At 41.6% G+C, this 63176-nt stretch overlaps 3 protein-coding genes across 3 annotated transcripts; 2 read left to right on the forward strand and 1 right to left on the reverse strand.

The window, feature by feature from the left end:
* Positions 1-23086: 23086 nt before the first annotated feature.
* On the forward strand, positions 23087-32060 carry LOC106821324 (dynactin subunit 4-like). The gene is made up of 13 exons (XM_014826078.1): positions 23087-23220; positions 23532-23602; positions 23855-24081; positions 24510-24553; positions 24927-25031; positions 26451-26518; positions 26745-26857; positions 28170-28353; positions 28672-28726; positions 29754-29852; positions 30005-30105; positions 30392-30470; positions 30883-32060. Exons 1-13 carry the CDS (start codon positions 23092-23094, stop codon positions 30982-30984), a joined length of 1377 nt encoding a protein of 458 aa, XP_014681564.1. The 5' UTR covers positions 23087-23091; the 3' UTR covers positions 30985-32060.
* Positions 32061-34218: 2158 nt separating this feature from the next.
* On the reverse strand, positions 34219-40946 carry LOC106821308 (F-box only protein 21-like). Its single transcript, XM_014826061.1, has 8 exons — positions 40775-40946; positions 40402-40406; positions 37092-37235; positions 36803-36874; positions 36392-36510; positions 35611-35655; positions 35268-35378; positions 34219-34933 (listed from the first exon to the last, which is right to left on the reverse strand). Exons 1-8 carry the CDS (start codon positions 40837-40839, stop codon positions 34838-34840), a joined length of 657 nt encoding a protein of 218 aa, XP_014681547.1. The 5' UTR covers positions 40840-40946; the 3' UTR covers positions 34219-34837.
* Positions 40947-43610: 2664 nt separating this feature from the next.
* On the forward strand, positions 43611-60646 carry LOC106821323 (fatty-acid amide hydrolase 2-like). The gene is made up of 9 exons (XM_014826076.1): positions 43611-43651; positions 45762-45981; positions 47014-47223; positions 47483-47602; positions 55965-56122; positions 56357-56455; positions 57891-58016; positions 58386-58581; positions 58863-60646. Exons 2-9 carry the CDS (start codon positions 45780-45782, stop codon positions 59135-59137), a joined length of 1386 nt encoding a protein of 461 aa, XP_014681562.1. The 5' UTR covers positions 43611-43651; positions 45762-45779; the 3' UTR covers positions 59138-60646.
* Positions 60647-63176: the final 2530 nt, after the last annotated feature.

Raw genomic sequence — 63176 nt, forward strand, 5'->3', positions numbered from 1 at the left:
ATGCTGCGGCGCGTCACTCTAACTGATTAGCATAGGATCACATGACCTGTAAGTCATACCGTATGACTTAATAAGATATCAGGAGTCTATCAATAGATTTGATTAGACTTTGATAAAATTGATAGACTCCTGAAGATATGACATAAAATGTGTCAGCTGTGCAGAATTTGTAGTCTGTACAATTGTCTGACATCGTAGTGCGATACTACAGATGATTGACGTAGACCTACATAAGATTGTGCGTATACGTTTTGATAGAAGTCCATCCTATTGACTGAGTAATGATATTCTATTTAAGAGAGTATGTCGCAATAAATTTACTCGAAAAATGGCGTTTTCTTTACTAAAGTGTACGATGTACTTCAATTTGAAATGAAGCTTATGCCAGTACAGTATGTGCAGCACAGTTACACTGGTATTTCTCCTGCATCCTCTGGTTTCTATATAGAGCTTTGGTGCTTTAATAGGCCATGCCAAAATTACAGCCGCTTTTCTTCGTATTCCACTCCTATAACTAGCGACTTTAGACAATGAAGTTAAAACTCTTATATTGTCGTCTTAATTGGCGAGTATTTTCGTGTAAAATTAGTTCACATTTTCGTCACTACATTGTTTTCACCATTATCGCGTTTGAACGCAGGGTTATCTCCACCAGTACCATAATGCTCATCATTAGCACTCGGTGGTAGCGGTTGATTTGTCTGTCGAGGCGGCGACTCGTCACTCAGCTTACTGCTGCCCTCTGACGGTTGCTCGCCATCCGTCCTGTGACATAATAGGAACTAGTGTTAAGGCTAGAAGCTAACGGCGATTAGACCCTAACGCTTTAGGGCGTTAAAGCTAAAGCTAACCCGGCGATTCGAGGTTAGACCCTAACGGCGATACGCTCTTCACTTACAACAAACGGGAATGTTCTAGATATATAATATCTGTCGTCATCTTTTAGCAATATATTATACGATTTCTTCAAAATTTAGGTAAAATAAGACAACCACTGTTATTCTATGTGAAAGTTCAACTCTAATAATTGTTATTCAGTCATTCGAGGGCTTGAGCGAGGGTGTCAACATATGCATAGTAGGCCCAACAACTATAATCTACTGGAAAGAATCGCTATCCCTCGGCCTTCTCATGGTTCAATCCCTGAATTCCTGACCCTTGTTGTTTGAAAATCGACGCAAAATTTTAGCGTAAATTCGCCGGAATTTTATGTCATACCAGAATGCATATTCGGACTCATAGTAGTAAGACCATGGAACCGTGCAGTTTTCCTGGTTGGACTCGTACGCCTCTTCATCGTCATCTTCGATTTCCGTCACCGCGCCGGCTCCGGAATACCAGGGAGTGTTCCGACGATTCTGAAGCTTCTTCGCCATCACATCCGGTGTCATATCTTCCGTGACATCCGGTTGGACAGCGGCGACTGGGGCGTGGTTTCTATAACACAATACTACGATGCATCTGCAGCTACATGGTATCACAGCAGCCTCAGACCCATTAGCCAATCACGCGAGTTGCTCTAGCTTTGGTACAGTGTGTCGTATGAATCGTATTATATATATTTATATATATATATATATATAGGCCTATATATACGTGTATATATATATATATATATATATATATGTGATTCATACGGCTCGACCACATAATGTCGGGAGATGTCAATTAGTCCTAATGATATTACGTTCATACGACAATAATGGTTTGCCGACGAACGATATCTGTACCTGTTTCTAATTTCGACGATGGCATAGAGGATCATTCCCAATATGAGACATCCCAGTGTGATCCACAGCTTCGGTGCCGTACATAGGAGTGGCTCCCAGGAAAAGGCAACTACAAATCCGAGACTTTCCCAAAGGCGGTAGTTTGAAAACGCGGCCTTATGCTCCGCGAACAAATAACCATAGATTGCTGTAAAAATGCGTTCACGGCAAATCAGTTTTAAACAGGTGTAAACATGACACAACAAACCAAAATATTTACATTTCCATAGCTTATGTCCATAGTTAAATAAAGCTTATTTTTTCATATAATCTAACATTAGCCTATTAGAATACATATATATATATATATATATATATATTATATATATATAATTTTATAAGTTTGTTATATGATGCTCATTTATTAATCAATACTATCATAACCACTTTGAATATTGTCAATGTATGCTTTGATGGGCAGATTGGACAGGAAAAACGATTACAAGCAGGATGCGTTAGAAGGGTTTGGCAAAAATTGGCGAAAATTATTACAACAAAGCATCACGTACAGTTTATCTGGGTTTGCCACACAGCATCTCCTATCCCCCATGCAATAACAATGATGTAATACACGGCCTGCTCGTCCGGAGTCGGTTGCCATAGGAACATAGCGGTGATCGCCGCCGCATGTACCAGCATTCCCATTATGAACATAGGAATACGTCCGGTGAATTTAGCCAGCTGTCCGCCACATACTGACCATAACGAATTTGTTGCTCCGTAGACGATCATGATGTATCCCACCATGTGGATTCCCCATGAGCAAGTGATATAGGCCTGCAAAAACATAGGCAAACAGACAGTGAACAAAATATTAATCTACCGTTGAATAAATTGACAAGACTGAAGACCACTAGCGACAACAGAGCAATATGGCGCTGCCAGCCTACAAGCGACGCAGTCGCCTATTGCCAACGGGAACATTATTGCTCTTATTTAATATAGAGACATTTAATGAAAACAATGATCTAGACTGTAAAATCACAGACGCATGCTTTTCTCTCAGAATCTATGTATATGCAGATTGATCGATGGGGAAAACACATCTGGAATCCCACCATGAGCTCCAATCACTTCGTGCTGTAAGCGTAGATGATTATAGTAAGATATGGCCTGAATCAATGTACCATTTGGAAGGCATTCGAAAATGCTTTTCCTCGGTTCCTCATCTTGTTTTCGCTGAATACGGAATACGATTACAGTGAGATATTCGGATTGTCATTTATTATATGAAATTACGCATTCATGACTGTGCGGTTTCTGTTGTTATAATGTCAAATTTCGACATTGATTTGCTTTATTTTAAACTAGTTATGCACGAAGCCTTTTCTTTTTCGCGTTAAGCTACTCGAGAGCCCGTTTTTTCTATCATGTAACGTGTGGCTCTATGTCCACTATTTTGAATGTATATAGGCATTATCAGGAGTAGATAATAGGGAACCCTATTATCTACTTCTGGCATTATGTATATAGCGTTTTGCATCATATCCCGCGATTTATGCGCGACGCTAGCGGCGACCAACGACAAAGAAAGGGATAAACCATTTTATTCGCGTTTGAGCGGAAGTAGTCGGGTAGCTAGGACACCCTAGTATTAGTAATAGAAGGTATTAGAATAGACCTGTTCTACATTAAATTATTATCAAGTATCCTTTCTCCGTATTGAACATATAATTTCAAGAATATGTTAGCATATTAGCAGATATTTGACATACGCGCGCATACAACTGGCTCTATAATCTATGCCATGCTCTAAGATGGTCGGGGTTAAAGTGATACAATAGCATTGTTAGTTTTCATAGCAGTCGACGCCTGGCTCTGCGCTCTCTATTTTAAACTCATAGTTTTTTATACAAAATAATAACATATATATATATATATATCTCTCTTTTTACATTATGCACTACTATTCGTGCGCGAGACTAGCGCCGACCAACGGCATATTAGCTTATACATTATTTTGTTTGAGTGTGCCCGGATGTCAGGAAGCTAGGGCAAGTAGTATCTTATAAAGTAAGCGTCCATGTTACTGTTACATGGAAGTTAGGATGACTGAGTAATTTTAATTATTTAAGGCAGACATCGGCATTGACATGTTTCACATCAAATTACGCATGACTCTACGCTCATATTTTAAACCTATAGTTTCTACAGAATAACACACGTCGAGTTTGCAATGTATTGGGATGTAGGGGAGCTAGGACACCTTATTATTGGTAAAATGAGGAATCAGGACCGATATTTTTCCAAGGCAGCTGAATCTCTCACTGTGAAAAATGTTATTAATTGGATCCGGATCACCACGAAAATGTAATGAATTCTAAGTTACCCCATTTCTGACCTATCCTGAAAATTTAATTAATTAATTGGATCCGGATTACCACCAAAATCTCATCAATTCTAAGTTAGGCGATTTCTGACCCATCCTGAAAATTTTATGACAATCCGTCCATAACTTTTTCAGTTAAGCTGTACACAAACCCACAAACCAACAAACAAACACTCGCCGGTGAAAACATAACCTCCTGCCAACCCCTTGGCGGAGGTAATAATAACGTACCTTGGTGAACTCGGCCGCTATGAACGCTTGCTCGAGCCCGCTGTACACTGTTAACGGAATCAGCAGCAACTGATCGACGTGCCTCAGGTGCTTGAAGGTTTCCAGCGCTAAACTAAAGTCTAACTTAAATCCGCGACCATTGCTGCCTATCCTGGCGACGTCCTGCTGCAGTTGATCGAAGAAAATTGCGACAACAACGACGGCGGCCAGTGCACACCCAGTGTAAATTCCGAAGAGCAAATACACTTGATTGTCGGGCGGCCTTTCTAGGTTCGTGTTGTTCAAGACGTGATCTGGACAAAAGTGAATACCGCAGTCGGCTATTGCCTCTTCGTCAACGTCTCCGTCGTCGCCGACGTCGTCCGTTTTGAAAACGCTCGCCGAAATCAGGTTGCCCCAGATCTGACCAGATTGGAAAAACATGAAGAATATGCCGAAGAATTTCGTGATGACAGCTTCGCGGCTTTGGTTCGTGAGGTCCGCGTAGTCGGAAGCAATCTGTGTAACATAGGTGCATTTTGCCGACCAGAGCGGGGCTCCTCCTAATCCCAGTATGAAGGCAGTCGGTAATAACGTCCACCACTGAGCGTAGAAGTTCGCCACCATGTAAGTCGTGTAGCACAGCATCGATGCACATATGGTCCACTTACAGCCGATCATGTCTATGAGAGGCGCTGGGACGAACATGCATGACAGAATCAATCCAGCGTAGATCACACTGAGCGATGCCGTACCAAGTCCCCCCTCTGCATTCAAGCTACTCTGCAGATTCTGCACGGCGGAATACGCAGTGAAGAGCAGCAGAAACGCGAAGCAGGAGATTAAGAGGTTCCTGATAATTTTTAATTGCAACTTTCGTTTCGTAGACTCATCCAGTTCGTCTCCGAGGGACGCGCCGACGATCACTGCATCTGCGTCCTCAAATCTCACCCGAGCATTATCCTCTATCCGTCCTGTTCGATCCCGTTTCATCTTCTTTATCGTGTCATTCATCACAATGTTGTGATTTCGTCACGTAATGGCAACCCAGCTAACTTAGTGCGCGCTGGCACGGAATTGGTGCAACTGCATAGGTAAGTTTACGTCTATGTGTTTGCACCTACGCTTGTCTATGCGCGTGGTACACACCAGTGGAAAACCGTGGAGAATAATATCCTATATATACCTGTATAATACTATATACAAGGATGAAATCGGCGATTCTAATGGTAGCTTTTCATTCGCACATAATTTCGCCTCAGCTAATTATCGAGACCACCCGACTTAAACGGAGAATTGCACACGGCGAAGGGGTGTATTGGCGTATGCAGTAGGGGGCCTATTAAAGAAAATCATTGCAGGTCCATAGTACTGTTTATTCAACTATCTTCTCCGCGCACCTTCCGTCTCGTGTTGCTGATTATATCAACACCTTATTCGTGTATGTGTAGCAGATATTGCTTATCGTCACGTATCAGCATACAGAAGTATTGGCATATGGTAACTTGCCAACTACACTAAAGAATAATTGCAATTATTTAATTATACATTTTTATGTAGATATTACGCACATTGCTTGATATACTTGTAGCTTCTATACAGTGTTTTACACTGTATTAAACTTATTGCAATACGTATGCACGTATGCAATGATCGATGCAATAATATTGCAAATGTTATGGCAATACGTGGCACCTATATCGGGGTCAAAGTTTTCTGCATAACAAATGCGCCAACATTTCCGTGTTGACTATTATAAACGATACAGTGCGTTACTGATGATGAAGTTGTTAGGGTAACATCCGTGAATAGTCATGAAAAACATTATACACCATTATACACCGACTTTTTTCACCACGTATATTCCTTTTATTTATATTACTGTATACTCGATTATTCGTCAACAAAATTGTACGATCCATACAGCTTCAGAGTTCTCTTGGAATACATACATTACATTTTTATTAACATTAAATTACACGATAGCACATTTAGTCATCTATTATACAAATTACGAAAATGAAATATACTTAACATCGATTAAACTTGTCATATCCAGAGAGACATGCTACAAGATTGCGTGGCACAGCTTTGCTGTTGATCCTGAGCGCTGCACGCGGATGAGACGCGTACTTCCGCGGGATATGCGCACGCGACTGCGGGGATGTTCAAGTATAAAGCGCTGTCCGCAGTGGAGACGTGCGCCAAATTCTAGGCCCGGCGCACGTCTCCACAGCGGTCAGCGGATGGTCTGTAGTTTTAGAAGATAAGAATGAATACTTTGTTCTAAATAAGAACTATTGGCGGGTAAATAAGAGCAATATACAGACCTCTGAATTTCTTGACTAGTCAGTCAAAGGGCTTGTTGGGGGTTCATTATGCACAGTTTCCAATTGAAATGGCCCATAAAATTGTCAAGTGAAATTGTGTTTTTCGGAACCCCAAAGAAAATGTCTCCCTTCAATGAATGACGCACTCGTTCACTTCCGACAGCGAGTGGAAATGTCGAAAATTTTCCACTTCGATGCGAAATGCATCGGTCGGGCATTTTATTATTTACGAAAAGTCGGTCGGAAAACGCCGGTGACGCCCCATTCAGAAGGCGGGGCTTATTCTGATTAAGGGCCCGATCGACTTTATCGCCCGATAATATCGCGCGAGTCGAGTGGACACATCACGCGATTTTTTGACGGCGAGTTCCTACTTCTTTATGTACGCTCTTGATATTATATGATCCCTAATAGCAAGACTAATGTTCACAAGTCTATGTACCACGAAGTGGTATGTGTATAGGTAATCGTATGTACTTACAAACTGTTTATGTAATATTCTGAAAAAAAGTTTAAAAAAAAAGTTCGAGTTGTATTCGGTCGTCCGATTTTCTACTCGATTAATCAACTCGGCAGCCCAAAGGAGTAATGATCGACGAACTCGATTAATCGGAACACCACTAGTACAAATAAAACGGGATCGTGTCGACTTGTAGCGAAGCGACTTGTATTTTTGTACAAGTGCTTAATTTAGGCCTACAGTACGCGTGTATTGTTTGTCAATTTTCCCCGGTCAATTACCGGTGACGCCGAGCTTCGCCGCCATCGAAACCTTCACGGCCTCCTTCTTCGTTCTGTCCCTGTACTCAGACAGGGACATATCGTACACTTCGCCTCCCACAAAGTTATCAACTCTGCCACTTTGTCGTAGGACCACGTTAGCTTAATGGAATCTGCCATTTTGTCTAATTACGCAAGTATCATTGAACAACTCTGATTGGCTGATGAATTGTACAATCGGGCGACTTTATCGTCGACACGTTTTGATATTATCGGGCGATTATTTCAGTCGCCCGATAAAATCGCCTAGTGTGTCCGGGTCGGCGATTTAGTCGCCCGATTGTACAATTCATCAGCCAATCAGAGTTGTTCAATGATACTGACGTAATAGCGATGTTTCATGTTTAGTATGTCATGTCATGTAATAGCGATGCACGCACGCACGCACGAACGTGTACCTGCACACGCGCGCACACACGCACGCACGCACGCACGCACGTGTACGTGCACAGCATCTGAGCAGAGGTCGCAGCGCGTCGTACAGGTTGTCTTTACGGTCAGTCGCTCTGTTCTCGTCATTATCCCCATGGCGCTCTTCCACAGCGTTACCGCCAGATATCCATTCATTAGGAAACATGATGCTGAACATTTACTTATATTGGATCGTTACTCAATGACAGAAGGTGGGAGAGTGGAGGAAAAAGCGTGCGATGTGAGGGAAAATGCGCACAGTCCGAAATTTTGCGCTGCGCATGACACAATTCTATAGCCACTTGCATTATTCTATAATACTCGCTGGCTGACGTAAATAATATATATATATATACAGGGGCGGCGCCAGGGTATTTTGTTAGGGGGGGCAACCAGGGTCGTGTACAGGAGCACGCGAAGGGGGGTCTGGGGGGCTCTCCCCCGAAATTTTTGAAATTAGACCCCCTTCAAGATGCGTTTTCTCGTGTAGCAGGGGGACCCCCCTGTACACGCCCTTGGCGAACTGTAGACTGATACCGTGTGTGCTTTGCACTGACTGGGTGGAGTCCAGGGGGTAGATTCATGATTCATCAAGCTGCGTACGCAAAATATTTTGCGTAAATCTTGTGTACGCCATCGATTTGGTTAGGTTGCGATTCATCAACTGCAGCTATTTAGTAAAATTTTTTCCGTATGATTTCGCGTACGCAAGCGAGGGCCGTTTTAGGTGCGATTCATCAAGCTAAAATTTACGTAAACCTTTACGTAACTTTACACGAGCTGACGACGTGGTGCGTAAACCACTCGAAATTTCCGCAGGTGTTTTCCAGCATACCGCAGCATGTTTATTTATGAGAAAACATTATAAAATTACTACTCAACTAAAAATAAATAAATAATTACATACTACACAGACAGGCGGCGCCCTTTGACGCTTTTTTTGTCATAGCTTGGCATTGTTTTCGTTATAAGCGAAGTTTGTAGTTAGCCGTGCTACGACACACACACACACACACACACACACACACACACACACACACACACACACACACACACACACACACACACACACACACACACACACACACACACACACACACACACACACACACACACACACACACATACACACACACACACGCACGCACGCACGCACGCACGTGCTGTGCACGTGTATACCTAAGCGGAACGTGAAGCGGCCATTGTCAGTGTTTCTGCTAATGGATGTTCTATCATCATTTGATCACCCATCAGCAAATATTAACATATTCTAGATCAATTTGACCACCTGGCCATCTCGGATGTCACCCACATATGGTGAAAAGACAAGCACTGTGCTTTTATCCATCTATTGACTTCTAGGACGAATGTTGTTACATCTAATGGACATTCCTGGATACCAGTAATAGTAATAGTTTCGCAGATGTCCTGATACATCACGCTGCGTCCGTGCAGTTAGTTGTATGCATTGCAGTGTTGGCGGAAGATGGATTAAATTGTATGATTAGAAAGAAGTACGCCACAAAAATTCCCAACACCTGAAAATTAAAAGAAAAATTAAGACATCTTCATGCTGTTCCAGAATCGCCGGAATATTTTTCAATGAATGATGTATACAATCGAGCAGATTTGCTTATTTTCATTTCAACACAAATTACAAGCTCAAATTTATTCGAGCACGAAAATGTGCATATAAGCGTTACGTATACACTTGCATCGCTACATACCGTGAGGAGGTAGCTTCTATCGATGACGAAGAAGTTATAGGCGGTTAGGCCGATACTTGGTCCAGATAATTTTATCGCAAAGCGAAGCATCTGAAATCAGTATGTAATAGCAAGGGGTCGACCAATATTTAAAACGTATCGTAACATATGCTTTATTGACAATTTGACGCGCAGGTAATTGGAGACCGCAGCACATGAGTCACACGAATCCAGATCATTTGACGAATCATACACGCGTGCATTCTCTAGATAGCAGAGCATACCTGCATTTCTTCCTGACTTGGAACATCAAACAGTGCTAGTTCATTGACAGCAGGCAACGGACTGTGCGCCTACATAAAAACAACTGTTTTGAGTATGGGAGGGAGACGCATACATGCATACAAGCAGGGAGTAATAATGACAATTTGTCATTATTAACCCCCGATACAAGTACATATGTAGTAAACCAGTAAAAAATCATGATAAGTAAATACATAAATACATAAATAAACCTGAAATAAAGAAATATAAATGAGAAATGAATAAATATATCCTTTTTTTAAAGACCAATTTATTGGAGGCCCAATTTAAATGCCAATAATAAAATTTGATGACTGAAATCTGAGAAGAGTATGCGCATACGTGTAATATACTATACGTGTAAGCATGCGTGGATGCGCGCGCGCGCGCGCGCGCGCGCGCGCGCGGCGTGTGGTGTGTGTGTGTGTGTGTGTGTGGTGTGTGTGTGTGTGTGTGTGTGTGTGTGTTGTGGTGTGTGTGTGTGTGTGTGTGTGTGTTTGTGTGTGGTGTGTGTGTGTGTGTGTGTGTGTGTGTGTGTGTGTGTGTGTGTGTGTGTGTGTGTGTGTGTGTGTGTGTGTGTGTGTGTGTGTGTGTGTGTGTGTGTGTGTGTGTGTCAAAGACAATACAGAAGATATCTAGACCTACCATTTCCATGATCCTGGATGCTGACATACACAGGTTCACGTAGTTCCGTACAAGTACTGCCGAGTAAGCCAAACTTGCCATCATCAAAATTAAGGTTCCCACGTCAAATCCAATCAGTACTAAGGATACATATGTAAAGTACATTTCAATACACAATATGATTAGAGATGTCCCGCATGTCGTGATAAAAATAGGTCCAAAGATGGCGTCGATACCCGCCACTAGTGTGCAGAGGTACTGGTGGCGACGTCTCACTCGTTTGCAAACACGGATATGCGGACAATTGTCTCGGCTGTGTAATTGTACCGATGTCTCGTCATTCATCTCTTTCACAGCATCCTCGAGTATTGCCGTTATCTTGGAAAACTCTAATATGAGTACCTCGCATAGACAGCTGACTAGAGAGATTGGTAAAGTAACTGTGTAATTTGCCAGCATCGTAGAGGTGAATAGTGACATCATGAAAATAATATAGCTTTCTTGAGTTGAAGTGTAACCAGCACTCTTCTCAGTGTCTGCATGTGAAGAGGCGGCAGGAATGCCAGCGCTAGCTAAAATAATAAGAATATGAAAAACCACTGCTGTCACAACAGCCCTAACGGCAGAATTTCTAGCCTTATTGTAAACATCCAGGTGGCTAGCAGGAATTTTAGATTTCATCCTCGCAGTCCTGTCTTCCGGAGCAAAGACATGCTTCCAGCCGTGATGGTAACTTGATAGCTGACTTCTTCGTGACAAAAAGAACCAAATGTTTATCCAGTGCTGCAGGAACATAAACGTCAGTGAAATCAACGTTAGGAACGCATTCAAATCTCCGTCAACAAGCAATAGCTGAGTGTTAAAGTAGCAGATATAGGCGTGTGCCGCGAGTATTATAGTTAGTATAACGGCTGAGTAGATGGCAGCGCAGCATCCCTGCGTCACGCGTGTCTCTCCTGGTGGCGTCTCTCTCACGGGCCACATCCCGAACAGCTTCATGCATCTGAGCAGAGGTCGCAGCGCGTCGTACAGGTTGTCTTTACCGCCAGTCGCTCTGTTCTCGTCATTATCCCCATGGCGCTCTTCCACAGCGCTACCGCCAGATATCCATTCATTAGGAAACATGATGCTCAACATTGACTTCTACTAGACAGTGACTCAATGACAGACGGAGGGAGAATGGCGCGAAACGCGTGCGATGGGAGAGAACACGTACATGCGTGTGCCCATTAGTGGAAATTGAAGCAATAGATGCGAAAATGTGATGTCCACATTGTATCACCGGCAATTATAACTATAGACACTGATATATCGCAACAAACCACATGTTAGCTCGTTTGTGCTTTTGCAGGTGATGCGTGCATGTTATATTTGCGCGCGGGTGTACACAGACACGGGTCTATTGAAAATCTGTCAACTAAGTAACCGACGTTCTATCATAATTTGGTCACCGTTCAACAACACATACGTTTATAGATCTGTGGGTTTAACTGCCACGCCAGAATAAATACCAGGCACATCTGTTGAGCTTAAAAGCTATACTTGATTATTCATCAACAACATTGTACGATCCATACAGCTTCAGAGTTCTCTTGGAATACATACATTACATTTATTACCTCCGCCAAGGGGTTGGCAGGAGGTTATGTTTTCACCGGCGTGTGTTTGGTGGTTTGTGGATTTGTTTGTGTACAGCCTAACTGAAAAAGTTATAGACGGATTGTCATAAAATTTTCAGGATAGATCAGAAATGGGCTAACTTAGAATTGATAAGATTTTGGTGGTGATCCGAATCCAATTAATTAATTAATTAATTAATTAATTAATAACATTTTCAGGATAGGTCAGAAATGGGGTAGCTTAGAATTTATTACATTTTGGTGGGCATCCGGATCCAATTAATTAATTAATTAATTAATTAATAAAATTTTTCACAGTGAGACAATTGAGCTTCCTTGGCGGAGGTCTGTGCTCTCCGAGTGCTCTAGTATTATACATTAAATTACACGATAGCACATTTAGTCATCTATTATAAAAATTACGAAAATGAAATATACTTAACATCGATTCAACTTGTCATATCGAGAGAGCGGTCGAATGTAGCAATCCCAACCTATGCCCCCCCCCCCACACAACACATACACACACACACCAACACACACACACACACACACGCACACATACATACACACATACAACACTACACACAAGACACCATACACACACACAACCATACACACACACAACAATACACACACACGCCACACACAGACACACACACACACACACACAACACACACACACACACACACACACACACAGCACACCACCACCACGCCCACGCAGAATCGCGGCACCACGCACCACGCAACACGTACACGCACACGCACGACGCACAGCGCACACGACACGCGACACGCAGCCACGCCACCACGCCACACGCACACGCACACGCACACGGCACCCGCAACGACGCACACACACACAACACAACACATATCACCTGCCCCGTTCTCCGCCCTCTCAGGTCTACCTATGCATGCATGGGTTCTCCGGGCACACTCCCGTCTGCTCTAACCCCCATTACAAGAGCCCAGGAAGGGGCGGACGCCTCATCCCTTAACGCGCCAGGCTGCATTTGTTCGACGCTCGGCAGGGTCCTACATAAAGAGAAGGTATGCGCTGCTACATGGATGGGAGCCCGACCAAATAGCGCAGAGGTGAGGGAGTCCACCCATCGTGAATATCGGGGAGTAGTCGGAGTGTATAGGAGTTATGAGTGATAATATAGTGATATATATATACCACTCTATCGACTCCGTATCCTATAGTATCGTAAGTACGTATCGTACTCGTAAGAAGTATAAGTTCTTTTTCGGGGATGGAAGAGAGAAGCGGGGATGGAAAGAAGGTGAGTGAACAGATCGCTCATAGTCGTAGAACTCGTATCAGGAGTGGTATAATATACACTAATATAATATATATATATAATATATCTATATGTAGTATATATAGCTATAGTCATTACTTCTATCACTCCTTGATACGAGTCATACGATATGACGATCTTGGCAGCTCATTCTTCCATTCCCCGCTTCTTCTTCCATTCCCGAAAAGAAACTATCCCTCGGCAGGTGACATCAGTGTTTGATGAAGGCCTTCGCCGGAAGCCACAATCCTTAAAACGTCTCGTCTTCGCACGACGCCAAACGCCCACCTGGTGGGCGACTAGCGAACCGCGGCAAAAGACTATTGGCCGTTAAAGGCGCAAAGGCACACAAACAGTCCCAAACAACTCACGGCGCGGACTCCAAAGCGCCGACAGAATAACGGAACATTATTCATTTTACTACGCCGTGTTTTTGTTTGTGTGCATTTGCAATTCATCGCTGTTCATCGCGCATCATTTCATCCTAGCCCCGGTGTGAAGAAGATCAATGACAGAATGATGAATCTGTCTGTTATGTTAGAGAAGCACACTGCGGCTGTGTGCAATGAACACAAAATACCGCGAGTGTCAACAACGGCCAAAATACTGCCGAATAAAATCGATGAGCGAGATGGGTGCGCTCCGTAGAGAGTAAACGCACCGCGGGGAATTCGTGGACNTAGGTATTCAATTGGAGGACTTTGACTTGTTCTCTAATTCTAGTAGCTGCTCCTGCCTGTCTATATGAATGATGTAGCGTTTTCGTGGGAATAATCTTTTATTATGTGTAGAGCATAATCTTTTAGTGTGTTAGTCTATCAAGAGCTAATTTTGGGAGATTTATAAGCAGTGTAGATCCATATATGAGGTGCGGCAGGCAGAGTGACGAGTATACACTGGCGTAGCTAGGGGGGGGGCACAAGGGGGCCATGGCCCACCCTGTTGATTGGCAAGCAAAAAAATAATATTTTCCCTTGCCTCTTACGCGTCTTCACAGGACTGGCCACAATTCCTCCACATTCTAAAATGACTCAGCCACGATTCTCTGCTCTCATTCTCCTTTTCGTTGAACAGGAGTTAGTGAATGACATTAATGTCAACGAAATCCTCAAAATATTCTGTGCAAAATCGACGAGAAGACGACTTTGGAATTGGAGATTTATGCAGCAGACAAAAACATGACTAAAAGAAAGGAGATAATTCTTCTTTGCTCAGATTTGTGTTGCAAGTTGGCTTTGATTGAATTTTATGGTTCTGAACTCTTATTGACAGAAGAAAAGAAATGGAAATGCTTCGTGAATAACTTTGATATATTCGAACTTATAGACGGCCATTTTGGCAGAAACCTCGGTTTTTATTTCAAATCCGATTTCAACACTATTTTAAGTAACTGTTCTCTATCAGGGGAGGCAAAAACAATTCTTTTCATGGTAAATTTTCTTTTTATTTTAATAGAGCGGCTATTTTGGCAGCTACCTTTGTTTTTATTTGAAATCAAATTTCAATATGGTTTTTAGTTCTTCATCAGAGGAAAGCAAAAACATTTTTTATAACGAACAAAATGTTAAATGTGATCTTTAACGCTATTGTATTCTAAACGATGTAAATCTTTTGTAATTTAAATAAATTGCATGTTTATTCAGTGCAGTTCCAACACATCTACCTGTTTTTCCCGTAGATCTTTATTTCGATTTCATTCAATATGCCTCTACTTTTTCAAAAAATAATTTAACTTTTAACTTTTATATGAGGAACTTGAAACAGTTTATGACGGATAAATGCAACATTGCATGGTACTGCTAACAACACAAATCAAACTAATTCCAATATTCCGTCAGTGCTTGAATGAGGACATAGGCGTAGCTAAGGGGGGTACAAGGAGGCCATGACCCCCTCTTGATCGGAGAGTACAAAAATTAAGAGAGAAGGGCCCTGAATGGGATTGGTCTATACCACTATTACCTACACCTAATAATGAAAATGAAATGCGCAAAAATGCCATTTTGATGCACATATTTTGTATCACATGTTGGAACACCCTCCCCCGTTGAGAAATAGCTTCATCACTGTCTTTGGTCGCTTAACTCTTTTCTTCCCTCCCTGAAAAACACTGGCTTCGTACACCATTTTCACTGGTCTAGCTAAGGGTCCACCAACTGGTCGTGTGTAACCTCAGAGCCTTCCGGCGCACAGCCAGGGGCCATCGTCCCACGTTGATCGGATCGGAGTGAAAAAAATAAAAAGCGAGGGAGGGGGGTTATAAGGGATTACCATATGCCACTTCTCATATAAGTTACCCCTAATACTGAATTTTAGTGTGCAGAAAATGCGATTTTCATGCACGAATTTTCATTCTTGCTGGTTACGCCACTGCGAGTATATTTGCAGCTTTGTCTTTGTGTGTAGTTGTCCCCGTATCTGTTTGATGAATCTAATGCTTTTACTAGTGGGGCATAAGATGACTTTCACGTTCACCAGTCTATATTATGATTATAACGTCAAACATTTGTAATAGATATAATTGCGTTTGTTCTCCGACTACACACTTTCAATATTTATCCATGATCTATTTAACATTATACTGTATATCGTTTATTAACTAACCCCCATGTAGTGTGGATCGACAAGTAACTGTTGGTAGGTTTAGGAGTACATCATACGTGTATTATAGTCCTGTGGTTTGTTGTTGCTGCTAATGTTGTTTATTCGTGGAATTTTATCGTCGACTCCACCACGCATGGCAAGGTCGTGTGCGCGTGCGTTTAAGGTTGGCCGTGGTACTCAAAAATAATTGTTTTTACCGCAATAAAGTTATTGGCCTTTTGAAATTAACTGCGGATAAATTATTTTACCGCGGTTAAATTATGGCCCGTTTACTCAATCAGAGGCCTTGTTACACAATTTAACCGCTGTAAAAATAGTTCAACCGCGGTTAAATTATGTTTAACACGGCCTCGGGTTGGGTAAAAGGGCTATAATTTTACCGCGGTTACATTATGGTCATCTTTACCTAATCAGAGGCCTTGTTACACAAAATTTAACCGTGGATAAATTATTTTTAGCGCGTAGAAATAATTTAACCTTGGTCAAATTATTGCCATTTTACCCAATCAGAGGCAATTGTTACGCAATTTAACCGCAGTTGAATTATTTTTACCGCAGAAAAAATATGTGCAACAAGGTCTCTGATTGTGAAACGGCCACAATTTAACCGCGGTTGAATTATTTCTACCGCGTTAAAAATAATTATTTCTGAGTACGATTGCCAACCATATGCGTTCGCTTTAATAGAATATGGTAGTAATGTTAAGCCTGTGCGCAATGAAGATACCGCCTGGTAAACACAAAATGTATTTACTACAAAGGTCTTGATGTTTCTCAACATTCTTTTGCCGAACGCCGCTGTGCGTAAACAACCAATTTATAATAGCAAACAACAAATCTATACAGTTAATTGTTGTTTGTGCACAGCGGCATTCGTGCGGTATACTTGTTGTTGCAGAGGAGCATTTGAACGGCATTTACAGAAAGTTATTACTAATAATAGGCGAAAGAGAGTTGGGAAACATCAAAACTTTTGTATTAAATACATTTTGTGTTTAGTAACCATCATTTTATTATTGAAACGTTTCAGTGCCTGGGGCCTAGCGCAGGGCCACTTGTAAATTTTGTCGCACTTCATCTATTCCGCAGAAGCGAGTGAACTATTCGACGCTAACCCTCATCTTGAATCACCGCGTATAAACTTTGGAATACTTTTCAAGTCCCTTGATGCCATGCGGAACATCGGTCCGTCTGTAGAGAAGCGACCATATTGGAAGCGACCGTTGCTAAACAAGGGCGTACATTTTAATGGTAATCTCATGTTTGGAATTTAATAAATGGCGTATACTCGTTGCGGGAACGCGGAAATAACGGAGGTGTACGGGTTGAGCATTCAGACATGCAGCGTACTATATTGTGGGATATCGAATATACCGTAAACGTATCATCGATCTTGGTACGATATCGCCGATATTGGTACGGCACGGTCGATGTTGATTCCATATAATGCACACGAGTCAAGTTATCAGAAAGGAGCTTGCAAGAAACGTGCTTTACACAGACATGTCGCCACTAGATTCTATACACCGTTTGTATCTAATACGTCTAAGGGATCCATTTTTCTAGTGTTGTAATGCTATTGCGGGGGTCATAGCTCGGCGATGTGTGTACGAGTAATTTCTCAGTCGTTAAAATAAATCTAAATAATACTGAGCAGGAGCCTTGTAAGCTTCCGAAACGTATTATTATTATTACTTATTACCGTTACTTATTCGACACAACTCAGCTGACAACCACGACACAATTAACTTTAGAATATACAATATGGACGTACTATATGTTGAGCACGAAAATTGAGAACCATGAAGATAGTAAAATTATAATGGAAGAATAGGAATAAGGAACTTCTCAACGCTAGGCTAACATTGATAATTATATTTACATAAACAACAGTTTTCTCAGCTTCCGAAACGTATCTAATTTCTCGGAAGCTGACGCGTAATTCATACAAGGTCCGTATAGCATCGTTGGCTTTCTGAAGGTGCGATTCGTTTTTATATCCGATGTGCCATTTAATCGCCTTTTCTTAAGAGTATTGTGGAGTGAATTGCGGATAGTAATCGCATTTGCACCAATGAATGAATGAATGTGTTTGTGTGTGTGTGTGTGTGTGTGTGTGTGTGTGTGTGTGTGTGTGTGTGTGTGTGTGTGTGTGTGTGTGTGTGTGTGTGTGTGTGTGTGTGTGTGTGTGTGTGTGTGTGTGTNCGGCTTTTATGCCAAGAGAGTCGTTGTTTAGGCTTTCCTTCTGACCCGGAGCAGTTGTTATTACAATCATCTGTGAGGATCTGCCTGTACGAGAGGGCGGCCGGGAGCTTGCCTTATTCGTCGTCATCGTAGTTGTTATTGTTGTTGTTGTTGTTTTTCAACTTGTTTGTGTGTTCTGCCTGTCTTGCTGTGGCGGCGGCAACGGGAGAGGGAACAGGGGAGACAGAGAAGGACTGTGGGATGCGGATGCGGCATCAGCGAGTGTGGATTAGAGACGGTGAGCAGCTGAAGAGCCAATGAATTATGCGTTGGATTTAGGTTGCCCATAAGATCCTTCCTCGAGTCGTTTTCCGTCTCTTAGAAGTTTGTGTTTGTACGCGGTAGTGTCTGGTCCTTATACCAATGTTACCATGATTGTTATACCAAGTTATCACGTCATTGTTATACAATGTTATCACGATTCGCTTATACAGTTATACCACAATTCTTACACATGGGCCCACGATTTTATACAATGTACGTTATACAAATCAGGACATGAATGTATTGAATGATCTTGCGTTATGTTAACTCCGTGTGATCTTTGCAGTGCCTGTGTAGTATTACTGCCTACTAGGTCGCAAACGAGGAAGAGAGAGCACTGAGTAGGGAGCAAGAGATGAAGAGACGAAGAGAGATGCAGAGAAAGGAGGAGAAAGAGAGGAGAGAATGCCGGGGAGAGAGAGAGAAGGGTGCGAAGGTAGGAGAGCGCGAGAGAGGGAGAGGAGAGAAGACTAAAGAAGAGAGAGAGAAGAGAGAGCAGAGAGGGAGAGAGAGAGGAAGAGAAGAGAGAGAAGGAGGAGAGGGGTTGAAGAGCGAGAGAGAGAAAGTTCGGGAGGGAGCGAGAGAGAGAGAGACAGAGAGAGAGAGAGATAGAGAGAGAAGAAGAGATAGAGAGAGAGGAGAGAGAGGAGAGAGAGAGAGAGGAGGAGAGAGAGAGAGAGGGAGGGAGAGAGAGAGAGAGAAGAGAAGAGAGAGCAAGAGATAGAGAGAGGAGATAGCAGAGAGAGAAGAAGAGATGAGGGGAGAGAGAGAGAAAGAGAGACAGAGGAGAGAGGAGAGAGAGAGAGGAGAAGAGAGAGAGAGAGAGAGAGAGAGAGAGAGCAGAGAGAGAAGAGAGAGAGATGAGAGAGAGACGAGAGGAGAGACGAGACGACGAGCAGAGAGAGAGAGAGAGATAAAGAGAGAGGGGGACGAGGAGGGCGGGCGGGGGGGGGCGGGGGGGGGGGCGGCGGGGGGGGGCGGACGGATACGGGATCATATCGTAAGCTAGGCTGCCGCCACGTCGCCTACTGCTGAGTTCAGTGAGTGCTGACCAGCCGTCTGTAACTTATACTACGTGACCACACTGACACCCTGCATCTCTGCACCTCGCACCGTGATCTCTATCAACCGTTCTATGAACTGTGTGCAGCGCGTTTACACTGACGACTGCGAGTTGGCGCGACTCGATCGAGCGGTCAGCGTCGACCACGAGCGTACGCGTGGGGCGTTGGATATAGGGTTAGGGTATATATATATATATATATATACCCTAACCCTATATATATATATATATACCCTAACCCTATATATATATATATACCCTAACCCTATATATATATATACATATATATATATATATATATATATATATTAACCCTACACGCACCGCGTGTACGTGGTGTGTGTGTGGGGGTGGTAGGGGTTAGGGTTAGGGTAGGGGTTAGGGTGAGGGTATATATATATATACCCTAACCCTATATATATATATACCCTAACCCTTATATATATATACCCCCTATACCCTATAATAATATATATATATATATATATATTAGGGTTAGGGTATATATATATATAGGGGAAGGGTATATATATATATACCCTCACCCTAACCCTACCCTAACCCTAACCCCTACCTAACCACACACACACCCCGTACACGCGTGCGTGGCAGGTACACGCGTGCGTGCACGTACACGCATGCGTGCACATACACGCGTGCGTGCACGTACACGCATGCGTGCGCGTACACGCATGCGTGCGCATACACGCATGCCGTGCGCATACACGCGTGCGTGCAGTACACGCATGCGTGCGCGTCACGCATGGCGCGCACGTACACGCGTGCGTGACTACACCGGTGCATACACCGTGCGTTGCACATACACGCGCTGCGTGCACATACACCTCTTACCGCACATACACACGTGCGCGCACATACACATGCCACGCATGCGGTCATGCTGCATCTGTGCAGCCGCAGATACACTCACGTGCACCTATTGTACGCAGGCCGCAGCGTACACGCCCGCGTGTATGTACACGCATGCGCGCGTGCACATAAAGGAGCTCGCTGCACGATCTTGAGACAAACCAATGCTCTCGTAGCAACACCGGCATCCTGACTCTGTGACTGTGCACGAGTCTTTTGCGCCTGTGCGTGCGCGAACCTCGGCTTTTATGCCACAGAGAGTCGGTTAGCTTCCTTGCCTGACCGCAGAGTTGTTATTACAATCATCTGTGAGTTCTGTCTGTACGGAGGGGCGGATGTGCCTATCGTCGTCATCGTAGTTGTTATTGTTGTTGTTGTTGTCTGTTTCAACTTGTTTGTTTGTTCTGCTGTTTCTTGTTGGCGGCGCGCAACGGAGAGGAGAACAGGGAGAGAGAAGGATGTTGGGGATGCGATGCGGAATCACGCGAGTGGGATTTAGAGCAGCCGCGTGCGCGAGCAATGATTATGGTTGGATTTACGGTTCGCATAACTCCTCTCGCAGTCTGTTTTCACTCTCTAGAAGTTTGTGTACGGCGGTGTGTACTGGTCCTTATACAATGTTACCATGATTGTTATACAATGTTATCACGTCATTGTTATACAATGTATCACGATTCTGTATACAGTGTTACCACAATTCTTACACATGGCGCCCACCACGATTGTCTATACAATGTACGTTATACAATTCAGACATGCACTGGCGTAGCTAAGGGGGGCACAAGGGGCCATGGGCCCCCTTCTGTTGATTGGCAAACAAAACAACAACAAAAATTTTCCTGGCCTCTCACGCGTCTTCACAGGACTGGCCACAATTCCTGTTACTTCTTGCATCTGCTGAACGAACTTCTCTAAAATGAGCATTGTCAAGTTTCTAAACTTCTTCTACAATGACCAGCCACGATTCTCTGCTCTCATTCTCCTTTTCGTTGAACAGGAGTTAGTGAATGACATTAATGTCAACGAAATCCTCAAAATCGACGAGAAGACTTGACTTTGGATTTTGAGATTTCTGCAGCAGACAAAAACATGACTAAAAGAAAGGAGATAATTCTTCTTTGCTCAGCGTTGTGTTGTTGGCAAGTGGCTTTGATTGAATTTTATGGTTCTGAACTCTTATTGACGAGAAGAAAAGAAATGGAATGCTTTGTTGAATAACTTTGCATATATTCGAACTTATAGACGGCCATGTTGGCAGAAACTCGCGGTTTTTATTTCAAATCCGATTTCAACACTATTTTAAGTAACTGTTCTCTATCAGGGGAGGCAAAAACAATTCTTTTCATGGTAAATTTCCTTTTTATTTAATAGGAGCGAGCTTTTGGCCCAGCTACCTTTGTTTTTATTTGAAAATCAAATTTCAATATGGTTTTTAGTTCTTCATCAGAGGAAAGCCAAAACATTTTTTATAACGAACAAAATGTTAAATGTGATTTCTTTAACGCTATTGTATTCTAAACGATGTAAATCTTTTGTAATTTAAATAAATTGCATGTTTATTCAGTGCAGTTTCCAACACATCTACTGCTTTTGTCCGTAGATCTTTATTTCGATTTCATTCAATATGCCTCTACTTTTTCAAAAAATAATTTAACTTTTAACTTTTTATATGTGGAACTTGAAACAGTTTATGACGGATAAAATGCCAACATTGCATGGTACTACTAACAACACAAATCAAACTAATTCCACATATTCCGTCGAGTGCTTGAATGAGGACATAGGCGTAGCTAAGGGGGGGGGGGCCACAAGGAGGCCATGACCCCCTCTTGATCGGAGAGTACAAAAATTAAGAGAGAAGCGCCTGAAGGGATTGGTCTATACCACTATTACTACACCTAATAATGAAATGAAATGCCGCAAAAATGCCATTTTGATGCAGATATTTCAAAAATTACCCTACTGTGGAGAGGAAATTAACACCCTCCCCGTTGAGAAATTGCTTCATCGCTGTCTTGGTCGCTTAACTCTTTTCTTCCCTCCCTGAAAAACACTGGCTTCGTACACCATTTTCACTGGTCTAGCTAAGGGTCCACCCAACTGGTCGTGTGTAACCTCAGAGCCTTCCGGCGCCACAGCAGCGCGGCCATCGTCCCACGTTTGATCGCGATCGGAGTGGAAAAAATAAAAAGCGAGGGGAGGGGGGTTATAAGGATTAGCATATGCCACTTCTCATATAGTTACCCCTAATACTGAATTTTAGTGTGCAGAAAATGCCATTTTCATGCACGAATTTCAAAAATCTCCCTACCGTGGAGGGGGGGATACCCCTCCCACACCCTACTCCTCGGTCGCCTTCGCTCCCTCGCCTTGGCCCCCCCTGTTTTCCAATTGCTGGCTACGCCACTGGGAGGGAGGGAGAGAGAGAGAGCGAGAGGAGAGAGAGAGAACGAGAAGAGAGAGAGAGAGAGAGAAGAGAGAGAGAGAGAGAGAGAGAGAACGAGAGAGCAGGAGAGACAGAGAGACGAATTGAGAGACTGGACGAGAGTAGAGAGAGAGAGAGAGATCAGTGATCAAAATACTATGGCACAGATATTATTTCGAATTATTGAATTTCGTTTCCCACAGGTGGCGTTGTTGTGTTGACTTATCAAAATGGCTACCTACATGAACATCGAGAGGGTGAAATACATGTGTTCTTGTGATAAATGGACAGCTTTTAGTTTACTTTACTTTTGTAAACACTGCCTGAAATTACGGTGTAGTAAATGTGTCACCCATGAGGTAAGGTGTTGCATTCGTACCGTTTTAGGTCGTAACTTATTTGGGTTTCATGTCAGTGAACATGCACTTCCTAGGCTAGAGACGAGTAGAGAGTATAGTCTCATTTGTTTACTGTATACTACAGCCACTGCTACTTGTACTACTACTACTACTACTACTACTACTACTACTACTACTACTACTACTACTACTACTACTACTACTACTACTACTACTACTACTACTAGCTTACTAAGTTTAGTATAGTACTAGTAGTTTCTAAAAGTAAGGCATCGAGTTAATTTTATGTTTTTTGCTCGCTTAATTTACAGGTTGACAACCATTATTGCCCCAATTGTTTAGAAAACATGCCATCAACAGAAGCAATGCTAAAGAAAAACAGGTGCCATTAGGCTGTATTTCTTAGACGAAGATTGTTGTGTAAATGTCGATGTAATATAATCAGGAGTAAGATAATATAGATCTATATATTATCTTACTCCTGATATAATTAATATATTAGTTATTCTAGGATTGCCAGCAAATTTTTTATATGTATCCTACATACAAATTTTTAAATAGCATCAATATTTCTTAGTCCCACATTCACTGCATGAACAGGAATATTTACAGCTTGGAAGTTTTTGGTGCCTAGGTGTTCAAGCTGCTTTGACTGCCCTTGCTGTCAGCATACGTTGTCCACGCGTGCTACGACACTACTCGTCGGAGCGACTAGCCCAACAAGTCCTGATTCCTCTGCATCACAGCCAAGTGGTGCCGCCGAGGAAGCACCTCCTGCTACGCCGAAGAAAGTTTACTATCTGGCATGTGGGTTTTGTCGCTGGACATCGCGAGATGGAGGTCTACAGGATCAACCTGTTGGTGGGTAAAACAACAAGGAGCACAGTATTCATTTCAGTCTTATTTCCATGTATCATCTGATGATGCACATCTCTGTCAGGCACCCGTAACTGGAATTGTTATTGCATGTCACTTTTACACATATATATGCATTCTGAAGTGAATCAACGAGCTAGTAAGTTCAAGATATAACTTTAGAGACTGGGATGTATGCTATGTAGAAATAGTAATATATTGTTATGTATTGGACATACTTTTACCTATCCAGAAAACTAAAATTTTGTCGATTTGGTTTGTATGAAATCTATTTTGGTATTTCTCAATCATAATACATTCATATTGATAACAATTTAACATGCACCTATAAATGGTACAATGTATGTTTGTACTATGTAACCGCTCTCTGTTATCATTGCAGATATGGTCATAAATTTTTTAATTTTGTATAGCTTCAGGTGGCTGGAACGAAGAAGAAAACCCGCATAATCAGCAGGTATGATGCAGGGTATTTTTAAAAGTTGTAAATAAGAAATAATGGTACATCTTTGGTGGTAATCAGGTAAATTATACTGGATCTAGAGTGACAGCCTGTGTGGGGTATCGGGTACAAATACCTCGGAAACTTGGTATTATTTATAATTAAAGACCCATGCACCAGCCTTAAAAAACACTGAGCTATACACTCATTATTATTATATGTATAAATGATGGCCTGTTCATTTTGTTATAAAGATCATACACTGTTTATTGTTATATATGATGGTACACTATTTTCCCTATGTAGTTACGTGCATAGAAGAACTGCATATCATTAGGTGCTGGGTAAATTTTTGCTAAGCAATAATTTAAACTACGTTGTCCACCAGATCAGCAATTTGGTAGAATATTACCAGCAGATGGCACTAGTAGAGCAGGTAGAGAGGGACCGGAAGCGTACACCATCCAGGAGGAGGGCCCTTCTGCAGCATGCGGTACGAGATTGGTTACTAGAATGAGTGAGAGCGACTTCTTGACTGTCGATGTGTGCCACTAGTTCCTAGGCTTTAGTTGTGTTTCATCCTAGTCTAAAATGAAGACTATTGTCTCAGTACTGCACAATTCTTATGCATGTTAGTGTTGAGTTAGTTAAAGGACAATTGAAGTCAAATTTTATAACTTCTGTAACGTTTTTATACATAGAAATACATTCAATAATGTATTCCATTTCAAATCCGGCGCCATCACGCTGGCAAATCAGTAGGAAACACATGAATATTAATCTAGGTCATGTGACATCACAGCCCCATGTTGAAACGCGCCATTATATAGCGTAACACGCTAGTATATGTTATGCTAGGTGAAAGTATTGTTACAGCATACAACAAACATGTAGCCTGTAAATGTACTTATATTCATGTACATACATATTACCTGTGTGGATAATGCATTCACGGTATATGTACAGGACTTGCGTAGAGATGTTTGTACATGTACAGATACATGTGATTCTGACCGAGCGTGATAAGCCCGGTGATCAGTGTAGGCCTACTCGTGTGACTCACCTGGTCTAGCGTCGAACTGGTCTACAATAACCCTGGTCTTCTCATTCTCATGGCAGCATATACATTCAGGTGCCGTACTCATTAATTCACAAACACTACAAGAACACCAGTATTTGTCTACAGTCCTATCTGGTACCGAACCTTCCATTCCGCCATGTTGTGACTGTTTTGATTCTTGAGAAGTTTGTGCCGACTCTTCGCGTTGCTTTTTCAGACGATTCTCCTCAATTTCTTCTTGTGTATATTCAGGCTCAAACCTATATCCAACTGTTAAATCACTATAAATATCATCATCATCTGAGTAATCACTAGAATCATTGAAATTATCGCTTTCTGTCTCCATTTTATACACCACACGCACTATGTTTACATAATGGCATGTTTCAACATGGGGCTGTGACATCACATGACCTAGATTAATATTCATGTGTTTCTTACTAATTGGGCGCCGGATTTGAAATGGAATACGTTATTGAATGTATTTCTATGTATAAAAACGTTACAGAAGTTATAAAATTTGACTTCAATTGTCCTTTAAAGTACTAGATAAGTACTGCATGTATAAATGGATACAGGTGCAATCATTACTAAACCCTGCACATTCTCTCCCCTTAGAAATGATATCCATGTTATTACAAAGCAAAATCATTTCCATATCTGGCAGTGACCATGTGCGTTCTCAAACCACTAGAAATTTTTCTTATATGTGAGTATACTGTATATACTGTATGTTCACTTGTTAGATTGCCCTAATGTTTGTGTTACAAGACACAGTCTATGTTTCGTGGCAGTATTATAAGTATATCGATGATAATCACTTTAACTTACTTATTTGAATAATGCTTTCAGGACAAATATGGTCTAACATCTGTTGTGGCTAGGCACAGGGCTGGCCTCTCCCCTCACTCTCCTAGCAGGTAATTTTCTATACATGTGTAGCCTATTCTATTCGATTCACCTATTTGTATAACAGCGTATTATTTATATATCCCTGGATTAACATGTAGTACAATTCAGACTATTAATAGTTCAGTGTGATATTGTGTTGGTATCTATAAGGTGATGTGAAGATTAATAACTTAAATTTCACTTAACATTACTGATGTTACTATTGATTGCAATCGGGGTATTTTCTGTGATTAGCTTGAAGAAAGGCGAGGATGCAAAGTTAGTTGAACTTGAGGCTAGTGAAGCTTCCGATGACATAGCACTACTCAGTGAAGATTATTACAACAAACCGGTCAACCTCAATGAAGGTAAGCCCTGCTCATATAACATTAGAAGCATTTGTTGCACCATAATTGAGAAGAATCTGCAAGCACTCTGTTGCTGCTGTATAAATGCATACATATCTAGAAAAACGTGCACTTAAATGCAGAAGATGGAGATGTGTTGATAGACGCGCAAGCAATGCAAATCAGTTATTTGTCAATGGGGTTTGCCATTTACTAATCGCTGGATAGATGGCGCGCGTGCACTGTTCGCTATCAGATTATTGCACCAGGGAGAAATACTCATTTTACGTACCAGGGTATTTGGTTATGTTGGTTCGAATCCCATCTGTTTATTTTTTATTTTTTTATTTTTTTGTTTAGAGTTAGGGTTAGGGTACCTCTATTAGGCAATTAGCAACGCCGTACTACCGTTCGGCTATTTCCGGAAAAATGAGTATTTCTCTCCGATACACGATTCCCGGTATCACACCTAAACAATGGCGTCTAGTTACGAAGGGAAAACCGTAAATGAATTGAAATCAGAGTTGCAAAGTAGAGGTGCAAAGACATCTGGGAGGAAAGCTGATCCGTGTGCACGTACACGTGCGTGCGTGCGTATGCACGTACATGTGCATGCGTATGCACGTACATGTGCATGCGTGTGCACGTGCGTGTGCTCGTACATGTGCGTGCGTGCGTGCGTGTGCACGTACACGTGCGCGCGTGCATGGGTGCGTGTGCACGTACACGTACATGTGCATGCGTGTGCACGTACACGTGCGTGCATGCGTGCGTATGCACGTACATGTTCATGCGTGTGCACGTACACATGCGTGTGCACGTACACATGCGTGCGTGCGTGCGTGTGCTCGTACATGTGCATTCGTGCGTGTGCGTGGGCACGTACACGTGTGTGCGTGTGTGCGTGTGCACGTACACGTGCGCGCGTGCATGGGTGCGTGTGCACGTACACGTGCGCGCTTGCATGGGTGTATGTGCACGTACACGTGCGTGTGGGCGTGCGTGCGCGTGCGTGGGTGCATGTGCACGTACACGTGCATGCGTGCGGGCGTATGCACTTTCATCACCTCTTTTGATCGCCACACACCATTACAATCTCAGTTCTAGGTCACTTGGGAAACTATGACCTCCTTTATTGTTACATTGAGGTACAACACAGTAATCAGGCATCGCAAAAGCAACTATAAAAGCCTATTCACGGAAGTAATGTATACCGGTCTAAACACGCATGCCATCTTGCGGTGAACTGATTGGCTAACCTCATTGAAGTTTAATGCGATGGTGGTTGCATGCAAAAGAGGCGGAAGAGTGAAGCTGTCTGTGGGTTTTTCAGTCTGTACGATAGGTCAGTCTATTAGTCAGCCTGAGCTGCAGTGGGACACCACTTCCAAACTGAAGCCACACCGTAAGACCCTGCTGGTGAAGCGCTCTAAGCGATGCAGGGAGTGCGAGCACAATCTCATCAAGCCAGACTTCAGTCCCTCTTCCATCAAGTTCAAAATCCAGCTGATAGCCATGTAGGTGTGAATGAATTAACAGAATATAAATGGAATGTGAACTGGTGTGAATGGTCTGAATGTGCAAGTGCATGCCAGTTCTCACTTGTAGCCAGTCTTGTTTGGTTTTACAGGGAACCACAGGGTGGTTGGGATATCTGAGCATATCCATTAATAAGCAGTTGAATTGAAAGATCCAATGCAGTTCAAATAGGTACCCGTGTGAGACAAAGTAGTATAATAAGTATGATGTAATTGTGCTAGTGGTTCATGTAAAATTGTTGTGACCATTTATTGCTCCACAGTTCTTTACTTCATGTAGATCTCTGTTACTTGCAGATATCTGGTACCGGAAATCAGAGTGGTGCCTGGAGTACAACTCCACCCGAAGAAGGTATCCCACCCCTTCCAGTTAAAAAAGGCTATAGCTATAGTTTAATGGCTATGGGCTTAATATGTGCTGACTAATGTGCAATGTGTAAGGTACAAACAATGAAGAGAAGCATTAACAAATATAATCTTTTGCTCGGTAAGCTTACCTAAAAATCTGACATGTTGTCATCTTGAAATGTTTACTTAAAGGCCCATTGATTATGCAAAGTTGACGAATGCTACAGTAACTGGCACCTTCTGTAGTTAATAAGTACATTACCTTATAGCCAAACGCGTATTAGTTTGTCCAATATCACTGCTAATTACTAAGAAATGTCTAATTGAAATCTGTAAATCTGGCGCCAATGCTAAATTGGTTGCCAAGCAAAATAGCCTCGAATTTGGTTAGGTGACGTCACATGTTGCTACGGGTGTTGAGCAGAGAATTGTTTATCTCGGGATGCTTATAATGACTAATGAGCTAGTAGAATGTATCTCTGCTTCTGGGTGTATTCTTGGTATTGAGGCACAAGTAAATAACTGTGGGTGCTAATGAACTAATACCCACATGTCTTCAATTTCGGACACAGGTGTATTCGTTTGACCAATATATGTAAATACACCTAGTGCCGTCTGCTTTCCATGTTTAGTCTGTGGCCGTGTTTAGTCTGTGATCCCCCCATAGTGTTGGCCCCCAACACAGCCTACTTCATTATCACGAGCATCAGTGATTCATACATGGAATCTGTTCATTGCAATCAGAGCTACTGTTACGTATGCAGTTACGTCAGCAGTTACGTTAGCATTGCGTACGGCCGAGCATGCGTAACTGTAAACAAGTCAGTCAACTGATTTGTTGGACTGCGGATTTCAATTAGACATTTCTTAGTAACCAGCAGTGATATTGGACAAACTAATACGCGTTTGGCTATAAGGTAATGTACTTATTAATTACACAAGGTGCCAGTTACTGTAGCATTCGTCAACTTTGCATAATCAATGGGCCTATTATTCTTTTAATAATAATGTTTCTTTTATTTTGCTTTTAGGAGAGCAGAGTTATTTTAACGTTGTCTAACCCTAGTCAATATGAGATGCACGTCATTGTTTTGCCCAGCGAATTGCCAGAAGATGTTGGAAATTGCAAGGCAAGTTTTTTTGAATAAATAACTATATACAGTAGTAGAAACATAATTAGTTGCTGCTAAATTTTGGAGTGTCATGCTATGTGACTATACTCTGACTATAATCTAATGGAATTAGTATCGACTTTTATTTGTTTTGTTTTTTAATTCACTAGGTGGTGCTGCCGAAGACTGAGCTGGTGCTTGCAGCTAAGGACGAGACAGCAGAGTTTGATGATGCGGGAGAGCCACCTCGCGACTACAAGGACGATCCACAGTAAGAAACTGTAATCTGCGCTGATGCCGTACATGTGTCAGTAACAGTGTCTGTGTACTGTATCATGTCTACTTATATTAGCCTCATGCTACGTAATGGCTATACTGTGTATCTGAGTTGTATGTGACATTGGTGTGTGTAGTAGATGCTATCATGACTTAGTTTGGCAAATAGTATATCGCTGTTAGCAATTGTACCTTTCATATGGAGTCCTGTATGTATGTCAGTAATTGCATATCGACAAAGTGGTAAATTCTTGCTGACTGCATGTGTATGTTTGTCGCAGGGTGGTAGTGTTCCGTAAAGCAAACAAGCTGGGGTTTGTTGTGAAAATTACTCCAAATGAATCTGCAAAAGAAGCATGGGTGAGTAGATCGCTTAATTATAGGCTGGGATAAGCTCAAATATCTTAGATGAACTAATAGCAAATGATTACTGTATCAAAACCATTTGCTGATCGACTGATTAGTTGATGAAGAACAAATCATGAACACACGTGCTGTTTCAATAACTGTTAAGCATAAGTTTTGTATTACTATTATCAAAATTAAATGAACACAACTAAAAAATATTTCCCACAAAACAACCGGTTTCGGCTAGTGTATTTCTCCTCATCATCATAGTATCAATAGGCTTTTCGGTAAAACATGGAAATCTAAGCATATTGAAGATGGGTGTAAGCATTGAGGGCGATTATCCATTGAGGATCTTCACTTAAGATTTCACTGTCGTGTCCTATATGTGGACGTGGCCTATATATGCACATTATTCATGCAGGTGTCATTCATGATCAAGTACGACTACAGACAGGTGGCACTGGAAGCAGAGGCCCCACAACCAACCTGGCTACACCAGCATGTTGCTTGCAGGATCGGCTAGACTGGGTTGTGCTAGAGGGCGCCACAAAGACTGCACGTGCAAACAGATTTTTTGCCGCAAATTCCAGTGCGGCGTGTGGCTAGATAGCGTCTGCAATGTGGTATCATCTGCGCATGTTTAGTGTGACGTCTCTGCTACGTGGCCGCACGTAGTGGTGGTACACCTGTTACACCTGCTGGGGTTAAACTGCTAGTAACAGTCATCGATTGGCTGGTTAAATTTGCTGTGATATTAGATCTCACAAAGCAACAACAGCAAATGTTCAGTTCTGCTATTGAGGCCAGGTTCAGTGTGAAACACAATGCACCGTTGTGCCTCTCAGGCTCTCAGTTTAAAACGAAGTTAAGCCTTTTCATGTGCTAAACTATAATCTTAGTATGCAAATCTAGCCGATCGTTGTATGTCCTACTGTGTGCGTTGGTGGTTGTGAATGGTGGCAAATTTGTATGTAACAATATACATCTATTATTATGAAGCTTGAGATGTGCACAGAATATTTGCTAATAGTATACATATTAGTTGCATATTACAGGATGACCAGGTGTGTCCAGCATGTTGCCTCAACCTATTACAGTATAGCACTATTTATATAGCTTTGCAAGCACTAGTCAGGTGGACGAAAATTAATTTTCAAGATTAACCCAGTATAATGACAGGGTAACATGTAAGAAGCTTTTATTGTTGACACAAGTATAGCCAAGATTGCAAGTAAAATTGTTCAGACCCTCATATCCAGACATGTGTATCTATCAATTCACATATGTCCCAGCTTTCCTCAGCATATATATAACAGCTGCATGCTATAGGTAGTTTGGACCACGCATGATGCAAGGCTGACATTGATATAGGTATAGAATAAACTCTGTATATCAAGTAATATTTTAATTAGCTTAATTCAGGAATGCTCTGTCAGTCACATGATAACTATGGTGTTTATGAACGTATTGACTCGAAAGTAAGGCAAACGCAAATGTAATGCATACTAAAATGTGCACCTAATGTATACAACAGGTGTGGTTTATTCCTGTACTTTATTTATTATTCATTATAAAATAAATACTTGGTTTTGCAATGGAGCACAGGAGCCTCTAGATCTTTTTATAATACAATCCACGAATGTCACATACAGGATTTACTATAGCATATACACGTACGTATGTACAGTTAATATTTCTTATTAGAAACGAGTTTTTAACAAAAATCTACACTGTGTAACAGTGGTGTGGTGGTGTAGAATTTAACAGTTTGTAAACAGAAGCAGGTATGCGTTTAGATAGTCTTTAGCACACTTATGCACATCAGAACTAAACATGGTTATGTACGAATATCATTTCGTAAGTTGAAACTCGTTTGAATTTTAAAACCCCAAATCATTCCCACATCAATTTTCTTGTTATTTAACAGGTATTTTATGAGTTGAAAATCCTTCTGCTTTAGGATCTTTAATCTATCATTAATTACCTAATTAACTTTCCTGACTTCAGTAAAGACATTGTTAGATGAAACATCAAGGCAGCTCCAAGCACACTAACAATGGTAAGAAAATGTAAAGATTATGCACAAGCACATCATGTAGACTCCATGCAGTGTGATGATTTGCCGTTCTTAACATCGATAACGGAAAATCATCACACTGCGTGGAGTGTAACCATGTTGCCATTCATTCCATCAATCTATGGAACAAAACTACACCGCACCTGATTATTCCTCCCACTTCCACTAGTTAGGCCAGTTAGAAATGTCAACCCTTGCATTTTCTGTTTACTATCACGACTGCTAGCCCAATAAGTTTGATGGCTACATAAGCACACAGTCACCACTGAAGTTGCTGAGTTGCTCAAACATTTTACATCACCCTATTACATAGATATACAAACACCAGAACAGAGCTGACACTGTTCAAGCTGTAGCACGAGCAATGTCTAGGGCACGCTGCCCATGGACGGTCGACTTCTGACGGATGGCAGCCTTCCCACCCAACCACCAGAACGTGATGAGATATATGGGACAAGTACCCCCTGGCACGCTGAAACGTGAAATCGGTAATCTTTGACGGTTGACCAGAGGACCTGCTGATCTCTCACTATCTGAACTAAATCATAGTCCCCTGCATAACCGAGTCCACACGTCGTTGTCCGTGACAGCAACGTAAGAGCAGGCACATGAACGTTTAGAGTTTGCTAGGCACCAGTATCATCTAACCTCGAATACCAATAGTATCCCAGTATTCTCACACAAAGCTCCTGCTTGAAGTAGGGTAGGTGAGGAATGTCTATAACATGGCCATATAAATGCAGCGGTCCAAACGGCAGTCAAGAAATATAAGAATATATCATTTGCTGTTTGCTGTGCAGGGTGTGAATTCAAGAGATCACATGTGATATTGCCGTGGTACTGCTGGAAGAACCATTTAAAAGATATTTACTCTTTCAGTCAGCTTACAATCAACATAATGCAATATTAAATATCACAGATAAATATATCCCCCTCCATGGACCACTGCCATGAGATGCACAAGGAACTAGCTACTACCCTATCTTCCACAGGTGTGGTACGCACAAGATTATTTTTGGCATTATTTACTCACTTTACATCTCACTACTGTTATCATGGCCAGCAACATATCTCACAATATCCAATATTTTATCAGCTTCCGGGGGTTTAAATAATAAAACTAGGGGTGCACCGGATCCAACTTTTCAAGAACCGGAATCGGAACTTAAGCTGGGAATAAACTTTTGGCCCAATATTGCACAAACTCACTCGGCCTGAACGAAATATTATTAGCAGGCACATCACTCAGGCGAGTAGGACAATGCTCAAAGTTCTAATTACAGGATGGTTGTTAGGTGTATGAATCATCTGCTTACAGTGCATAATTCTGGCATCTTATTCGCGAGCGAATTCTGTGGCAAAACCTGCATGTTGCAGTATCCCTGGGTTTAGTCGATTATTTTCAACCAACAGACATGCCATTCCTGTGGCTCTAAGAGTATTTGATTTGAAAAGAAAATCTCGTGAATCACCTAACATCAGTTAGGTTCAGTTCAGTTAGTTAGCCGATGTTCAAGTGGCAAGCGTTTTTTGGGCAGAATAGTGTGAAGTTGTTAACACTATATTGTCAGCAAGTTGAGTCTATTGACTCTCAACTACATTCAGTGACTGATCTTTTGATCTTGATGACGCTTGTAGCTGAAATTAAATTAGGAAAAAGTTCCGGTTCCGGCCGACTGTTTCTGAAGGGTTCCGGCCGGAACCGGAACTCTGAAAAATTGGGGATCCGGCCGGATAGTTCCGGTGCACCCCTAAATAAAACAATGCATTTTCCGTAGAACTAAGGATGGCGGTAGATCCAAGTAAGAAAAAAAAGGAAACAAACACAAGATCCTGATAAATACTAAAACAGGCAAAGCACAAGGTGAAAAGCAAGTCTACTGGTAATTTTAACTCAGTGAATGTCTTGGTGCCTTTAATTTCACATGGCTAAACATGAAATTTTAATTCTAACTAACGGTTGTACGGAGAAGGCCCAATGAGTAAATAAAAACAATCCCGATTTCCAAACAGGTTCTGTGAGATTACAGGTGCCTGTCTGCAGGGCATGCATCCCATACTCGCACCACCACGCATGACACCTGACATTCAGATGATAACAAAATAACTCCCTGACACCGCTTGGCCTTTGACGATTCACATGCCCAGCGATTCTCAGATTGACTAGCATGACGATGTGAAGACACCCAGCTGACATGTGAGACCTCCCTCCGTACGATGTTGTGGCGGGTACACTGCCTTGATTCACGACGAACACAGTACAGTGTTAGCGAGCACTGCATTCCTGTATCACTCCACACTAGTCGTGGGGGTACAGGGCCTTGAGCCACGGTCGGATGAGGTACTGCGTCCCATCATAATTCTCAAAGTAGTCGTCCAAGACCGGATGGATGATCTGGGGAGAAAGTATAAGCACAACCGCGTGTGACATAGACAAAAAACAAGACAACTAGAGTGTGACAACTACACGCATTTCTAATGAATGTGTTAAAAGTATGTTCGCGAAGATGTTAAAGACATTGCAGTACAGCAATGCTTACGTTCACACTAGGCAGTAGATAGAAAATGCACACGGCAAGCACAAGATCATGATATATAGGTAAAGCAAAAAGTGAAAAGCAAAACTGCTGGTAACATATCACTCAGTACATGTAATTTCTGCGAAGGCATGACAGTGTTATAGTATGCTTATGTGAAATATGTTAGTGACAATTTAATTACGGTCGTACCTTAGTCTGTTTTAGCACTTCAATGTTTTCCTGTGGGATGTAGGTGCTCTGCGGTGTAGGCCGATCTCGCGTATCCACTATCACCGAGTAATTGGGCTGCGTTCGCCAGTCCTAAAAGCCCCGGCATAAATTGCTTTAGTGAGTACCGATATCAATGTCGCAGCCAAGTAATAAGTAAACTTTAGATGGTCTCTAATTGTTGGTGAGTAATCTAATCAATGTAAAATCAAACATATCTTATAACCTGTAAAGTTTTCCAAAATGCATGCAAGACATAATTTATTCCAAATTTAGGCAGTAAATGGAAGCATTTGTGTCTATACTTTACCACACGTGTACTTACCGGTTTATCATCAGGATGATTTTGATTCACCCACCACTCTGGTGCCTGCAATTACATGTTCAGTAAATATCACATGTACCTACAACATTGTGAACTGATGCACAATTATACTAAAATTTGTATAACAAAGTATTCAAGTGGCATTTACATACTAACCCCAACTGTGTTGTATTTTCAAACATTTCATTGTTGAACATCTTTAATCTAGTGTTAGCATACAGACACGACTTAGTGACGACTATATATTTAATAATTTACACCAGAGTAGATTTTTACCACTGTAGTCCGTTAGTCTGAAACTACCACACTTATACAGGAGTAGTTTACATTAACAACTAGTCTGGGGGACTACCTAACTACCCAGCATCAACTTAACTACGCACTTTCAGTTTTTAACCAACAAGGACGAATAAACTAATAATTGAAAATAATTTTCTTTCTTGCATATTGTTCGCAATTACTTCTGATTTACATTCTGATAACTTTATTTTAAATGAATTAGGCCACCGATGATCAAATATACTTAAAACTTGTATGGGCGCAGTCATGTTTGTTGATATGCCATGTGTAGAAGGACTTCACTCGTTTTGTTGAAACTCACAGAATACCAAAATTCTTCACTATCAGAATTGCTCACGAACTACAAAATTACAAAACCTGGTAGTTCCTATGACTACCAGACAAGGAAGGTTTGTTTCACACACTGATTTACACTATCAATTGCATTTAATGTGATTTATTTTCTTTATTGCACCATATAGTGACATTGGTTGATACTTACTTTTGCGTCTTCATCCCAACCTATGATAACTCCTCGGTAGCCCCATATTTTGTGCTTTATCACTTGCCCTACTCTGAACTTCACTTTGGAAGAGCGTGGAGATCTGGGTGTTGTTGATTCTATAATAAATCACAGCCACTAATACTCCAGAGTAGAAATATAGTTCAATAAAAGCTCATAAACATGGCACTAGCTTGTTGAGAAACAGCTCAGAGAGAATGACAAACATTTTCTGTACATTTGAAAACAATACATTCCAAACATCTTCTAACGATCGATAGTACTAATCATGAGTATAGTCAATAATTAAAATCAAAGGTCTTGCTTATACATGTTATACATATATATATATCAGGAGTGAATAAATACATTCCAGCAATAACATTCCAAAACATAGAATAAGAAACCTACTTGCAAAATAGCCTTTACCATCTTTATTTTTGTATGCAAGAACTTCCAAGGCTGGGGATTCACCTAAGTCATCTGTGACATTAAGAAAACTTATAGAAATATTTATATGAAATGTCGAACACATATATAGATAACACAACACAGAGTGATGACAATCATTACCACAATTGTGAAGGTTTAGTCACTGGCAATATTATTGTTGTCCACAATTTTGAATGCTATTTTTACCTGTGTACTTATTTAAAACACCAGAAACAAAATAAGAGCCAAGAACAGAATGAAATATTACCTACAACTGTAGATTTCTGCAATGATTTCCCCCTTTTCCCTAGCACTTGAATAACGAACTTTTTCCAGCTTTGTAGAGAAAAATATTTGTGGAATTTGCTGATTTCTGTAAACGTCCTAAAAAACAAACATTTAATTAGTGACACTAAATTAATACATACAGTAGCTATACATGCATGACATTACATTTTGTATTATCTTCTAGCTTCTGGATATCCCCTTGGGAGTAACTGTCATTATTATATAGAGCCTTAATTTTGTTATGGCAAAGTATCACTGTAACCTAGATTCACGAACTCATGATGCTATGCTAAGTGTCTAATTGGCATGAGTTGGCACGGACCTGCTATAACTCTGTTTTTTTTTATTCTCCAGAAACCTTCAAACAACGGTTGCATGATATCAGTGGGGCAGCAAGCTTTTATTAGTCTAACAGAAATTAAAAAGAAACTCTGGAGGTAGACCCTCCCTTGTGAGTATGTCTAGGAGAACCAAAGTGGGGAATCTTTAGTGGATGCAGGGCTAGTTTTTATCAAGTGATAATTGTTATAATGATTATGTTGTTTAGCAATTATAACCAACACCCTTTTAGCTAGCATCTACTCTCCTTCTGCGATAGGCAACTAAGGGAATCAACCAGAACAGTGATGCTCTTCCCATGATACTAAGCATTGTTAATGAATCATGGAGCTCTTCCCTGTAGCATCTTATTTGCAGTGTTTATTAGTCATGATCGATCGATCCTAGACGTTGGAAACATAATATAAACGATAGTTGGTCAGATAAAGGTGGTGTATCAGTGCAGGCCATTTGACTGCCTGGGTCAACTACTGATATTCTGCTCGAAGAAAGACTGGTGGTGTGGCTTCATTGTGATTTTGCCCAGGTTTGTGTACTATGTGTGCATACATGCTGCATGGTGTCAAAGAAAACTCCAAGTAATATATATGGTGTTGTTTGCTAATGTTTAATGCTAATCCACGCTAGCTTAATCCATGGTATCATGCGCGTGCGTTTTTCCACTTATCCCGTTGGTGAATGTGATGGCGATGCATCTAGTAGGGTTGAATTCCTGTAACCCGGTTGAGCTCTTCCTCTGATGTAGTCATCTCGCATGTCTTCTATTAATTTCTCTATGCCTTCTACTGGCATATTTTTTCAGTACTGTAGGCAGGCTGATCATATTATATCCTATCTGGGGGTATATCCTATTTGAGTTGGCCGATTTGTGGTGTTGAATCATTGCCCCGATTTTGTAAACACCGACTTCGCTGGGTGGAATTTCAGCCCAATCCTAGTTTAGCACCACAGATTAGTCTAGCACATTTGCGAAAATGAGGGCTGGGGTACCAAACTAGGATTGTGCGGGAGGATCGTCTAGTCGAATGCAATTTTATTTTTAACTAGTGACAGTAGTGTCGTGACGTGGTGTCTGGTAACTGGTGAGTGGTGTCACTGACACAGTCACTGAGGCTGAAGGGGTTGTTGTATATGTAGTACCCGAGGTGTCGGCGAGTATGTCGCCTACGCCTACTCCCTATCCCTAACCATATCAAATAGTTACCTCAGGTACATATTATACGCCATTATACGACAAAGACCCTTCGTGCATCACTGAGTCACGTGTGAGGCCAGGGGCATGATGATGGAGAAGGTAGAGTATACAACTCGCAGCTAGGGCCTGCATACCTCCCAAATGGCCATTGGTTGATACAAATCTAGTTAATTTTTCAATTAAATTTTAATTAGGGTTAGGCCCTTAGGGTTAGGATTAAGATTAGGGTTAGGGTTAGGGTTAGGGTTAGGGTCACAATGCACCATAAAAGTTTTATTAAAACAGGAGTTTCAGGCACGTGATTTGTATCAACCAATGGGATTTGGGAGGTATGATTAAGGCCCTAGACTCGCGGTTAGAACTCGCATACCTCTCAACTCCCATTGTTGGATACAAATATAGTTCATTTTTTAAATTAAATTGTAATTAGTGTTAGGGTTAGGGTTAGGGTTAGGATTAGGGTTAGGGTTAGGGTTAGGGTCACAATGCACCATAAAAGTTTTATTAAAACATGAGTTTCAGGCACGTGTCGTGATTTGTATCAACCGGGCAATAGGATTTGGGAGGTATGCAGGCCCTAGCTGCGAGCAAGGAGCTAAAGCAAGGAGCAAGGAGCAAGGAGCAAGGAGCAAGGAGCAAGGAGCAAGGAGCAAGGAGCAAGGAGCAAGGAGCAAGGAGCAAGGAGCAAGGAGCAAGGAGCCTTGGCTGCGAGTAGGCCCTAAGCTGCGAGTAGGCCCTAGCTGCAACTCGAGTAGCTCTAGTACTATAGCCGCTTACATTAACTGCCGCTGGGCTATAGACCGACCCATGGGGCATGCGATGGACCAACTTATCCCCGATTATACCCGACTATAAAACGTCTGTGGTAGGCAATCTAATGCATCTTAATCCGAGAGTGAGAATATGCGTCTTAAGTTATACGCACTAAAATTGAAAACCTCTAACTATGTTTCAATGCATATCCTATGTCGGTATTTTTTCTTTGTTTTTAACAATAACATTCGAGTATTAGCGATTACTTCAAATCTCAGCCTTTCTTAGCAAAGCGGTGCAGCGACTGCGCACTCAGTGCGTTACATAATGTTATTAACCTGCGTTGTGGAGGGGTACGGCGGTTGGTGTGGTCTGGGAACAAAAACATGTGTCTGTGCAAGTAACAAGAGTCTAAGCGATCAATAAGAGGATTGAAATATATAGTTTTATAAGAATGAACATATAATTATTTAATATTAAATTTGTTTACTTCATGACTAACAACTAATGATTTGATCCAACAACCAACACAAACCCGCCCACCCCTCCAACATGCGGAACATACATAGTTCCATGACGTCGACTTGACTGAATAAGTTGGTCTCCGACATTCGTAATGGTTGAGCATATAGTCCCCAGCCAGCTACTTAATTAAACGGGTCTATAGTAACTAGACTAGCAGAACCGAGTACTGACAGTGTGTAACATAGAACTACCCACAGACCAATAACCTAATCCACAAATAGGGGGCCTACTTAAAAAGTACGTATCAATTCTGGCAAATCCATACGCAACAAACGCAGTAAATACAAAGCACGTTTGACAATATTTCGGCTTAGACTCTGAGTCAGACCACAGGCAACTCTGGACCGTTTCAATAAAAAATGATGGTATAATAATACAGACTTGTCAGTTAGCCTACTACTCACGGTACCGCTAATAGCCAAAGTAAGATCTTAACTGTTTGAATTTAGACCATAATAATACTCACACCGTTAAATACACCGGCTGCAACACAGAGCCGCGACCGCCATTGGCACATGCACATAAAATATACACTCTATATAGCTCACTACTACGTGTGATACTGTGCATAACACAAAAGCGCTGCGGAGTATTATTGCGGTGATTGAACGTGTTGAAAGATGAATTATTAGGGTCAATAACAAACATAGAGACTATGGACCTTATTGCGGTACTTCGGGTAGTAGAGCGACTACTGATATAATTGTTTTATTAACATTCATTTTATTAAGGAAACCGTCGAAATAATCCCTTAATCGATCAACTCTATTCTTTGCTACACTCAGATGTGCTGAGTGACTTATCCGCTCGCCCTTCGGGATTCATGATATTTCTAGTGCATTATTAATAACTTGGACAGGTCTGCCAACAGTAGCAGTGACAGTTGAAAGAATGCGGCCTGGTTTTGAATTGGCATTGCTGAGTTTATGACATTAAATGTTTGTGCATGATAATAATATCACAGAGCAAACTGACGATAAAGCGCCACGATTTTGGTTGTGCGCTTGTTTTGATCACGGCTGACACGGCGAAATTTCATGGTAACTCAGTAATGATTGGTCAGAGTCAGCGTGATTCTAACCACTTAAAACTCGTGTCTCATGTGTTTTGGGCGCGCCCTCTGCAAACAAATCAGGTAACCAAAATCTGTAACCGATAATTAGTAAATAAGCCAGAACAGGTGTAAAATAATTAGCGTGAGCAAAGAGAGAGAAAAAAAAGAGTGCTTAGGGGTTGCTGAGGGATCGTAGACGGTACTCACGGTAGGAAGGAGGTCTTGTGGTAGAGCCTGACTAGATATAGGCATTAAAACCAGAGGTAAACAAAAGAGACTGCGTAAATGTGTACTTTGTCATAGGTCTATTCCCAGGGTACTGCCGAAGTACAGCCTGGTAACGTCCGGTATACCGAACGTAACCCTGGCACTATTTGATATGTTAGGGTTAGGTTAGGTATAGGTTCGGTTCGGTTAGGGATTAGGCGATAGGCGATCAACCCTAGACTCGGAGTTAATGGGAGTAAGGCATAGGTACGTACGAGCAATTGTAGTAAAAATACCCCCGGGGTACGTTCCGTATAACCGAGACGCTGTAAGCCAAGGGAACGTTCCGCAGTACCATACGGGAATAGACCCCTCAGCGTAACTTGACGTTACAGTGTAGCCTAGTTCAAGCCTCATAGGTCTATATTCCCCCAGGGTTATGCGAACGTACCCCTGGGTACGGTCGGTAAATAAACCAATACTATAGCCTGGGCACTATATTATATGGTTAAGTAGGATTAGGGTTCGGGTCAGGGTTAGGTTAAGCATAGGCGTAAGCGACATCCTAGACTCGTAGTGAGTAGGACGGAGGTACGGTCCGGCTATAAGATAGTACTCAGGGTACGTTCGAGCATATCCCCGGGGACATAGACCCTCATTCAACGCTAAGTTACCTAATTATAAGCCCGCTTCGATTTAACTGCGCAGCCTTTACTATAGGCAAATACTAATTTCTTGACACACCAAGAGAAGGTCAAATGGTGCTTACATAAAAATCAAATGTTAGAGCTTTGTGCAAATGTTTTAAGTAACTGTTGGAAAATCCCCAAAAATCTTGAAAACTCGCCCCCGCTCGTAGTGTAGCCACTACTCACTATTATAGGCCACATCACTGTACATTACGCAAACTATTACACGATTGCACAATCCCTTACACAAATCAATGCCTCAATCTACTAGTTCATCGCAACCGTTACCGCCTCGCGCACAAACAACGCCAGCAGAAAAGCGTGAGTAGAGGTAATCATCGCATTGCCTACTCCATTAATCTGCCTACAACATATTCGCGGAGCGCGACATATTTTCGCCTAACATTCCATTCGCTACTCTCAGAATCGCCAATATTCCCATTTCGGCCTAACTACTCCCATTATCTACTAGTATTAGTCTATTTCGTTTGTCGATTTGTTTCTTCATCTATTTGTACACTATATTTTCATACTGGTTCCTGACGTATCTACGTAGCAATACAAACAAATTTATTTTATAATAATAAAAGATTATTCAAGTGACAAAACCGATCGATTAGAGGAAAATGGAAGGGGTAGATAAGCGTAGACAATCTGGGAGTAGGCGAATTTGTGTAGCAACGGGAATTTTGCTGTAGGCGAAATGAAATTTGCGTAACGAAATGTAGTAGGCAACCGTAGAATAAAACAAGTACCTAAGAAGCAATTAAGAAGAGAATGAAATTATATGGAAAGAGACACTATTCACACACAATATTTTTGAAACTGATGAAATCATAGATTGAAACTTCAGCACTGATAGTGATTAGAGGACATGTTTTAATATATAATTGCAATTACTATATTCTTTATTAACTTATGCAATAATAAAGATTATAATTATATAAATTGTCTAAGTTTAATGTGAAGTGAGAATAGAGCAGTTCTCACAAATTATGCGAGCTGTTTAGTCCGCGGTATGTATATATTGAAAAGTAATGCCATTTGACTCTAGCATATTCCTTCGCGTCAAACGACAGGCGTGTAGCAGCACGAAGGGATCCGCTAATAAGTTCTAGATCTACACACTGGGTGATAGATCAACGTACAATCTATCCATGCCAAGTGGTACACAACTATATAATGTCAAAAATTGTCACTACTCAACTTGTGCGTAAGATCGGACTAATACTAACAGCCTGTCTCATACGCTATATAAAGAAAGACTTGTATTCTAATGACTACACCAAGCAGGCTGATAGTTTAATTGGTTTACTCATTGTCTTTATGTAAAAAGTTACAGAAAGACAATATAAGTTATAAATAAACTGGTACTTTAGTGACAACATGCCAGGTGCAACTCCGATCATTGGACACATGTTCAGTTATTATAAGTAACCTTAATATTTATAAACTAAATAAAATTAATGCTAGAATCACTGTACCATTGTCCCTTGTTCGAATGCATTTAGTGCTTGTCCGGACATAACATACCTATTTCCTTGACTACCAAAACGCATGACTCGAAAAGAAAGTCGGTCACAGAAAGATGCATAATTATCACTATCAACGATACGAAGTATTCGGCTACATCTCAAGGTTCTCTGCGGCATTGCTCCGTACATCTTATTATCATGCTATCAAAAACACCGAAGCAGACAATACTGAGAACGCCTGTAAACAGAGGCTTCCTTCTGTTACCGGCCATATGAGCTCGGCACGAAAATCAGGAAGCTGAGGTGGTCTGTGTTTTCTCACTCCAATCTGTAATATCGAATGAAGCTCAGAATAATATCTAAAAACATTGAATGTATCCATTCCCACTCCGACACAGGATGTCTATTCAGCAAATTGAAAAAACCCGGTGAAGAATCCTTGCAACATGGTTGCTACTGCTGTGGCCATTAATGCATAAAACATAGCACTAGCTCAGACAATCATCAGCGGTGGTCTATAGCACTAGCCTCTAATCAAGAAATTCAAATACTAATTTTTTATTTGCAAAATTGACCCAAATTTATCCCAATTGAAGACTATTTTTCACTCTCTGATTCAGCCACCATTAAGAAGCTAACATTGAAAATAGCACCACCCACACGAAAAATGATTGATTCACTTAAGTAACTATACTTCATATCTAATAGTAATACCTGGGTTAGATGACAGTTCTTTATATAACGCAACATGTTTTGCAGAATAAATCTGATTTTCATACAGTAACATCCAGTAATTATAGTAATCTATATTGTTTGCCGAGTTTATTAGAGATTAATTCGTTAATATCTATTTAGATTAGGAGTGGCGACACTAAAATCCTCAGCCACTTGTTTTTCTCACTTTTTAAAATTATTATTAACGTGCTACAGTGTAACATACTAGTTGGCGAAAGATTCCTTCACTGATTTCGTTATCAACCTTATAGTGTATTAGTAGTCCCCGTTGCTGACGGCGAAGACTTAAGCACGCTCTGTTAAACTAAACATCATTTAGCCAAAGTTAGCCATTCTTATGTAGTGCATATGGGCTTTACCAAATACCCCTCCAGCAGGCTTTGACTTGATACACATTCAACATTGTCCATAGTGGCCTAAATACAGAAGAGTTTGATAAATCTCAAAATCCAAGTAATTTGAATCCATCTACAACTAAATCTGTCGTGTTACTCGCTATACCATGTTAAGGAATTGTGTTTTTTTAGCTCATCTACATACACGAGATCAGCATTGTAATATCTCACGATGACGTTCCGTTAGCCACCAGCCTCCGTCGTCGTCCTCCAGCGTCCCAACAGTTGGCCGCAAATCTTAACGCCACTCGACGTACGTTCCACGAGTATTCCACAACTTGGGGGACTCGTCAAAAACGATTGGGGCTGTCGAAGCTGAGGTCAAAAGTCAAATAGCAGTGAATAGGTTAAAAAGAAGGGGGAACATTCCTCCATTATACGCCTAACGTCAAGTTGAGGAGAGAAATGACAGAATTGCGGCACAAATCTAAACGCTCGGACCTATATGCATCGTCGATAAGTTAGTGTCATCTATGCGTGCATGTAGGCACAAATACCAATCACTGGCGTGATAATTGGAAGCGTCACCATGTCAAAGCTCAAGGATAGTAAGGCAATTAATGACATTTTTCTCTGATGCCATGGTCGATCGAGCGATTGAACAACATTTTTGTGAGATGCAAGCGTGACAATCTACATTTTATGACATTATTGAAAGACCATGAAATCTCTTATCTAGCTGAATGCGAAGAGTAAGTGTCAGATTAATCTTTTGACCCTCAAAAGAGTTAAAATGGATTTTGACTGTCTGTACGAAAGATAATTTAGACTGCCAGGTTTGCTAGTACAGAATCTATAATGCCTGAATTAATGAGCTACATGTCACAGGAACCATTACAAGAGCTAAAATTTGTTTAAGAAGATTTAGCTCCCTAAATCATAATTTAATATCGAATTCTGTACTGTCAGTATGTTACAATGTAACAGTATCGCCACTGCAGTGGCTACGTGCCAGTGATGTGTGGTGAACTGTGAGTTTTCTTGCTTTAATTGGTTACAGGTGGCAGCTCTCTATTGTGCAGCCTGTAGGCTTGCTTAGGTAAATGGATACCATCGGAATCCCTGTGCATTCCACTGTTTCGGCGTGTATGTGAACACATTTGGGACTAACAGGGTTTACTAGAATCCCACCACTCCACCACAGAGTCACCGCAGTAGACGTTAGATGAGCGCTGTCGCTCTGCGGCACTTGTTTAATGAAAGCTGCCAGATTTTAAAGAGAAGTTTCAAGTGAATGATTTCCCCATTGCTGCTGTTTTGAGAATGCTTTTCGGTGATCGTAGGTGCGATGTGTTGACGTCATGCGAGCGTTCGTCGACCGCAACAGGGAGGTGAACCCCATCCTCAATGCCGTCATAGCCGAGAGGTTCGACGCGGCGATACAGGAAGCCGAGATGGTCGATGCCATCTTGGATGCAGGAGAGACGGACCAGCGGTACACGCAAGAGAAAGCACCGTTTCTTGGCGTGCCGTTCACTGCCAAGGAAGCATTCGCCATGATAGGTGATGAACAGTGAAAATTCCCATACTGTGAACTATTTAAGTTAACGTACTTGGGAGTTTCAATGTCATAGTTTGGGGGCAATAATGTGCTGAATGACACATCTTGAATGATTAAGCAATTGTTTAAGTAGTTATGTGAATAAGTATAACATGTATAATGATATGTCACAACTGTGTTATGTGGAGTGTTGTATGCATTGGGATATGGGGTCACATTGTTTCTGAATGAACAGTTGTCGGTTTATTGTCAGCCCATTTACTCATAAGACGCCTATCAATGATATGTACGTGCTAAAAGGTGTCATTACTGTGTACTATATGTATCCATAATGTGAATGAGAATATTTCAACAGTTTCCAAAGGGATTCCCAACTATTTTTGTCAAATGTTATCTGGGCCTGGGAGGTGGTGGGGGGCCTCTAAGTCTAAAGCTCGGCGCACACGTGAGTTATTTTACTCAAGTAAAATGACGCATGAGTCATTTTACTCACGTGTGCGGCGGATTTTCGTTGAGTAATTGGACTCATGCGTCATTTTACTTGAGTGAAATAACTCACATGTGTGCCGGGCTTAAAGCAGTTAAGTGAGTGTACGCGAGTGCAGTATTACGTGTGTGTTGGTGTACGAACTTAGAAACATGAGAAATTTAATGAAAAATTTTGGTTTGAACTCTATCTCTCATTATCATGTTTAAATTTTACGTAATATATTTAGAGCTCCGAAGCCACGGATAACCCTATATGTTACACAAGGTATTTTGAAAGAGTTGTGCACCATTGTTTGTTGAAGATTATACATCTTCAAGGGAAATCAAGTAAATTTTTGTCTAAAGCCTAGCGGTGCCTGCCCATGCCACTGAATGTGAATGTGGAATATTCTGTACAAACACACGGTGGTATCCCAGTACAATGTATCAGCATACCTGCCGTAAAACCCACTAGGCTCATATATTTAGATATGCTGTAAGGATGAAAAAGAGCTTGACCTGGCCACTTCAGTAGGAGTTCACTGTCTTGGTATGATACGTTTTAGGCATGCCGAATTCTGCGGGGCTGTGGGATCGCCGCGACCTTATCTCGAACACGGATGCCGACGCGGTGCAGCGGTTGAGGGAGGCGGGCGCCATTCCCATCGGCCTTACCAACTGCAGTGAGCTGTGCATGTGGTGGGAGTCGAGCAACGTCGTGTACGGACGCACAAACAATGCCTACGACCAGACCAGGATCGTGGGAGGCAGCTCAGGTGCACGAAAATCCAACGCTCGGATTTACGCCGATCGATCGATCAATCGATCGATGAAGTTATTTCTCTTTGGAGTAATGTTGCTTTGCAAAGAGATGTTGTTGTTTCGGGTTTCATTCTCGACTTTCTCTCTCCCTCCTCCTCACTCTCACTCTTGCGGAATGTGTGTTTTAATTACTCGTTGTTAACAGTCTAGTCTAGTGAGGTGGGGGGAGTTGGACTCTTGTTGATAGTGAGTTTGACAAGTGTTTCTGTTTAGGTGGTGAGGGATGTATTCTGTCGGCTGCTGGATCCGTGGTCGGTATTGGCTCGGATGTAGGCGGGAGCATCCGAATGCCAGCGTTCTTCAATGGAATCTTTGGGCACAAACCTACTAGCGGTATGTGGCTGTTGCACATTACTTGCACTGCAGGTGGCAGCACGTGACTATTGCAAGTAGTTAAAGGAAAAGTAGCCTCTAGGTTCTAGGGTTATTTTCAGCTAATTTAGGTTATAATTGCGCTACATAAAAAGTTTCATGGTTCAATCACCATTAGAAATATTTAAAAAAAATGTTTTAAAACTAACGACTACAGTTTGATTACAACGACGGTGGCGCCACTCAAAGCGCACGAAGGTTAGGATTAGGGTTAGGGTTCGGGTTAGGGTTAGGCAGTAGGCGTAGGCGACTCCCTAGACTCGTTAGTGGAGTAGGCGAGGTACGGTCCGGCATATAAGATAGTACCAGGGTACGTTCCGGCAGTACCCCGGGGGACATAGACCCTCTCAACCCTAGTTAGCTCTAGTACTATAGCCCGCGTTCGATTAACTGCCGCAGGCCTTTACTATAGTCAGAATGACTAATTGTCTTGACCACTGACCAAGGCAAGGTTCAATGGTGCTTACATTAAAAATCAAATGTGAGAGCTTTGTAGCAATGTCAAGTTCTGTGATCATTGAAACCTCGTAGTGTAGGCACTACTCACTATTATAGGCCACATCATGTGACATGTCGCCAAACTGTTACAGATTTGCACATCCCTTCACATCAATTGCTCATCACTGGCTCGCACGTTCCGCCTCCCCCAACAACCGCGCGAAAGCGTGAGTAGAGCGGTAACATTCCAGTTGGCCTACTCCCATTTCGCCTACACATATTTCGCCTACGTCACATTTCGCCTACTCCCATTTCGTCTACTCTCAGAATCGGCAATATTCCCATTTCGCCTACTCCCATTATGCTACTGTATTTTCTATTTTTGTCGAGTTGTGTTCTCATTATTTGTACCTATATTTTCTTCTGGTTCCTGTACGTAGTCTATGTATGCCAATCAAAACCATATTTTATTATTTATAAAATAAAATGATTATTTAGTGAACAAACCGATCGTAGACGAAATGGGAATGGGGTAGATTTTGAGCGTAGACGAATTGGGAGTAGGCGAAATTGGTGTAGGCCAACTGGGAATTTTGCTGTAGGCGAAATGAGAATTTTGCCGTAGGCGAAATGGGAGTAGGCCAACCAGGAATAAACCAGTACCTAGAGCATTGAAGAGGAGTGAAATTATATGGGAAAGAAGACGACTATTTTCACACACAATATTTTTTAACTGATGATCAAATTGAAACTTCACACCCTGAATAGTGATTACGAGGGACAATGTTTTATATATAATTGCAATTACTAGATTAGTTATTAACTTTATTGCAATATAAATTATAATTAGATAAATTGTCTAAGTTTATGTGAAGTGAGAATGAGCAGTTCTTCACAAGTTAGGCGATGTGTAGTCCCCGGTATGTATATTGAAAAGTATGGCCATTGGTAGCTCTAGCACTATTGCCCTTCGCTCTACGACAGGCGTGTGGCAGAGCGAAGGGAGCCGCTATAGTTCTAGAGCTACGACAGTGGGTGATAGATCACGTTACAATGATATGCCCAATGTGTACACAATGTATGTAACAATTTACTTCATGTGTGGGTATGGGATGGACGTAATCCTACAGCCTGTGCCTATACCTATTAAAGAAGTTGTATTCTTGACTACACCCAGACTGTGCTGATAGATTAATTGGTTTCTCATTGTCTTTATGTGTAAAAATAGCCAGAAAGCAATATAAGTTATAACTGGTATGTGGTGCAACATGCCAGGTTGCAACTGCCGAATGTGGGACACATGTTCAGTTATTATAATAACTTATATTTATAATAAATAAATAATGCTAAATCACGTGTACATTGTCCCCTTTTTTGATAGTCATTTAGTGCTGTCCGGAATAACAACTGATTTCCTTGACTCCAAGCAGCCATGACTGAAAGAAAGCCCACAGAAAGATCGGCCATAATTCTACTATGGCGAACGATACTGAAGTATGTCGCCTACATCTCAAGGTTTCTCTGCGAGCATTGCTCCGGTTACATCTTCAGTTTCATCTATCAAAACACGCCGAAGCAGCAACTGAACCCTGTCAACAATGAGCTTCTTCTGTTACCGGCCATTGAGCTGGCACGAAGAATCAGGAAGCGTGAGGTGGGTCTGTGTTTTTCTCATCCAAGTCTGTATATGAGAGGCTCAGAATAATTCTAAACATCTGACATGTAGCCATTCCCACTCCCACAGGGTTATACAGCAAATTGATAAGAAACCCGGTGAGGAATCCTTGCAACATGGTTGGCTATGCTGTAGCCATTATATGATAAATAATACACTAGCCAGCAAATCATCAGCGGTGGTCTTATACCACCACTCTAATCAGAATTTCATAATTTGGCAAAATTTGACCATTTATCCAATGGAAATATTCTCACGATTGCACCATTGAAGCTACATGTGAAAATAGCAGCACCACTAGCGAATAATGATTGGCCACTTAGACAGTCTGTCATATCTAATAGTCTCCTGGTTAGTGACAGTTCTTATATTAGACGCAAACATGTTTGCAGTAATAATCTGATTTTTCATACGACACTGATTAGTACACGAATTGTTTTGCTCGGACGTTGATTTGAGTTATGATTAGAGTGGCGAGCTAAAGCCAGCACTTTTGTTTTCTCACTTTTTTTAAATTTTATTTAACTGTGGGCTACAGTGTAGCATACTATGTTGCAAAGATTCCTCACTGAGTTTCTTTATACTTTGTTGTATAGTAGCCCCGTTGCTGAGCGAAGGACTACACCTCTGTAGAACTAAACTCATTTATGCCAAATTAGGCCCATTGCTTTATGAGGTGCATATGGGCCTTTACCATACCCCTCCAGCAGGCTTGGCTTGATACATTCAACATTGACATAGTGCTAAATACAGAAAGTTTAGTAAATCCAAAAGTCAATTAATTTGAATCATCTACTAAATCTTTCTGTTACTCGTATACCATGTTAAGGATTGTGGTTTTTTTTAGCTCATCTGACATAGTCAGATGCAGCTTGTAGAATCGCACGATCGTATCACGTCAACTTTCGTTAGCGTCCTTGCCGTGTTACTCCGAGCGTCCGTCAAACAGTTTGGGCAGCAATATTTAACCGACCTCGACCGTACGGTCACGATAATTCGACACATTGGGTGGGACGTACAAAACGAGTTGGGCTGTGAAGCTGGGTCAAGTAAAGGTCAAGAGGTGTAAAAGAAGGGGAACATTACTCCTTAACTAAGTATAGGAGGAAATCAGAATTGCAGCACAATCTAAACGGCTCGATCCTAGGCTCGTGATATATGGTGATATTAACATCATGGTAGGGCAAAGCATCACTGCCGAAACATTGGACGTCACAGTCCACAATCAAGGTCAATGTCACAGGCAATATTTAGGACACTCATTTCTAAGGAAATGTATGACAGGAGAGATTGAAAAACTTTTTTGGTTCAAGCGTGACATAGCATTATTATATGGCAATATTTGAAAGGACATGAAATACTTAACTTTCTGCTGACATGCAAGAGTAAGTGTCAGATAACATTTGACCCATCCAAGAGACGGTTAAACATGATTGTAACTGTCACTGTTTAGAAAAATTACTGCACGGCATTATGCTATAAGAAATCTATAACACATGCATGGATGTAATGACGGCCTAAACATGTCACAGGTGAAATTTCAAAAGCTACAAAAATCTTGGTTAAAAGAAGGTTTATGCCTCCTATAAATCGTATAATTTATATGGCTTTCTCGTACTGTCATACATGTTAACATGTAACTATGCAACTGGCCAGATTATGCTACTGACCACACTCGCATTTGTTGGGTCACTGTGGAGTTTTTGCTTTCAATTGTACACGGTTGCAGCTCCTCTATTGTGCAGCCTGTTAGCGACTTAGCTTAGGTAAATGGATACCCATCGTAATCCTAGTGCTTCCAACCACTGTATTCGGAGTGTATGTGAACAACAATTTGAGACTAACAGGTTTTACTAGAATCCAACAACTCCACCAACAGAGTCACCGCAGTAGACCTATAGATGACGCTGTCGCTCTCGGCACTTGTTTAATAAAGCTGACCAGATTTTAAGAGAAGATTTCAAGTGAAGTTTCCCATTTGCTGCTAGTTTTGAAAAGCTCTTTCGTGATAGTAGGCTGCGATGTTACGTCATGGCAGCTGTTCGTCGAAGCAACATGAAGGTGAACTCCATCCATAAATGCCGTAATAAGCGAGGTAACGTCGGCGATACAGCACCTAGATGGTCGATGCCATTTGGATGCAGAGACGGACACAGCGATACACGACGCAAGAGAAAGCACCGTTTCTCTTGGGTGGCGCCGTTCACTCAAGGAAGACATTCGCCATGAAATAGGTTGATGAAACATGAAATATTCCATAACTGTTAACTATTAAGTTAACTACTTGGGAGTATTCAAGCAATAGTTGGGGACAATAATGTGCCTGAATGAACAAACTGAATGATTAAAGACAATATGTATAAGTAGTTATGATGAATAAGTATAACACTGTATAAGACATGCGTCACAACTGTGTTTGTGGATGTTGTAATGCATGATATGGGGTCCCATTGGTTTTGAGAATAACAGTTGTCGGTTTATTGTCAGCCACATACTCATAAGACGGTCCTATCAAATGATAGTAGGGGTCTGCTAAAAGTGTCATTACTGTGTACGTAAATTATCCATAAATGTTACATGAAATATTTCAAAAGTTCAAATGATTCCCAACTATTTTTTGTCCAATGTTATCTGGGCCTGAGGTGAGTGGGGCCTCTAATCTAAAGATCGGCTCGCACACGGTATTTATTTTCTCAAGTAAATATGACCATGAGTCATTATATACATCGGTGCGGGCGCGATTATCGTTGCGTAAATTGACGCATAACGCGTATATTTACTCACCTGTGCGCGGATTTTCGTTGAGAATAATGGAACAAACATTGCGTCATTATTACCTTGAAGTGAAATAACTCAACATGTGTTGCCGCATAAAGCAGTTAAGATGAGTGTAACGGGTACATTAATTACTGTGTGTTAGTGGTAAACGAACTTAGAAACATGAAAAATTAATGAGAAAAAATTTTGGTTGAACTCTATCTTCATTATCATCGTTTAATATTTTACATAATATTATTTAAGAGTCTTCACGAAGCCACGGATATAACGCATATTATACACAAGGTATTGAAAAGAGTTGTGCACCATTGTTTGTTGAAGATTACTACATCATCAAAGGGAAAATCAATGTAAATTTTGTCTAAAGCCTACGGGCCATGCTCATGCATGAATGTGAATGTGGAATATTCTTACGAACCACGGTGTATCCGCAGTACAAATCGTAATCAGCATACCTTGCCGTAAAACCCACTGCGCTCATATAATTTAGGATATCTGTAAGGAGGAAAAAAGAGCTTGACCTGCGCCACTTCAGTAGGAGTTCTGTCTTTGGTATGATACGTTTTAGCATGCCGACATTCTGCGGGCTGTGGGATCGCCGCGACACTTTCCTCGAACACAGGATGCCGACGCGCTGCAGCGCGTTGAGGGAGGGGCGCCTTCCAATCGGCCTTACAGCATGCAGTGACTGTGACATGTGGTGGGGAAGTCCGAGCAACGTCGTGTAACGACGCACAAACAATCGCTACGACAGACCAGGATCGTGGGAGCGCCTCAGGTGACGCAAAATCCATACGCTCGGATTTTACGGCGCCGATCGAATCGGATCAATACGATCGCCATGTAATTATTTCTCTTGTGAGTAAGGTGTGCTTGCAAGAGTATGATTTGTTCGGGTTTATTCTCGAACTTTCTCTCTCCATCTCCTCTCACTCTCACTCTTGAACGGAATTGTGTTTAATTACTCGTTGTTAACAGTCATAGTCTAGTGAGGTGGGGAGTTGGACCTTGTATGATATCGAGGTTTTGAAACAATGATTTCATGCTTAGGTTGGTGAGGATGTATTCTGTCGGCTGCTGGATCGTTGTCGTATTGCTCGGATGTAGGCGGGAGCATCGATTGCCAGCGTTATCTTTCAATGGAATCTTTAGGCAAACCTACTAGCGGTTGTGGCTGTTGGCACATTACTTGCACTGAGGTGAGCAACGGTGGAACTATTCAAGTAGTTAAAGGAAAATGTAGCCTCTAGGTTTCTGGTTATTATTACAGAACTAAATTAGTTATAATATGGCGCTACTATAAAAATTATGGTTCAATCACCATTAGCGAATTATTAAAAAAAATGTTTAAATTAACGACTACAAGTTTGATTACAACGACGGTGGCGCCACTCAACAGACACAGATCTGAGAAGTTGCGCAAAAGCCACTTTCCAGCCAAGGCGTGCAAGATCGAGGTATTTCTTTATTTATTCATTTAAAGAGCATAAAGATTGTAATATCATTATAAAGCACTATAGTTTCAGTATTATGGATAAATTTGCCCTAAATGACATAACTCGTTATGGTCTAATATAGCATTTATGTATAAATAATTGCACTTTTGCTGATTACCCTCGCGTCATTTTACCTGCAAAATAAAAAATACAAATTACGCAACTTTATTCAGCGGTGGCTCAGCACGCGTCGGGTGTCATTGGGCGCCGTCAAAGTTGTTCGTGAGCTGTTGATGTGTAAATAATTAATTAAGTATCTGCTGACAAATACATGTGGATATAGACGATTTGTTATACAGTAAGTACAGTTGTATGCAGTAAAATCCTAGAGGCTACTGTCCCTTTAACCATGTAAGCGCTTTCTTAGTTGTCTGTCATAGTCCTTCTGATACCAGCCAGTAAATCAGCAAAAGTCTGCTTCCATATATCATTAATGTTGGAACAAAGGGGCTCGCATTTACTTTTTTACTCTCCATTAAGTTGGTCATTCTGTAAAATTGGCCAATGAGTAAAATGCAAAATTAATGTATTGCTTAAGATGTGGTATAGTGAGGCCTATTGCTTAAGGCATGGCATGTCAAACCTATTGTGCTACACTTTTCTGCACACTTATGGGCTCCTGTTATTAAGCCTTTATTGAAAAAAACATGATATTTACTATTACAGATGTTATAATGCTGTGCATGTGCGAGTGCGTGTGTGTGCATGCATGCATGCGTGTGTGCGTGTGTGTTATATCTGCAAAAATACCTCATTGTAGTTGGAGCATGTAACGTGCCATGATATAGAAACATATTGCTTACTTAAAATCAATATCACGGTAAAATGGCTTCCACGGAGGTGTAGCAAAAGGTGGTTTCAAAGACTATATAGAGGGAGTAAATCACATATCGTAAATTCCTTAAAAAGACAACCAGAATGTGAATAAAAAACTACCAATGGATTAGGGCCAAATCCCATACAAACGTCTGCAAAGGATGTCACAGCAATTTGTTTACGCTTTGCGTGCATCGTGATTGGAAATGTCTTTGGTTTTTTGGCTTGTCACGCCACTCACAGTTGATGCTAGTAATAATATTATTTACCCCTGATTTAACATATTATTATTTACACATACAAACAATTATTGCCTGATTCTTTGGCAACATGGAGTTTTTTTCGACCCAAAAAATCTGTGTAGTGAGTAGAAGCAAACTTAAGTTGCACAGAATAACTATACATAGTGAGCAATCTTTCAACTGTTAAGAGAGGAGCTAACCTTTGATATCTTGTTTGGAATATCTGAATAGGTAAAGAACCAATAGCATCTATGATTTATGACTGAAATGTGTTATCAAAGAAGGAAAATGTTCTTACATTGAATATGGAGGTTAAGAATAAGAACTAAATTGGCAGTTGTCATATATGATCATTTTATTTTAAGAAATTTGCTTGAGCAGTGAAAATCCGTGTTTTGTTGAGCTGAAAGTCTGTCCTTTTGACCTCTGATTTTCTCCGCTATCACATTGTAATCATGATGAATAGTGGGTAGAGGGCATTGAATTGATTAAACATTTTTATATGTCACATGTGTTTACTTGGTGAAGAAATTGTGTGCCATAATTCACTTTTATGTTTGTAACTAGGCTGTGTGTTGTTATGGTTAATAACTGTTTGCACGTCTATTTTGACCTATTCTCGTCACGCCACGATGTGATTTGGCTTCATCTTCACCTGTTATTCTCGACTGCCATTATTGTTTGCAATTAATTACGAGCTTTCAATTATTAAAGTTTTTTACTGTTCATTGATTGATTCTACGCAGAGTCAATCTAGACAACACTGTCATGATTGATTGCACTGGCAGCGACGGCATTAATTTTCACCTCGCTTAAGGAAACTTTGTTTGAACAGGATATTATGTTTATGGCGCGACCTATTTTCCTATTTTCTTCAGGGATTGTTTCGAATGGAGGGCAATTTCCCCAGGCTACAGACAAGATGGTTCATTTCCTCGTCACGGGGCCAATGTGTCGATATGCTGCTGACCTTGTACCCATGTTAAAGGTGATGGCAGGACCCAGTGGCCTTTCAAGGCTACAGCTTGATTCCAAGGTATGTCCGCGTGCTATGCAACAAGTGTACAATCACGCTTACATATGCCACCAGACATTTAGAATATCTATTGTTTCTGCGGTGGTACAAACTAGTGTGATACGCTGAGTATCAAATTACGATCGAACTCTGCAAATACGCATGTGGTTTTGCATGTTTCATAGTTGTAATGTTATGTGTGGTGTATTAGGCAGTAAAGCAGAGGTAAGTTGTTTACACTTGTTTACCCGGCAGGTAGATCTCAAATCACTTACCATTTACACGATGGAGGATGATGGTGGATGCCCTGTAGTCAGTCCTGTGCATCCCGAGATCAAGGCAGCACAGAAGAGGGTTAGTAAACGTGTTACTTTTCATTTCCTAATCGTTCTGAATGTTTACTAGTGAGAGACTGTGTATCATAGTCATAATACTGGCAGTCGTAGCAGTAGCTTGCTCAAAATTCAGTGCTAGCTCAGTCCTGTAGTACTTCTGAAATGTTTTTCCCCACATTAATATTTTGCGAATGATTTTATCAAATGAATTTTTACAAATTATAGTTACATCCACATAAATAATAGAGTGAAATGCAAGTGAGTGTTTTAGCTGTGAAAGAGGGACAGTAAAAATGAGTAGCATGCCCATACTACTTTAAAGGATATATATACTTAAAATTTGCATATAAATGTGCAGTTTCAAATAACAGTGGTAAGCTCATTTAATTCAAATTGATGCCACTGCGACACTTGTCCGGGAAAATTTAAAAGCGGCAAATATATAATGCCATTAATAATTTACGTCCTGCAGGTTATACTTGCTATAGTGCTGAGAATAAATGTAATCCAAAACTGTGTTATATATCTGTTATACGTGTATGGGCAAGTATAAATGGACCTTAAAATTATAAACAGTCCACCTTTGTCCAGATTTTAATTGTGATGGGCTGGTTTTACTGGGATGGCACCTTTAACGAAATTACATGCATTGATTGTATCAGTATTCCCATGAGACACTCAGAGGGGCTATTTCTTGGAAACGACTTTTTGGCATGTGCTAGAAAGTTTACGCTGAAATATTGTTTCGCAATTGTCTGTAAACACAGAAAGGAAATTGACATCGTTTTAGTAGACACTTGTCTACTCGTTTTTATTTTGTAACCCTGTCGAAGAAATCAAAAATCTAAAAAAAAACTTGGAAAATATCTGTGAAAGCTTATTAAATTTATGCATACATGCATTAGCAAATTTCCTGTCATTAATTATTTACACAGTCTGTGTGTGAGAATAAGCTCATTTCACATTCTCAGTTTGGATGGCGGCATAAGCCTGTTATAAGAAAACACTGAAACGATAACGCTATTTTTGCATAGCTGTGTAAAAGTGATTAAATTGCTGTATCGTTGTTACTGTTGTATATCACTACAGTGGCAATATCAGTTATAACATTGATAAAAAGGTCAACAAAAGCAATGCTGATTGCAATGTCTGATTATGATGGTGGCAATGAGATCAACAAAAACAAAAACAACAACAACAACAACAACAACATCAATAGCAACAACAAGAAAAACAAAACAGCAATAGCAGCAACAACAACAACAACAACAATAAAAACAACAAACAAGAGCAATATTGTTGCATAAATGAATAAATATTAATAATATAAGCTACAGTGGCACACACAGCAGCAACAGCAACAATAACAGTGACCCAAAACGTCAAAACCGAAAGCAATGAGAGAGAGTAGCAGAAGCATTGACAATGGCAACTTGGATGTTTGTGATTTTCAGGTAGCTGATTACTTTGAGAATGAGATCGGATGCACAGTGAAGAGAGTCAACCTGAAGCTGATGAAGTATTCACTGCAGATTTGGTCAGCCATGATGGCTTCTAGTGATAGCCCCTCGTTTGCACAGGTTTGTCTGATTATATGAAGAAGCATTATTGCTGGAGTCACAATGGCACTTTTTGTTTGCCTTATCTGTCTTTTCCTCGGCATGTTTCTTTCACTATTTCTGTCTCCTTCTATCACATCTCTCTCTCTCTCTCTCTCTCTCTCTCTCTCTCTCTAATTACTCTCTCTCTCTCTTTCTCTCTTTCTCTCTCTCTCACTCTAATCACTCTCCCCCCTCTTTCTCTCCCTCTCTCTCTCTCTCTCTCTCTCTCTCTCTCTCTCTCGCCCTCTCTTTCACTCTAATTACTCACTCTGTCTCTTTCTCTCTTTCTCTCTCGCTCCGCAAACTCACTCACACTATCGCTCACGCCCGGCGCTTGCTGCTTTTCAGGAGTTGTCAGGGTACATGTTGCCCGAGGAGCGCCGCCCTGTCAGCTGTACCCTCGAGCTGTTCAAGTGGCTCATGTGCTCCTCTAGTCACACGCTGCCAGCCATCGGACTCGGTCTCATGGAGAACCTGGCACTGGTCGATGAGAAGGCGATCGCAATGTGCGCCAGTCTAAAGAACGAGCTGAGCGACATGTTGGGTGAGGGTCGCCGAACTCTGACACGTGACAATCGTTACGTCTGCGATTAAATTAAACGATAAAAATATTATTAACATCGATAGAATAACGTCACGTAGTTAAGTGAAAATGTAAAAATTAAGTTTTTCTCTGAAATAAATTTTCAAGCAATTTCGAGAAACTCACGCTTGGTCCACATTTTCTAGCTTATTTTCTATTCCACTTTTTTATCGATGCGTAAAACGCGTTGTCCTCGTTTCCCCCGGCCAGCGATGATTTTCACGACGCGTGTCTGCCTGCAGGTAACAACGGCGTGCTGCTGTACCCGCCCCATCCGCTGCCGGCCGTCTACCATAACCAGCCGCTCTTCGTCATGTACAACTTCGCCTACACGGCCATATTCAACGTTCTCGGCGTCCCCGTCACGCAGTGCCCCCTGGGGGTTGGCGGCGAGGGCCTCCCCATCGGCGTGCAGGTCGTTGGCGCTCAGCACAATGACCACCTGACCCTCGCCGTTGCCGCGGAGATCGAGCGAGGCTTTGGGGGCTGGGTGCAGCCGGGCACGAGCGGCCACTAGAGGGCGCCGGTGGTCGAGCGTCGTCGGCAGCGACGTCGTCTCCGGTTGAACGATACGAGGGAAACAAATGGACAGACGTACGAGGGAACAGACGTGCAAGGCGAATACGTAATTGTCTAGTTTGTTGGATGCATGCGCTTGTCTTGTTGCTTTAAAACAGTATTAAGGGTGGCGGGGAGCAGCATGATGATTGCTCTGTACGTTCCTGCAGGCAGCAAATGTGCTAGTCGAAAATACCAGGTGCCATCGTAGATGTGTGAGGCTTAAAACCAGGAGGTCACAAGAGGTTATAATGTCCTTCTGATAAAACCATGTTCGGTCATAATGAAATATAGCAGGAGTGGATCTTGCGTAAGGGGGAAGTATTTCACTGTGTACCAATCAACTCTTTCGATTCTATATAATTTCATTTGTCTTTGGGTCGATGGCACTAGTAGGCGACTTTAATTTTGCTGCAGTTGTTGTTACAGAGCTGTCAGAAACTGCAGTGCTTTCAGCTATAGAATTCGGGATAATATTAGCTATTGTTGCTAATAATCACTGATGCTTCTGTTATAAGTTGCCATAATTTATTTCGTAATTATGTGTGTGTGTGTGACATATTTTTGTCGTTTATGTTTTTGTTAATTAATTTAAATATTTCAAGCACTTATTTTAAGTTATTTTAGATGCATCGACTGCTGCTCTAATGTGCCGGTCAATAACGTCTGCATGCGTTTGATGCATTTATTTCTTATATCATTATGCAGAGGCGTACTTTTACAAATGGACAAAAAATGAATGCCACTGTAAACATTTCACTGCATTACCCGGTGTATATATATATATTCCCCTGCTGTATTTAAGAGAAGGAGCTGTTGGGGAATAATGGTTTCATTCAGTATTCAGTGCATGCGCTGGTTAAGCATGCTTCCGAACATAAATGCAAAAAAACGTGAAATGCTTACTAATGGCAGCAGTGCAACCACTATGTGCTTTTGTCAGTTTTTAAATAACATGCGTTTTTCTAGCCGTAATTAATTGGCTGGCGGCAATTTATTCGGTGACTATTTTTTTTTCATCGGATTTTGACGAGTGATGAAATGTTTTCTTTCTCTGGAATCTGACGAGTGATGAGTAATTCACTGGTCGACTGGCGTGAAGTTATCAGAAGCGGTAACTGGTTCGCAGGATTCCCATCCCATTATTCTAGGCTATTGTCGGGCAGTTCTACTACCGGCAGTAAATTGCCGAAGTTGACGTGCCTGCGAGGCGTGCGGATTTCTTAGGTTTTTGCACGTGCGTGGAGATAAAATCCGTGGTGCTTATATTGGCCATGCAGGTCTTATGATTTTTCGCTGTGACATTTTTGCGACACTGCTTTGATTGTGGTGATATTATGTGTGCTAGAAACTACAACCGAAATTTACACTACATTTTCGGTCTGCATTTTTTCGTAATACACCATTCACACCAGGGCCCCGATCTCACTACGCTCGTACTACGCTCCAAGAGCGTGGTGGAAACGTGTAGAACGCAGTATGAACGTATATGGACGTACTGCGATCGCGATCGAGCGCGGTGCAGTCACCATGAGCGTGGAGAGCGTGGCCAAACTTTGAACATGTTCAAAACAATCGTGGTGCGAGCGTGGCGGAAAGACAGCGCAGTGTGGGCGTATTAGAGACGTGGAAGGCGTAGTACCCACGTAACTCGAGCGTAGTACGAACTTAATGATCGTATCGCAAGCATGACGGGTGCGTGAAAATTGTCGCCCCGTTCTCAGCACGATGTCAATACGTTTTCATCACGCTGTTACTACGTCCATGGAGATGTCTCTGCAACCTGACCACGCTCTCGCTATGACCATGGTGCGTCTCTAGCAAGCTCGACCCGTTCGTACTACGATTGTACTACGCCCAACACGCTCAGACCACGCCGTTGTGGCGTTCGCATTACGTGTTAGTTACGCTCAGATTACGTCCTGCGAACTTGGGGTATAAATTGGGGTGCTATACCCTGGCCACCCCACCAGTGTCCACTATGGATGAGGCAACACTACTGCCATGCCATGGCCATGCCATGTTTCTCGTAGAAGGACAACTCGAATTACTTGATTGCCAAGTTCTAATCATGCTGAGGATGATGAGGAGGAGAAATAGAAGTCTTTTGGCGGCATAGTTGTAGCATACTATTATACTATTATATGGGTATAAAATCAGTAGAAAATAATCTTGATGTGAACAGCACGGCAAAACGAATGATGATGTCTAGAACGCGGCGCGGTATTTATATGATCGTTGCCAGCGCAGTCGGCGCCTGCCTAGAGCGTGATTAAGTCGCACTAGGAGCGTGACTGGCGCGCAGTTGAGGCGCGGTGAGCGTTGCTTAGGCGCAGTTCAAGCGTCGTTCGAACGCAATGCGATCTGATTGGTCGCAATAAGGACGCAGTGAGCGCAGTGCAAACGTGATGCGGGCGTGGTGTTGAGCGTGGTGAAAGCTTGTTGAGCGCAATGAGATCGGGGTAAAGACGCACTTAGATCGTAGTATCGACGTAATTAGATCGTAGTATCGGCGCAGGGCCCGGCTGGGCTCAATTGGCCACGCTCTCAACCACGCTCACCACGCTCGGGCAAATTTTTGGAGCGTGGGGCGATCGTGATGAGTGTAGCTCTGGTGTGAATAGGCCTTAACAGAAGAGAGAGAAAGAAAGAGAGAGACAGACAGTTAATAAATACTTTGGCCTATTTGCCGGCTATTTCGAAGATGATATCTAAAGGCGAAAGAGAATCTATGGATTTTCAGTGTGCCATAGTGAAAAAGCGGCCATCCTATGTATTGACCAAAAATTCAAGTCAAGTTGGGGAAAGCAGCAGATATCAGACTTGTCTGAATATTGCGCGGCGAACTTAGTCGTAGAACCTGTTTAGCATTTGGTGACAGCCATTGTTTTTGTGATTAAGTTTTGCAAGAACCATGACAAATATGCGCTCTATGAATGCACAAACTGTACGGTATTGTTACACAATACTATGTGACTGTTACCGTGAGCACGCACGCACGCGCGCGTGTGTTTATTTTATGCACAGGCACTTGGAGCGTTTCAATAAAATATAATGCTAAATAAATACGAAATCTATTTACTACCAAAGTCTTAATGTTTCTATACTCTCTTTCACCTCTGATTGCCGACAATTTCCTGTAAATGCCGTCCAAGTGCTCATCTGCAACAAACGCTGGCTGCCGCTGCACACTGACACATAAATATATAGTTTTGTGTGTGTGTGTGTGTGTGTGTGTGTGTGTGTGTGTGTGTGTGTGTGTGTGTGTGTGTGTGTGTGTGTGTGTGTGTGTGTGTGTGTGTAAGAGTATGTGTGTACATGTAGGTGTGGAATTATTATACATGTGTACCGCTAATATTCTCTCTGATTTATGGTAATGGTATAGGCAAACTTTGTGCTGGCCTGTTTTCTCAAGTTCTATGTCACTGGGTTGTGTAAAACAATTTTTTCGAGAGGGTTTATCACCTTGTTTTATCAACGGCCACGAGGCGTGTGTACTTTAGTGATTTCTCGGGTGAAACGCACTACAGTGCGTTACAGTTGTCGAATTCTTGAAAGCTAACGAAACAAATTGCATAACATATGAATGTCTCGCTAGATATTGATCAATGAGGCCACGCACTGCATGCTTATGTGATACACGAATGTGTGTGTAATCATGAATAAAAAATTGGATTACTATAGGGGAAAATCTCCCCTAGGTTTACGTAGGTTTACACACTATTCAAAGGCGGCAATTCTCAAGATTCTTTGATCGTGCTAGGTGAAAAAGGAGTGCTAGGAATGCAAGTGACCCTCTTTTTTGTCGAAATTGGTGTATCGAACTATATGGACCCGTATGCGACGTATGCGAGCGGATTTGCCAGAAGGGCAGCACGCACGTTTTTCCTCGGGGCAGCTACCACGTAAAAATCGAAGTCGACGGGAATTTGAGACGGGTCCGTCGCGAGTAGTATTTCTACTCACATGTATTAGTATTTAAACGGGAGATAGATCGA

The sequence above is a fragment of the Priapulus caudatus genome, unplaced genomic scaffold, assembly GCF_000485595.1.
Source record: "Priapulus caudatus unplaced genomic scaffold, Priapulus_caudatus-5.0.1 Scaffold68, whole genome shotgun sequence".
NCBI lineage: Eukaryota > Metazoa > Priapulida > Priapulimorpha > Priapulimorphida > Priapulidae > Priapulus > Priapulus caudatus.

Coding starts and splice junctions, on each gene's coding strand:
- LOC106821308 (XM_014826061.1), bottom strand. CDS start 40,839: ATGCCAATTCAAAACCAGGCCGCATTCTTTCAACTGTCACTGCTACTG. Junction 36,511..36,802: donor TGGTAAAGGCTATTTTGCAA/GTAGGTTTCTTA, acceptor GATTTATTATAG/AATCAACAACACCCAGATCT. Junction 34,934..35,267: donor AAGTGCTAAAACAGACTAAG/GTACGACCGTAA, acceptor CTTTCTCCCCAG/ATCATCCATCCGGTCTTGGA.
- LOC106821324 (XM_014826078.1), top strand. CDS start 23,092: ATGGCTACCTACATGAACATCGAGAGGGTGAAATACATGTGTTCTTGT. Junction 24,554..24,926: donor AAAACCCGCATAATCAGCAG/GTATGATGCAGG, acceptor GTTGTCCACCAG/ATCAGCAATTTGGTAGAATA. Junction 26,519..26,744: donor TCCCCTCACTCTCCTAGCAG/GTAATTTTCTAT, acceptor TTCTGTGATTAG/CTTGAAGAAAGGCGAGGATG.
- LOC106821323 (XM_014826076.1), top strand. CDS start 45,780: ATGCGAGCGTTCGTCGACCGCAACAGGGAGGTGAACCCCATCCTCAAT. Junction 47,603..55,964: donor TGGGCACAAACCTACTAGCG/GTATGTGGCTGT, acceptor TATTTTCTTCAG/GGATTGTTTCGAATGGAGGG. Junction 58,582..58,862: donor CGAGCTGAGCGACATGTTGG/GTGAGGGTCGCC, acceptor GTCTGCCTGCAG/GTAACAACGGCGTGCTGCTG.